We start from the raw sequence: 71,390 nt of genomic DNA on the forward strand, positions 1-71,390 counted from the left end.
TTGACGTTTACAAACATATGTTAAATGTCATAATTGTTATACATAATCGTGAAAATATAAGATGTTTTCAAACAGGAATTAAGTTAGTGATATGGCAGAAAATAAATTATTTGTATCTTTTGCGTGCCAAAGATGCTCTCAATCATTACGTTTAGATGAATCTCTGTATTCGTTTAGTGAACATACATCTGCTGAATTAAATTGTAAGTAAAATATTTTTTTTATTTGTATTAGTATAATATTTATTACTCGTAGTACCTATATATTCGAATCCGGAAGTTGATTTAGAATCGCAAGCGACTAGTTTCGATCACTACGTACCTCCGTGTAGATTATCAGATTCTGGTAACGGAGCCAATGGGTTCATGCTCATATCTGATGAAAACGAAGTTGATTTACTCAGTCATCAATTTAAAGTAATTATTACATTTTTGTTTGATTCAAAAATGTACGTATTCGGATCTTTATGTGCTTTAGGTACAAGCAACTCTATTTGATACACTTTCCGGAAATTCTAATATTGACCATCCACTTTGTGATGAATGTACTGATAACCTTATAAAAATATTGGAACAACAACTTCAGATTGCGCAAGAAGACTATGACGACTACAGCAGATATTATAAAATGCAAGTTTTTATTAAATTATCGTCATTTTTGAACATTTTTGTTTTATTTAAGTTCATTTTGTTTATATCAGGTTGGAAAGTGAAAAAGACGAGCCGAAATTGGCCGATTTAGAAAAAGAATTGAGCGATTTGAAAGCTGAGGAAATGAGATTGTTGGATGAATTGAGTGCTTTGGAAAGAGAAGAAGAAGAAACTTTGAATGCTATTAAGGAACAGGACGATATCGCGGAAAAAATTTCGAAAGAAGAAGAAAGATATTGGAAGGAATACACTAGGCATAGGAGGGACTTTTTGGTTCTTGAAGAGGAAGGGAAAAGGTAAAATTTTTTATGAATATACGAATTTTTTTGATTTTAATTTGAATTTAATTAATATCTAATTTATTTTCTTATAGAAATTTATTTTTGTTATTAGCAATTTAAATTATTTATTTTTTCAACCTTAGAAAGGAACATTCTCTTTTTATTATAATAAAATTATTTTTTTCTCTCTAAAAGTTTGGATTGAACTCTATTACGTTTTGTAACAAAGTAGAAGAAACCTAAAACAACCTGGCGGTATATTGAAAATGCAGTTTCAGCTCAAAAATTGTTTTTTATTCAATTTTCTCTAAAAGTTTGAACTCTATTACGTTTTGGAACAAACCTAGAACAATCTTGCGGTATCTTGAAAATGCGATCAGAGCTCAAAAATTGGTTTTTATTCAATTTTCTCTAAAAGTTTAAACTCTATCACGTTTTGGAACAAAGTAGAACAAACCTAGAACAACCTCGCGCTATCTTTAAAATGCGGTCCCAGCTCAAAACTTGTTCTTTATTCAATTTTCTCCAAAAGTTTGAACTCTATTACGTTTTGGTACAAAGTAGAACAAAACTAGAACAACTTTGCGGTATCTTTAAAATGAAGTCCCAGCTCAAAAATATATTCTATTGTATCGCTAAACATAACCTTAAATTTCGTATTTTTCGAATTTTTAACACTTTACGGTATGAAGCAATTGATAGGTATTTAATACAAGGTCACTCATAACTCTAATAAGACGTTTGGACCCTCAGGATGTAGTTTATTTCGATTTCTTATATACAATTGAATAATCCTAGGTCCTTACATTTACGCTGTTTGATTTTTTTTTCAAAAATATTCTGTTTCATCACAAAACATTACCTCACTTTTTGTATTTTTTGTATCTTCAATACTTTGCAGTTTGGACTGCAAAATGTATTTTATTTTTAATTTTTCTTTGATCCAGGGATGTAAATGTTGTTAATGGTCCGATTGGACCATCCCGGGTCATGGTATTTAGATCGTGTTATCTTATTTTTTCAAGATTTTCCATTACCTATCGAAACATAACCTCATTTCTCATATTTTTCAAATTTCGTAATTCTACATGCTAAAATAGAAATTCGTACAAATTGAAATATAATTTAGTGACCTAAAACATCGTAATTCGTGTTATCGTTTTCGAATTTTCAGTCTGGAATGTCACTTGAACTACATAACCGTACAATTGGAAAAATTGCAACGAACGAATGTTTTCAACGCAACTTTCCACATTTGGCATAAAGGCCATTTCGGCACGATCAATAACTTCCGTTTAGGTCGATTGCCTTCGGCGCCTGTCGATTGGTCGGAAATAAACGCCGCCTGGGGACAGACGGCGTTATTACTATCTTCCTTAGCGAGGAAAATCAATTTAACATTCGAAAGATTCAGATTAGTGCCGTTCGGAAATCATTCGCATATAGTGGTAAATATATTGAAAGGGAATATGTTGAAATGGCGTTTGTTGTTTATATATGTGTTTGTAGTCTTTGGAAGAGCAGAAAGAATTGCCATTGTACGGTTCGGGAGGTTTTAAATTTTTATGGGATACGAAATTCGATAGCGGCATGGTGGCTTTCCTCGATTGCCTCCAACAGTTCCAGGAAAAAGTGGAAACTTTGGAAAAGGGAAGCAAATCATTCTGTTTCCCTTATCGAACCAACAAAGGTAAAATAGAAGACAAAGATGCCAGCTATTCAATAAAGTGAGTTATGATACACTTTTTTTTAATCGCCCTCGTAATTATATTGGTAATTTTCATATTTTTTTGTTGCTAGATTGTCCTTGAAGCATCCCATCATTTTTTCTCATATACCTTGTTTAACCGTTTCTAATAATGTTATAGCATGTATCCATCTCGAAAGGAAAATTAACTTAATCTCAGTACTAATTATTTGTCACCAATTTCAATGTATAAAAAAAGATTTTTGTAATGAGTTCGTGTAGCACTAGCAAATGAAACAAATAATTTTTCATTAATCTGTTAATCCCTTAAATTTGGGATAGAAAGAAGGATCCTTGCACAAAGGTATATAAAATATATATACTTTCCTTTGGTGACTGAAATAATATGAATTTGCGATTTCAGAACCTCGGTCATGAATGTATTTTTGAAACATTCCAAATGCCATTTTTGACATCTGGTTGGGTCTTTCACAGGAAATCTGTACATTTTAATTGTAGGATCTGATCTCTTACTTAGTCCACACTTAAAATAAACACACTTATTTCCAGCCATTTCAAAAGAATTGAAAAGAAGAAGTGATTATTTGTTATATAAATACATTTTAGTAAGTAGTTCGCTAAATATACAGTTTTTTTTTCGAAATTGTAAGCTGTAGCATTTATACATCTAGCGCCTCTTATAATTTGAATATATTAACTAAGAGAGTAGTGATGTATATTAATTGTAATAATATCCACTTACCTTAAAAAATAATCCAAATGCACAACCAACTAAACTCAACAATAACACAACGAACACAATACAATAATGAACTCAAATAGCAACCTTGCTATAGTCACCCAAAAGAAGAAACTTTACAACACAGCTTAAGGGTTGAATATAATTTTTTTAATAATTTTGGCGCCATCTGTTATTGGGGTAATTCGGCAACCAAAGCTAAGAAAACACGTAATTCAACCTACGATGTACTGTAAGAAAAGACGTGCTGTGGACGCCAACTCTCCACTGCCATCTGTTGGTGGCGTCCACCTCTTCAAATAATATCCTCATAAGGTTAACCTACTATCCTATTCTTTATACAATGCTATTATGTTTTGGTAACATAACCTCAGTTACCAGATTATTTTCGAAGTCTGGCAACATTGTTACAGCCCTCTTTTTTTTAAGAATTCAATTAAATTCTGAAGAACAGTGGACCAAAGCTCTAAAATTCATGCTAACTAACCTGAAATGGGGATTGGCGTGGGTGTCTTCGCAATTTAAAAGTGATGGAGAAGAAGTTCAATCGGATAATTAGAATTTGAATGTTGTAGAAAAACGAATTTTTTGCAATACAATATGTATAATTTAAATTTAATATTATATAAACTATTTTTGTTATATAAACTATTTAAAATTAGTCTTGTGTACATAACTTGAAGTATGTCTTATATAATTACCTACCTACCAATTGTTATTTTTAAATTTAATAAATTTATTTCAATTTTTTTATTGTTTTTTTCACACTCCTCAAAAAATCCTTAATTTTCCTATATTTTTCTTCAGAATTCTTTGAAAGGTAATTTAGTAGTTTAGTGGCACTGCAACCAAATAACTCGCTTCCCCCACGATAATAGATGTTCATAGATCCATAATTTTGAAGTGCTACAGACAAATCACTCACTTTCACGACAAGAATCACTTTCTCCACAATAATCGATGTTTGTAAATCGATACGTTTATAGTGTTGAAACCATATCACTTATCTTCACCATAAAATTGATGTTTAGAAAAAGATATTTTACACAATGTTAAATGATTACATCAATCAAAAAAAGTATATTGGAGAAAAAACAATAGTATATCGTAAAAATAAAAAGTCTAGTACAATCAGAAATAACAGAAAAATATAAATATTTCTATTCAATTAGAGTTTTTCTGGAATCCTTAATTGTCTAATTTATACTCTTCCTCTTTTTCTTTCATCTACAATTGCCTTTTACCGGCTAACGTATCCTGGTATATAATATTATTAGAGTTTTCTCTCTCCTGTGGTATAGGCAATCATACATACATATGTAATAGTAGTTGCCTATTTATTTCTCGTGAAATAAATCTTACCAGTGTATACCATCTTTCAACTTAAAAAATGTGTATCCAGTATCATATTTTGAAAAAATTTATTTGAAATAAAGTATAATAAAGAATAAACAAACACAATTATCACCATTAAAAAAAATAAGTCTTTCCGGACTAGAAGTGAGGGATAAGTAGCAAGGATATTTGCACAAAGTCAAAGTATTTTATCTTTTCATTAATGATGGTTTCTAATAAAAATCACAAAATGTACGAAGCGACAATATGGACTATAGAATTGAAAACTCTAAATAGGAAAAAGTGCAAATTTCCCTTCTGCCCACTTCTTCTCGTTTTTCGAACTATTTTCAATTTAAATTTCGTCTATTTGATGACAACATTGTTTTAACGTTATAATCTCCTTTAATGAATAATTTTACTATTTAAAGATATTCACTTATTCCACACGATAAAGAAAATCAACTTAGATGATATAAATAATCTTGATTGTGTCGTATGACTTTCAAATTCCTCATTCATACTTTTATTTATTTATGTTCTTAGTAAAATATCATTCTCAAAATTGTTTATTAGCCTTGAACTTCCTCTAAATAAAGAAAGAGGTCATTAATCTGTAGATTACATATACAAGTTTAAATTTGAATTTACCCGCTTTTAATATATTGTTACTTCATTGCATTTATACGCGGGAGAAAAAGAGAAAGTAGATATGACGCAGCACCAGCTGACCGTGGCGCGCTTCTATTGGTTCTCTTACTACGACGTGAATGTTTATTGCCATCTCACTTACTGCAGCATTTTTGCATAATGTGAAAAGAGTATTCCCAAACATATTGTCCATTTGCTCTTTCATTTTGCTCAGATTTCCAAGAGAGGTTTTTTTATGAGCTTTTTATTTATTCACTGGCTAGTAAGGGATAAAGTTGGTTACAAAACAACGATGAAAGCTCTTTTAGTTTCATTGGCTTTTATAGTTATTTTAGGTTATGTGAGAAGTGATGATGATTCCGCAAAGAAAGGCCCCAAAGTAACCGACAAGGTAAATTTTCCTGTAATCTATTTTTATTTCATTTTCACATAATAACCAAAAATTTTTAGGTATGGTTTGAAATCGTCATTGGTGACGAAGCAATTGGCCGTATAGAAATTGGATTATTTGGAAAAACTGTACCGAAAACAGTGAAGAATTTTGTAGAATTAGCTACCAAACCTACAGGGGAAGGATATAAGGGTAGCAAATTCCACAGGGTGATTAAAGATTTTATGATTCAAGGTGGTGACTTTACTAAAGGCGATGGAACAGGAGGTAAGAAAATTTCTATTATATTACCTAAATTTATATCCATATTTTTTTATTTTCTGTGTTTATTTAAAAATTAAACATTTTTTCTTTAGCTTTTCTTGACAAACATCCATTTTTTTAGTTTTAATTAGGAAAAAATTGTTGAAATAAATACTTTTTTTAATCGATTTATATTTGTTGCTTATTAAATTTGTGTTACCAGAAGGCTTTTCACTGAATTTGGTTTTGAACAATCATTTTACGCATTTAATCAAACGAAATTAAGGTCATAGTGATATTATACAGGAAATGCATGAACTAGAATATAATACATCTTCATTAGAACACAATTATCTTAATTGGTGGTTATAGCTCCAGTCATTTTGTCATTAGATAAGCCATTGAGTAAATTTTAAAGTTCGAGTTGTATATTATGTTTTTCCTACGACCAACGCCGTATATCCTCAATATTTCTTTCCACACAAATCAATAAGGAAATTTCCCATCTTCCGCACGTGTTGTACACTATATTTTTTCTACGGTCCACGCCATATACTCAATATTTCCACACAAATCAATAAGGAAATTTCAAAGCTCCCGCACGTGTTGTACATTATATTTTTCCTACGAACCATGGCGTATACTCTTTCCACATAAGTGGCGATAAGGAAATTTCAAAATTTACGCACGTGTTTTACACTATATTTTACCTACAACTTAGGGGGTGGGGAGACATTCTAGTTTTTGGGGTCGTTAGAGTAGATATTTTCTTTGCAGGTCGCAGCATATACGGAGAACGTTTCGCTGATGAAAATTTCAAGCTGAAACATTACGGAGCCGGATGGCTCTCGATGGCAAACGCCGGAAAAGATACGAACGGTTCGCAATTTTTCATTACTACGAAACAAACGACGTGGCTCGATGGTCGTCATGTTGTATTTGGAAAAGTCATCAAAGGGATGAACGTCGTTAGAAGAATTGAAGCAACCGAAACAGATAGTCGTGATAAACCACGCAAAGATGTCGTGATTGCAGACTGCGGCGCAGAGACCATCGACGAACCTTTCGGCGTGGAGAAAGCCGATGCAAGAGATTAATTAGTTTTTTTATGTGTTTTCCAGTGATACTTTTCTAAGCTTTATAAATAAAGTCGTTTTTAAATAGGAAAAGAGTTTTATTCATAAAATACCTTGAAAATCGTGATGGAAATAAATTCCAGCTGAAAAAATTACTAGAGAGGTATGATAAATTACCTTCATTGTAGTCCCGTTATTTTGGAACTGTTATTTTTCGTATTACATTGCAACCACTTGATTGTTTCTATCTTATCCATTTCTCTTTAAAAGATCAAATTTTTATTAATTGCTTGATACATTTGTACTACAGCTTTTTTTAATTTTACATTTTTTTACATGTAGATTTCATTAAATATTAAGTGTAAAATGACCAATTCGTATTAAAAAAGTTATTTGAATATTAAAAAGAAAAAAACAGGAAATATAGACTCCCATCTCTACACTACTGGTTTTAAAATTTACTGTACAAATTTTTAACTAGATTATTCATGTTTTGGGTATGGTAGATAATATAAACAAATTTTCGAAAATCACTATCACCAATAGGTAAAATTTTAATCAAATACTAATTAAAAATCGCGGTTGTGTTAAATAATTAACGACGTGAAGCTAGCTGTCAAATGTAATAATAATGCTTCCGACACTAGCCGAATATATATCCATGGAAGTATCAAAATTTTTTCTAAACAGGATTAAGGAATTTATACTCAAATAAAATTGCAGAGCTGCAATTCACATATTCAATAATTTAAATAATGATAGTAGAAAATTATTTCTTTATGGGGAGCGGATCAAATGTGCGGATCTAAATATATTGCATATTTACGAAATCATTTACCTTTAATGCATACGTATAAAAAAACGTTTTTTATTGTGATAAAATTCAATTTTTTTAAAATGGAAGCTGAGATTAAACGTAAACGTGAAAATATAATATCTATTAATTGTGCAAAATAGAATGCAAAGTGAAGCTAGGCTAATGAATATAAAGTAATTGTTTTGCTATGGGTATAATTATATAAAAAAAAATTCTAATTTAGTGAAAGATGAAACATAGATATTTAACACTAATTTGTCATATAAATAGGGTGAGGAAATGATAGAGACGTAGCATTATCGTTTTGTACAATAATTTAATAAAGTTTATACTTTTTCATATAAATTTGGCATAAGTAATAAAAATTAACATTTAAAATGTCAAAATGATTGAATATTTGCTATTTTCGTTTCGCAAATCATTATTTATTTAGAGAAATAGCTTTTTGATTGAAGAATTTCAAATTTAGTATTTAAAATCTCGTGTATAAATTTTTTTAGTACTCCACTGGAGTTTCCAATCGGGCTTTATCGGAAATTTAGTTTGACTAAATTGGCAGCTACCTTCACACCTATCAAAATAATTCCAATGTTTAAAGGTCACATAATTATCATAACCTGATTGCAAAAAATAAGAATTGTCAAAAATATTAAATAAAAAAGACGAAAAATTTCAGTATCTTAATTGCTTATAACATTATAATGAAAATCTAATTATTCTGGTAAGTGTTTTATTCATATTTATCAATAATTACATACGTTTATCGAAACTTTGATAAGGTAAGAAATTGTTCACTCATTATAAATGATAGGTATATTAAAATGGCTGAATCGTTCGTGGAGCACGAGAAATCAACCGAATCTCTTTCAAATCCAAGTACAAAAGAAATATTAGAGGATTCCGATCAATCCGAATTACCGGAATTAGAACCTCTCGACGACGTCAAAAGCGAAGACAATATTAGTTGTAAAGAACAAACCGAAGAAGAAACCTCGAAACCAGAAGAAGAAACTTCAAAACCAGAAGAAGAAACCTCGAAACCAGAATGGGTAGATCTTCTAGGAAGCGGAGCTATTATGAAAAAAATCGTCGTCGAAGGCGAACCGAATAGTCGACCTCGAAGAAACGAAAAATGTGTCATAAATTACAGTTGTTACCTGGAAGATGAAACTTTGATCCAACAGGAACGAAATTTCGAATTGAATTTAGGAGAATCTGATGTAAGTGAAGATTTTAGAGTTTAAATAATAATATTTCAATATTTTGGTATCGTTTAGGTTATACAAGGTCTAGATATTTGTTTAGGGCTTATGAATATTAACGAAACGTGTAAGCTGAAGATCGAACCGAGATTGGCTTATGGTAAAAAGGGTTTACCTCCGAAAATACCGAGCGACGCGGTGGTTATTTTCGAAGTGCAATTAGTACGCGTCGAACCTGAAGACGACATAGATACCATGCCGATAGCGCAAAGAAGGAAAAAAGGGTAAAGAAAATTCGAAGTATGAAGTTATCTAAATGGTCGTTTTAATAAAAAAAATCCCATTCCAGAAATAAGAAGAGGGAACGGGGTAATTGGTGGTACACGCGAGGGGAGAACACCATCGCTATCCAGTGCTACCGGAGGGCGTTGGATTATTTGGACGAAGTCGAAGGGGGGGATAATACCAAAGGGGAAGTATCAGATTCGGATTTACAGAGTATACTGGAGGATAGGATTAGCGTTTATAATAATATGGCGGCGGCGCATATTAAGATCGAACAGTTCGGGGCGGCGCTTAATTCCCTTCAAATCGTGCTTAGATGTCAGCCGGATAACGTTAAGGCTCATTTCCGGAAAGCTAAAGTAAGTTCAGTTCAAATTTTTTTATACAATTATTATTATGGTGATAAATTAATTGGAAATAATAATAATTTTAATTAACACATAGTGATTAAAATTCGTTAAAAATAATTATAAATATAAAAAAAATTAAATGATGGTTGAAAAATTATAAAAGAATGAAAATAATCGATAAAAAATAAAAATGAAAAGATAATAATATATAAAATGTATAGTAATTAATAAATATAAAAAATATTCGATAATGACAAATATTATTTTAAAAATTAATAATTAATAAAAAACGATAATTTTGTAACAAAAAAAAATTAATGATAAATAATCAATGAAAAATATAAATTATAAAAAATTAATAATCAATTAAAACTAATTATAATTATAAAAACTGTTTATATTCAAGAAAAGAGTGATATAATAAATATTATAGAAAAATAAAAATAAATCAAAGATAATGATTATTGAGGAATAAGAATAGATAATCGATAAAAAATGATTATAATTATGGAAAATAAATGGAAGAAAATAATTAACGAAAAATTATCAGAATTATAAAAAAATGATGAAAATAAAAATAATATTAATTATAAAAGCATAAAAAAATCGAAAAAAATAGTAATTGGTAATAAAACAAAATCAATAAATATTTTAAAAAAATTAATAATCGATAAAAAATAATAAATATTCCATACATAAAAAAATTAAACGAAGAATTTAAAAAAATTAAAAATAATATAAATAAAAATGATAATTATTGAGAAATAATGAAAATATCTTCAATTTTAAATATTAATAATTACATAATGATGATTAATGCACTTTAATTTTTTTATGAGAAGGGGGAATAAATATTTTTAAAATAATGATAAAAATTATTAAGGAATAAAAATAGTTAAGAAAAATGATTAATCGATAAAAAATTAATTATAAAAAAAATATAAAAAGAAATATTTTTCGAGGCGTATATTGGACAAAACGATTTGCCGACGGCAATGAAATGTTTGCAAAAGGCGAAGGAATTATCGCCGAACGATCCGGAAATTCAAAAGGAAATGAACAATTTATCGAAAATGTTGCTTAAGCAAAAGATGTCTGAAAAGGAATTGGCGAAACGAATGTTTAATGGTTCCTCCAAATCTGCAGAAACCAATAAAAAGGCACCAGAAGGTAGAAAGGTAATTCATTTATTTTTTTTATGTTACACACATGAATACAAAATGTCATATTGCAACTGTCAGTTGTCATTAGTCCGAAATAATGTTAAAATGAATACAAAATGTCATATTTCAACTGTCAATTGTAAGAAATCCAAAATAATTTACAAAGGAATAAAAAATATCATATTTCAACTGTCAATTGTCAGAATTCCGAAATAATTTACAAAGGAATACAAAATGTCATATTTGAACTGTCAATTGTCAGAAATCCGAAATAATTTACAACGGAATACAAAATGTCAAATTTCAACTGTCAATTGTCAGAAATCCGAAATAATTTACAAAGGAATACAAAATGACAAATTTCAACTGTCAATTGTCAGAATTCCGAAATAATTTACAACGGAATACAAAATGTCATATTTCAACTGGCAATTGTCAGAAATCCGAAATAATGTAAAAAGGAATACAAATTGACAAATTTCAACTGTCAATTGTCAAAAATCCGAAATAATTTATAAAGGAATACAAAATGTCATATTCCAACTGTCAATTGTCATAAATCAAACTGATCCGATCTGTTTAATGTTGAACGAAGCGAACACGTATGGATTTCTCCTCGATGACGTACATCTTGATTCACGAGTAAAATTTTCCTTTCAGATCTTCTTGTGGGCCACAATAGGAGCGGCCGTAGCGGCTGGAGTTGCCGGCGTCGTAGCTTACCGTTTAAAAATTTAGTCAAAATAAAATCACTACCACTAAACTACCCAGTATGCATTTAATTAGAATATTTCTTTTAATATGTTCGAATTTTCATTTTTTTTTATATATTTTGTCGGTGAGGAGATTTCGTGTTGGTGAATTTACGAATTTTACAATTGTCTGTTGTTTGTTCATTTTTTTACATTTTAAATGATCATCGTTACCTGTCGTGAACTTTGACGCATTTTGTCCTACGTTTGGCTGTTGATATCTTGAGAAATTGATTCGAAAACGAACTGAATTGATCACAATCACTTTATATTACGAAGATTAAAGACAGTGTATTTGTTTATACCATTAATAAATTGTCTTTAAACTCATTGTTTGATTTAATAACCTTTTTCATCTCCCATCCCAATCATATCGACAAACGGAAATGTAAAACATAACCTATAATACCGTTATTTCAAATAATGATATTTTCCCATCCTGTATATATTATATACTAGGATTATTCTATTTATTTATCGTTACAGTTATTTTGTATCACAAATACTGCTGAAACCCCATCTAGGAACTGTTGGAGCTTGACGTTGGTGATGGGATTCAGCCGCCCTCCTCGGGTCCGCCTACATCTGCACTAGAGGGAGGGCTGGTGCAAAGGACGGCTCAGTTTGAGGTGGAAGCCATCGTACCGAAGAATGAATGTAACCCGAGCCTAAATCAGGTGTCAGATGTGACTCCTCGTTTGTCAAAGATCCTGCCTAAAAATTTAACGGCGTAGTTGTCGAGATTGTAGCGGCCAGGTGCTGCCCGCAATGCGGAGTGTTGTCTCCAACCCTGTGATATCTGATCGTTGTTGTCTTAATCGCTGACCTAAATAAGGCTGATGACTTAGTTATCCTTTGTTATGGAAGGAACACCCCATGACAAGGATCTTGCAACTAGTAGACTGACGGTGCTAGTCCGAAGGTTTAACTAAAGGAAAACCGAGCTCAATAATTTTACTAGGAGGTGGTATATTGGTATGCTCCCAAGAACTGTAGGATGGACCAAATGGCCTTACACAAATTTGGACGCAAGCCCCGAAGTAATGTACCGGGTGTCCCAATAAGAATGGCTCTCGACCATATCTCGGAAACCGTTTATAGTACAGCTTCGGGAAAAAAAATTTATAACAAAATTGACTTGGGAAAAACCTGAAAATTATTCACAGAGTTGTAGATCTACCGCCAGAGGGCGTAATTAAATACCAAAAATTATAAAATGAATTATTTACAAATATTGCCTAATTAAGATGCATTTAAACTTTGATTATCTTATTCTTCAAGAAATTCAGCGTATATTTGATTTTACAAGTTTTAGTCTATCTCTTCAAATAAGAGGTAGGGGGAAGCGGGAACTTTATTATGAAAAAACGCCTGTAAGTCCAGTTCTGCTTAACCTATCTACGCAAACTTAGTCTTTTTGAAGAGAGCTCTTTTCTACCAATGTAAGAGTTATAATTTCGAAACAACCTAATGAGTAACGTATACGCTTGAGGGCGCTACTTATTTATTTTTTTAAATCTAACTATCCTTGAAAAATGTTAAATGGAAATATGCAGTTTTAATTAAGAAATATAAAAGTACACCAACTTAGCAACAGAATAGTGAAAACATGTCGATATCTTTTTCGTATTACGAGATATCCTAAGAAATGTGTAAATTTTGAGCATTTTTCCTTAAACATAAATTACTCCGGGTTGAATGAACGGATTTTAACATTTTTTGACTCCTCGAAATTGTCTTTCCTTGTTATATTAATAATAGTTCCAATTATTATGTCAATATTACTTATGCTGTCACCGGGAAACTGCGTTATGGAAGTTAAAATGGAAATATAACTTCAAATGTTCAAATTGTCGCCTATCATTAGTAGTAGATTAGAGTAGATTGAACAGCAGTCTCAATTTCTGCCCTCGAAATACTCAAAATGGTGTTTCGTATTCTCTCGATCATGTTATCTCTAGTAGTGGGTCTAATTGCACAAACAAGGTCCCAAAGATAGAAATCTAAGACGATTAAGTCATATTTCAATTGTTAGTTGTCAAAAATCCAAACTGCTCTGATTTATTTAATCAAAGGCCTATGGATGTTAGCATCGAACCAGCCTTGTTGTCATATGTCAATTGTCAGAAATTTGAAATATTGTATAAAAATGTCAGAAATCCGAAAGAATGTACAAAGAAATACAAAATGTCATGTCAATTGTCAGTAATTTAAACCGACAAAAAGTCAATTGTCATAAATCCGAACTGATCCGATTTTTTTAGTGTTAAACAAAACAAACGCGTATGGATGACTTGAAGCAGCATTGTTGTCATATTTCAATTGTCATAAATCCAAAATATTGTACAAACGCATACAGAATGTCATAGTTCCACTATCATATCAATTGCCATAAATCCAAGCCAAGATTTGTATAATTTTGAATGATACGAACGCCTATGGATGACAGTATTGTTGTCATATGTCAACTGTCAGAAATGCGAAATATTGTTTAAGGGAAAGGGACACTATAGATTCTTTGAGTCGCATTGTATAAAATACGAATTTTCACTTAATTTAATCTTATATAATAGAAAAATTTTTCGAATATTAAAATACTTTTATTTATTACCCAGAATATAATTAGCATTTCTATCGAAAAAATTTTGAGGTTGAAGGGGTCAATGTCATTTTAGAAATGAAATCTTATTGAATTTGATATTTTTTTTGTATAATGAAACATTTTGAGTGAATAATTTTTTTGCTAAAAATAAATTTCATTATCTCGGAAAAATACAAAATACCTTGCAATTAATTCGAATTTATCATCTTTGGAATTTGTTAATAAAACGACGTCAAGTATATACTTTTTATTATAACATATAAATAAATCACATACAATATTGTTCAACACCAAAACAGGTGGAAAATTTTCGAAATTATCTCAAAATATCGATTTTACAAAAACAGTTTTTTCAATCGGGTCATATAGAATTATTCAGACGGTTTTTTTGTGGTATAAATTCGATTAAACAAAATTATTCTAATTTCAAACGATGTACAACTATTCCCACAACGTCTCATTCTTCTGGTTAATCATATGATTAAAAAGATATAACATAAACTCAACTTCCATTAAGAAAGTCCTGAGCAACCAGCAAAAAGTCCTTCATAAGGAAAAAGAATAAATAACTAATTAATAAAAGATGACTTCCAGTTGCCTTCAAATACGATATTCCATTTTTATAGAATCTAGAGGAAATAAAGAACTACAAAACACTCAAAAAGATCTGAAAGAAGCGCAAAAGGAAATACAAGTGGTATAAAAAGTGCAACTGGATTCTAAATGCTATTTGGCTTCAAGTAGATCGGAATTGAAAAGAAATGGACCAAAATGAAGACCATTTGCTATTAGATGATATCACCTAAACACAGATTGATCCAACAATCCCCGAATCCAACTAGGAAGACATGGTGGCGACAGATGAATGGCAGCAGGTTGATTGCGGTCTCGAACAATTCCCCAGGTCCAGACCTTACTCCGGCATGCAGAGCTTTGCTGAAGTGGACCAATCCTTCCCTAGCTACTCTAGGAACCACCACGAAGAAAGAAAAACAGTGGGAACAAGAACTTAGGAAACATCCAACTTTCGAGTAAGAATACATCACGATTAAAGAAAGAACATGCCGGAACCGGGACAACCAGGAGGCAGAGATGACCCACTGGAGCGGGATGCCGCTACCTCAGCCAAGGGCTTGTACCATAGGAATCAACAACCAAAACTTTGGAGCAACACTACCCTCAGCTTCAAAGAGGAAAAGGGTTGAGACTACCTGAACTCAAAATCTGGAAAAGAAGAAAAGAGAAGGATAAAGACAGTGTTTCAAGCCGAATGCGTGATAGCAAATTTCGGTGGAGGAGGCATTAGTGAGTAAGATTTTCTCTGGATTGGAGCGTGAGCCGGGAATAATTCTGGTCGGCCGAGTGGTTACAGCTGAAGGTTCCACAGCTAGTGGGTTGGAACGGGAGCTGAATTAACGACGTGTGCGGGGAAGGATTAGGAACGATTGCTTCTAGATGGTATTAACTATCTAAACATGACGATTTGGCTGGGTTGAGAAGACTTAAGTAGTGGGATAGAGACCAGAATGGTTTTGAAGCAAAACGGATTGAAAAAACTGCTACGGTAAGATGGTTGATAAAAGTGTGCATTAAATATGTTCGTTTCGATATTGTAAATGAAGTAAAAGTAAATGCAATCGATGTGGTTAATTCAAGTAAAATCAGATTTCCTATATACTGATAAAATAAGTCTGAGTTTTTTTAACAGTGTAATTTTAGAATCACATAAATTTTATTAAAAATAATTTAACAGTGTAGTAATTTTTATGTGTAAATTTGATAAAAATATTGAGGAATTGAAAGGAACTTGGAATAATGTAATTGGCTGATTTACAAGGAAATTATGGATTTGAAATATCACATATAATGATGCTTTTTTTGGAAATTGGTTAAAAAATTACCTTACGTATATACACAGATTTTAAGAAAAAAAAAAACAATTAAAAACAAAAAAAAAATAATTAAAACAAAAAAAACAATTTCTTATATATTTTTGATTATATTTAGGATTTAAAATAGAATCAAATATTCAAATAGATTTTTTCGAAATTTTTTTTAATCGAAACATTTTTTTCTGTATTTTTTGTTTTAAATATTTTTCGATGTAAAAATTTGAGGACAGGAAGAAAACTATAATTTTTATTTTAAATATCAGTTTTAGGTTTGAGGTTTTTTGAAATTTTGACTACTTAAATGATTGAAAAATGAAAGTTTTTATGAAAAAAATTTTTGTCCATAATGCAGATTCTCTTAAACAATTTAGCGTATTTCGAAAAAAATGAAATACATTTTCAACCAAATAGTTGAAAATGGAAAAAACAGTTTTTGTGAGAAAAAATTAAAAAAAAAACAATTTTTGCACATTTTTTTTGTTTTAAATATTTTTTGATGTAAAAAAATAAAAAATTGAGCGTTTTTCGAAAAAAATAAAATACACTTTTGACCAAATAGTTGAAACTGAAAAAAAAGTTTTGTGAAAAAAATTTGAAAAAAAATTTTTGCCCAATTTTTTCGAATTTTTCTGTTTCAAATATTTTTCGACGTAAAAAATTAAAAATTCAGCGTTTTTTGAAAAAAATCAAATACACTTTTAACTAAATGATTTAATAGAAATAAACCTAAAATTAATTTTATTCATATAGTTTTTTAATTATTTTACAATTTTATTGTCTTAAATTTTTAACAAATAATTCTGTTGTAAAAAACACAGATTCCATATTTTCCAAATATTGAAACAAATTTCTCAAAAGAAAATAAAAATGAAAAAACTGTTTCTTCACACTTTTTTGTGAAAAAAAATATTTGAATAATTTTTTTGTCTAAAAACTGCATTTTCGAAAAATTTGATAAGATTTTGGGAAAAAACTAATTGTTTAGAAAAATAACGATTTTGTTAAAAATTTCGCTCAAAAATATTAAAATCAAAAAACGAAAATTTTTTTCATACATTTTGAACCCAAAAATTTCAATAAATCGCAGCATTTTTTGGTAAAAAAAGACAATAAATAATTTTTTTCATTTAATCAAATAGAACGATATTTTTTCACTATTCATTTCCATTTTTTAAACCGATTATTTACTGAAATAAATAAATAAATAAATATAGAATTTAATTCAATTAAATCAATCTTTTTATCTCAAAAAGGCTTAATTTTCCCCACTTATTCCGGCGGCGGTTCCTTCAATCCTTCACTGTGCATTTGTTTACCCGCCATTTTGAGCATAGCCTTACTCTCCGCATTCCCGTCGAGTATACTCATACCGCCGCCGACCCGTTCCCCTTTTTCTTGAGGCGTAGGCGGCGGTTGACCGATACCCCACACTTCCATATGTCTAAAAGTGAATTCTTTAGTATGGGAAAGCTGCTGGTAATCCCTGTAAGTCGTACACGACGGACTGCTCTGACCTTTACCGTATTCGCTGTCAAACCAAAGACCCCAATAACCATGCTGACCTCCCATCGCCTAACACATAAAATCAATTAAAATCACGAAACAATCCAACAATCAAAAATTTTATTTACCATCCCATTTGGCAACGTTTGTTGATGCAAATTTAGATATTGGAAATTTTGGTTGTACCCTGTAGATGAGAATACCCTCATACGAGGCGCTAAAGTGAATAGAAAACTGCTATCGTCGCCGAAGAATTTCGCGTTCAATTCCCAATTCGCCGGGGCAAATCCACCGAACGTGTAACCGTTTGAATCTTCAACTACGAGTATGGATGGTCCCTGATTCACTATTCTACCTATTTATACGAAAAAAAATTGGTTTTATTAACGTAAATATTGATATCAAAAATTTAGTCATTTCTCACAATACCCGGTTTATAATTAACATTGACAACAATGTGTATTAGCTTTGATTTATAGTTCAAGATGGAGGTTATTGATCTGATTTTATAACGAATCAATATTATCCTTAAAAACATTTATTTTTTCAAAATACAAAAATTAAAATCTCAAAATATAATAATTAAAATGAAAATAATCAATTAAATATCGATTAATAATGATCAATTTTCAATATATTTGTAATACGTCGATACGTATAAACAACTGTCAGAGTAGAATTAGTTACAGCGTTGCCAAGTTTTTTTTTATTTAAATTCTAATTATTTCAGTTCGGATGTTGAAACGGAAACGGAATTTTTTATAGGTTTATATTAAAAATGGAAAGAGTTATTGAAAATTCAACTTTTTCAGTAACGAATAAATGATAATTACATAATTTACGACTAAATCGAATGATAAAATATTTCATTTAAATTATTTTTTCCAATCACCTCTGATGTATAATTAACATTGACAACAACGCGTATTAGCTTTGTTTATAATTCAAGATGGAGGTTATTGACCTGAACTATTTATATTATGTTAACATTGGCGTTAGTTAGGTTAGGTTAGTGAAGATAGTTGCTATGGGCGCGCGGAACAGGGTCAGCTTTAGAATTTCGAACAATGACAATTAAAAATGTTTTATAATTATTTGGAATGTTATCAAATTTTCTATTTATTGAATTTAAAATAATGACACGATCAATGATTTTCAAAAAAGTGAAGAATTATAGCAACTGAAAATATAAAATTTTCAATTGAATTTCATTTCAATTTTCAAAATTTTAAAAATATTCGTATACCCTGAAAAATTATTACATTTGGCAACACAGGAATATTTATTTAAAATCCAATTCGGTTTATATTTTCTATTTGAATTATAATAAATATTTATGGAATTTGAATTTTTGAAAATATGTCAAGAAAATGTCGTAAAACATATTTATTTCCAATTATTTCCGTTATTAAATTACCTCTGGCAACATCGCGAATTCAATACGATTTATCATTAAAAGATGGAGGTTTCAACGTAAACATTGTATAATTGTAAAATCGTTAAAAATTTTTGAAATACGTAGTTGAAAATTCGATTCATACCTATTAGAGTTGAAAACGATTCTCCGTGTATTTGAGAACTGAAAAGGAACCGCCATTCGAGTTGATATTGTTGAGGTAAATGCGCGTTTATGAAAATTATTTGGTTGAGATCCAATATACTTGGATAAGAAGGCATTAGATCCAAACCGCGACAGAACGGCACCAAACTTCGATCTTTTTCCTTTTCTACGGCGCCATCGTGTTCTTCGGTCGGCAATGATGATCCTAAGGACAATCCGAACCGCATCAAAATATTTTTTTTAATGAAACGCCACGTATTTTAATTCGAAATCACCTTCACGTTGCAACAATTCGATTTTGTTAAATGTTATTATTATTGACGTATATTATAACAAAAACAACGCCCTGTATATATATATATATATATATATAGTGATGATGATATTATATAGTGATCACCCTTTCAAAGCCACCTAAACTACCATTTTTCATTTTTTTTTGAATAAATTTTGACATATTTTGACTCTTATAGATTTGTTTTTTTACAGCTTTCTAAGTATAGAGGGTGCAAAACAATAATTTAATTCCCTGTATAAAACACAACAAGCAAAGGGAATTTCGAATAAGATACAGAATGATTCATTGAAAAAATAAAAAGTTTGGTGTGTTCAAAATAGAAAATTTACAAACAATTACGCCAGAACCAGTAAGGTTCTGTATTAGACTTACATTGTCGAGAGAACCGCGTGAGCTCACTCGACCCTGTATTTTGTCCGGTCCTGCGTCCTCTACGTCGTTTTTTTTCATACGCAGGAACTTGTCCTTTGATGACATTACAAAACTGCTGTAGCAAATGCGGTCCTGTATATTATTTACATTGTGGTACGAGTCGTCGGTGCTGATCCAGCCCTGCACTTTGTTTACATTGGTAAATTTTCGTGGTAATCCTTCGAGCCGGTACGGCCATGTACTTTGTTGTAAAAAATCGTCAGAATTGGTCACATCCTGTACTTTATGTACATTACAAAAACAAACTGTTATAGCAAATACGGTCCTGTTTTTTTACATTGCAAAACGAACTGTTGTAGTCATTACAGTCTGCATTTTGTTTACATTTCAAAACGAACTATTTTAGTCAATCCAACCCTGCACTTTGTTAACATTTCAAAACGATCTGAAATTACCAAACCGACTCTACGTTTTGTTCACTTTTTCTCAGGAATCGTTCGAGTCAGTACGGCTCTGCAATTTGTTTATATTGTCGTTTGAATCGTCAGAATTGGTCCGGTCCTGCACTTTGTTTACTTCGCCATAAAAATCGTCGGAGCTGATTCGGTCTTGCACTTTGTCAAAAAAAATCGTAAAAGCTGATCCGGTTCTGCACTTTTTTTACATTGCCAAACACTTTCAACCAATCCGATCCTGCACTTTATTTACTTCGCCATAAAAATCGTCGGAACTGAACCGGTCCTGCACTTTGTTTACACTACCAAAAATTTTTAACCAATCCGACCCTGCACTTTATGTACTTTGTCACAAAAATTGTCAGAACTGAACCAGTCCTGCACTTTGTTTACATTGCCAAACACTTTTAACCAATCCGACCCTGCACTTTGTTTACTTTGTGAAAAAAATCGTCGGAGCTGATCCGGTCCTGCACTTTGTTTACATTGCCGATAAAAACCATTAAAACCGTTGATATAAATATTAACCTGTATAAAATTAATGAAATAATGAAAATATACAAATAATCACCTGGTTTTTCGCTGGCAACTCCTCCTTTTTCCTTATGGGTGATACTGAATAAATACATGGACACATATAATAACAGTTGACCCAATAATGTAGCCCCTTGTAACCATATCTCTAGAGATCTTCTATTGAGAATTTCACCGGTGGTTAATTCGTGAGTCAAACTTTCTGCTAAACGTTGAATATTTTGTGGTAAGGTGAAACAACCTTTAGAAAACCATGTTTTGTACTGTTTATTGTTACTTAATTTTTGGATTTTCATATAAGACGCCACTATGCTTTCGACATACTGAAATAGTGCAATTTCGACGATTTATTTGGATTAAAACTCATTTGAACTTACCTCTTTGACTAACATATAAGGTATGTCACTATTTTCGGTTTCACTATTGCCTAGTGAAGTTAACAACACTTTCACTTTTTCATCGACTGTACCTCTCGTACAGAATACAAATAACTCGGCGAATTTTTCTAATTCAACTGTAGTTTGTCGATGTTCACCTATACCGAATAAATAATTATTCAAATATTGTAATAATCTTGGATCTACCTGACTTCCCCATATTTTCTAAAACGATATCAAATCAGCAAATCGCTATTGAGTAAATGAAAACTTACAGTTAGTTCTTCTTCTTTGATCTTTTCGGAATTTTTACTAGCGAGTTTAAAAGAATTACTAACAATAAGTTGTTCGTCTTTGGATAAAAACGGACATTTCGCCGCTAATTTCTTGCTGCTGTTTGCACCCATTTTATAATTTTCTTCAATTTACTTTGATGCTTCAAACTCGACAATCGATATCTATAATATACAACTATTATTAATTACCTTTTTTATTTACCGTAAATATTTTTGATAACAATTCAAATTGTAATAAAATCTGATTAGACACATATCTGAAGCTTGTGATTTAATAGTAATTTTTTATCTAAACAATCATTTTCGTCAAAATTTGTCCAAATCAACTGATATTGACAGTTTACATTTCGTGGCCTTGATTTTAACTTCAAGCTACATAATCGAAAGGTGCGTTTCAAAAAGCGTTCCAAATGACTCAGCATGCTTGTCAATGTTTTTTTGGATGGTTATGAAAAATTATTAAAAGAACTTAATAAATGTGTATATTTCAATAAATACTGTTGTCAGATCAAATTTTAATTCATATCTTTAATTAAAATAAATTACGATAATTGTATTTCAGTTATTAGGTTCGGTCCAACACATCAAAAAACCGTCCTTGGTACAGTGACGATTCTGTGCTATCGAGATTACGTGTTCCAACTGTATAGTTACCGTCACAGAGCCTTAGGTATCGTTTATGAACCATTTCTGGAACGATTTTTTCGATACTTGTTTTATAGTAAGTATTGTTAAAAGAATAAACGCTTCAAATTAGTTGGAACAAACCTATTAACAATATTAATTTTATAGATATATAACTTAGGCAACACTTTATACATGTGTAAGTATAATCGACGTTGTTTCTTAAAAGAATATTTGCCCACCTCTAGTTTTACGTAAGCTTACAGCTGATTTAGGTTTATTTTGTTTTGAAATTGATACTTTTTATTAAACTTTTGTTTTAGTGATTTCAAATAAAATGCGTAAATTACTATTCGTAAAAGTTTGTTTTAAACTATCAGAAAGTGATATTTCAAATTTAAATACAATAAATTATGCATGTATTAAGTAAATTATGCAGTTAGTACATAACTTTAGTGTTTGAAAGCAATTTTTTGTTGTGTGATAAGTATATACATACCTTTGTGATTCTTTTAGAAATGATTCATTTACTCATTTTTTGACCTTCAACAAATGAACGTAAATCTTGATGTTACATTTTGCATCTAGACTATCAAGTACGTATATAATAATTACTATTTCAAAAAAATTAATTTCATATTTGAATAAAATAATTTTAAAATTGCTAATTTCTTATCTTATCAGAAAGTGGGAAGTTTAAATTTACTTTGTTTATTTCAACAAACGAGAAGTTTTGTTTAATAGAATTTTGTTTTCAGTTCAGTGAATTGTGTAATTATGGTGTTTGTAAGACCAACAATTGAAATACCACTTATTTTATTTTCCTTCACTTTTGAGTTATTAGGTGAGTTGTTGATTAAATTTTATTGATAAATTATTACATTTTACAATGAGAATTAACTAATCTGAAAGATCTCGTTTCATATGATAGTTTGGAAATTTGAGGTTATATTTTTGACGTTACTATGTGCCCTTATTGTTTGTTACAAGTGTCAATTTCTTCTTTTTTATTTTGACGATTCTCTTCAATTTCATCAGTATCAGTTTAGTGATTATTATAAAATCAAGCAGAATAAAATTCCGAAAATTAGATAAAATAATGAACTGATATACTTTTTGCACTTTTTTATACGTTTTCAGTACCATTTTGTAATTAAATTAAATTAAAACACGTATGCCCATGTTATACTTAATCAGTTCAAAAAGGAAAATTGTTGTAAGGATTTGATAGAAATAGAAGAATCAGATAATAGAAATTATTTTTAAACGCAATTCTGAACCATCTACTGAGATGTGGTGTATTAATTAAAAAAGTATTTGTTTGAGTTAAAAAAGCATTTGGCCACGTCAAAGGGGATTTGATCGCGTTGAAAAATTATTTGGTCGCGTGTATGTTTAATGTTGATTTCTTTGTTTAAAGTGAAACTAGCCTAGAAACGCGTGATTTCTAACATTGATTGACCATTCCTGCGGTAGTTGATTCTCATTGTGACGTACGTTTTAATTGGGGTTGAAATAAAAATTAACTGTTTGTTTTTCGAACTTCAAGGCCCCGTTAATACTAATTTGATGTTATATCGTACCTGTTACGTTATACTGGGATTCAATCAGTCAGAATGTGCTTTACTAGGAAATACTGAAGATAATAATGAAACTAAAGCTTTAGAAGAGAAAGTGCAGCCCATGTATAACGTCATAGAAACCACAAGATCTATGGTAGAAAATGTAATTGGATTGGCGTTGTGTTTGTTTCTCGGGCCTATTTCCGATAAATTCGGAAGAAAACCAATTATATTAATATCTCATACAGGTACTTTTAATTGTTGTTTTGGCCATCTTCATTTCTTTATCATTTCCATTGATTCAATTCATCGCATGGTGACATAAGGGAGATAGAAATAACACTCGACGGATTTTGAAAATAATGTAATACATCAAAAACACAATTTTCATTACAAAAAATAGATTTTATTCATCTCCTTCAAAAGCTAAACAATCATTCAAAGTCTTTTCTACAGACATATTAACATTTCGTTTCAATATGGCGGTTGTGGGCAAACAGGTATTTTCGTGTTAATTCGATTTTATATCATCATGAAGTACTTTTCGAGTTGCGGAGTGAATATTTGAAGATTAAATGTACAACTACGAGATTTAGATTAATGATATGCCTAGTTGCCATTTATTTTTTCACAATTACTTTTTAATAGCATCAAAACTTATTTCCTCGTATAGAAAACGTATTAATTTCAAGCGAATTTCACGCCTATTATATCAAATTATTATATTATTATTTTGCCGATGTCTTACACAAGTGTAGGTAACTCTTCTTTTTTTACCTGATGTATTGATTTCTTTCTGTGGCTGCATCCATATTTATATATTACGTCATAAAATAAGTTGGTAACACTAGCTAACTTATATGTTGATTGCCGATTTAAATAAAATGAGGTTAGGTAGTGAAAACACGTATTTATTTTTTATTTACACAAACAACTGATAAATAAAACCAAATCTAATAAATTCAAAGTTATTTAAAACAGTAAAACAGTGTAGCAACGTTAAACTGACATTTGACAGATATCCAGTCATACAAACATTTCTTTCGGATTTTACATTTCTTTACAAATGAGTGTCACTAAAATTTTCTATTTAGGTGTTTCATGACAGCGCAATGTAGCCATATATATCGTCAAAAAATGAATAGCAATTTAAAGTCAGTTTGAATATGAATTTTGATTATTGAAATATATTTTTAATACAAATAATTCGTCAATTTTGGAACATCCTTTATGATAATATATAAAACATGGCGTAATTAAAAGAAAGGAAATAGTTATGGGCAACGAGTATTAAATATTTTGTAAATGAAAATAAAAAAGGAGTTCATATTTTTACCAAATTCATCTATAATATTTAGAAATTTCTAACATTTCTACCGAAATCTAAGTGAAATTTTCCCATTTTAAATGAAACACCCTGTAATTATGTGTATAAAACTAGTATTAGGGTTTATTCCAATCGAATCACCCCAACTAAAACCCGTTAAAATTTTAACTTTAATGAGTAATATTAGACATTGCTAACAATTTTTTTTATCTTATCATTAACAGTATATATAAAAAATATGATCCTTGTAGCCGTTACTGTTTGTTTGTTATTTTTTTGCATGAAAATTAAAACATCGATGTTTAATCTCAAGGTTACTATCGTCATACTAAACAGAATAATCTAATTATCGAAGTTTTGTATAATTATTGTTATTTAGCATTGGATATTATTTCATTTCAAACTAATTTTCGTACTGCCTCAATCGATAAATAAAAAACTTAAATTTCCAACGACCGACCTTGCGATTTATTTATAGTTATCTCAATTGCCAGACGTACAGGAAATTGTAAACGTTAAAAATCGAATGGAATCATGGGTTTTTATTTATCCACAAATAATTCAAGACGAAAGTTAACTAAATTTTGCAGTAGCAAAACTTCAATTTCATACGAATTTTGAGTAATACAGGGTGGCGCAATAGAAGTTCATATAGCATCATCTGGGTGGTGGTTGGATAGTTGCACTCGTAGAGTTTTAGTAGCCATGAGAGACTTCAAATATCATAAATTCTACAGGTTCATTCACCTTTTAGGTATGGTTTTTGCTTTAATGATAATGACTGTACTAAGTTATTTTCCAAATGTAAGTCCTTGGTATTTTATGTTATCTTCAATACCATCTATGTTAACCGGGGGTTCTGCTGCGTTTTTCGTTAGTCTATTATCTTATATTTCCGATATAAGCACTAATGAAACTAGAGGAATGAGGTAGGTACCCCGATATTTTTTACATTTAAAGCTAACAACTCCATGCATCGATTTTAATGAAATTTTGACATCAATATCTACCCCACGCAGATCAGGTCCAGAAAACATCCTTGGTGTGGCCAAAAGCGTTGCCATCGCGTCTCTGAAAGGTCTAGAGACACCTGGAATGAGATAAACGAAGGTCCAGATAGATGGACTCCTTTCGTATTTCACTAAACAACTGCTCCAGCTAAATAGGCGCGAAATCAGACTAGTGACCGAACTTCTAATCGGACACTGCCATCTAAGACCTCATTTTCGGCTCCCTGGCTACCAACAACTATGAAAGCCACGTTACCGGAAGGAAATTTCGAAATCTTTTCAATATCAACTATTTAAGAAGCAATTTCGCAGTAAAACTGAGATTAATAAGGCCTAAAATCGAACAAATTACTTCACAAACCACACAAAAACTTAAGGCAAAAGCATTTGTTTACCCCACAGCGATTATTTTGACAGATTGTAGAGATTCCTCCGTATTATTAATTTGTCTATGGTATTATTCTAACGATTCCTATCAAAATTGGCCTTTCCCAATATATCCTATTCATCGCTTGCCTATGCTAAGCAAAACACTGTATAGATAAATTTCGAAATGTTTTTAATATCAACTATTTAAGAAGCAATTTTACAATAAAACTGTGAATAATAGGGCCTAAAATCGAACAAATAACTTCACAAACCCCACAAAAACTTACGAAAAAAGCATTTGTTTACCCCACAGCGATTATTTTGACATTTAGTTAGATTGTGAGATTCCTCCGGATTATTAATTTGTCTACGGTATTATTTAAATGATTCATATCAAAACTGGTCTTATCCTTAATACAATTACCAATCAAGTTAGGTTAGTAACCTGCATTATATTCTAAATAACAAAATAGTAAAAGACCATTTTCCGTAATGTATGAAGTTAGCAGTTTCATTTAATTTTACTTGTAGAATGGCATTATTTGAGGCGAGCTTTTCAATTGGTATGCTTATAGGAAACTTTTCAGGTTCCTATATATTTTACGCTACAAATTACCCCGCTGTTTACGCCATAGCAATGGTATTAATAATTTTAAATATAACGTATATTTATTTCTTTGTACCTGAATCGACGCATGATAATATAAATCGCGAGGTAAGTACGATTTATATAAAATCATTAAAAAGTAGGGTTATGTTATAGTAAAAGAAATTTCTACAGGGTGTTGTTGTAATTTTTTCTATTTTATTTTATAGTTTCGATTTAAAGAATTGTGTAACGTAGTCGATCTAAAAGAAATGTTCAAGGTACTTGTAAAAGCTAGAGAAAAGTACAATAGAAGCATAATTATGCTAATAACCGCAATTTTAACAGTGCACGTTTTCCTTTCGAACGGCGATTCGAAATTATATTTATTATTAAGAGACAAATTCGGATGGAATTATACACATTATACATACTACAGTGGTGTTAGTAATTTACTATTCACTTTAGGTACCATCAGTGGTACGTACATTTTACAAAATTTGTTAAATGTTACCGAATCCGTTGCCATATTACTCGGCATTATTTCCGCGATGAACGGTTATTTGATTAGAGGATTGGCAACTACGGATTTTCACATCTACTTCAGTAAGTAGATAAACATTTATTTTTAATAGTTTAATCAATCGATTAAATGTGTGAATGAAGTCGTTGCCAGATTATGAGATTGTGAGGTGGGATTGTGGTAAAACTAAACAACAAAGTGTACTAACTCTAATATATTTCCGAGCTTTCGGATATCTATGTATGTATATATATAAAAAAACATTAAATTAAATTGAAATATGTCAGTTGTTTTATGAAAAAAAAGTTTAGTAAAAAACAACAAAATTGTTTTGTTATTACAGGGATATATTAAAAAAATGTTTCTAAATAAATTTTGTAAATTCAAAGTAGCGACCGCATAAACTGAATTTCATATATTTCCAATTAAAAATTTCTCGAGTTCTCAGTTACACATAGTTTTCCAAGATTTTATATACAGTTTGGCAACGCCGCGAACTACTTTAACGGTCATTACCGATTTCTTAACTCATTATAACCTCACTTATTATACCAACGTTTATGTGCTTTTTTAATGGGATTTTGTTACATTATTATTATATTTCGATTTGTAGGTGTTGTTGTTAAATTATTAGGAGCAATAATAAGTCCGCAATGTCGTACGTTGGTAGCAAAACTAGTACCAGCCGATGAAATTGCGAAAATATTCTCTTTGATAATTTTTGTTCAGTTTATTGTATCAATAGCTGCGTCCCCGTTTTACACAATGATATATAACATAACTGTAAATACAAATCCAGCTGAATATAATTTCGTTTCTGCTGGATTATTCAGCATTGATATAATTTTGATATTGTAAGTATTATTACAGTATTTGGTATCATTCATTCATCATTTCATTATCTTAACATGATTCACTACATTTGTAGCAATTTCATCATTTTTTTTTATATCTTGTTTATATCTCTTACGTATTGATATTATTTCGATTAAAATTATATGAATTACGAAGTTACAGCTGATTTAATGCAATTTTAAAATTTATTCATTTTCGGATGGCGAAAAAGAAATTTTAATATTCACTACATGACAGATGATGTATAAAACGATAATTCGTAAAAATTAATGTTGTAAAACTACTTTGGTACTATTTCGTGAAAAAGAATGTCTTACCTTTAATCCTGAATGATGTTTTATACATTTCTTACTATAAGGAACACTTGTGATAATTTTTTTTTCAATAAAAATACATTTTTGAATATTATACGACTGCTTGGAATATTTTTTTGGATGTTAAAAATGATAATAAAACGATATCACTTGTTCGTTATATCCTGCATTCAAACTACATTGTTGGTTATATTAATTTTTCTTCTTATTTTCTTAGAAGATATCATTTGTTTGTTTGAACAACTTGTGCTCAAACTACATTGTTTTGATATGTCAATCTTTCTTCTTTTTTATAAGATCATAGTATAATACAAAACATAGAGGTTGAAAAATTTTTTGAAAATTTAAATTAACGTTTTTTTAGAGTTGTTATGGTATTGGAATTCAAATCCACTGTGAATTATGAAAAATTGAAAAATGAAGAATCAGTTATTGAATCCGATCAAGTGATAGAAACTTGATTTATGTTTTGATTCTCAGTAACTGCGAAATTACATAGATAAAACGATAAAATATATTTAGAAATACTCTTTATTTGATTGAATTTGTGAACTTTTACTACTTAGAGGTGCTACTTTAATAATTTTAGTGATTTTATCGTGAAATGTGATAATTTTTTATAAAATAATGTTACGACCTGAAATTGTGATAAATATAAATATTTTATATAGAAAAATAAAGTATACAGAATTATAAATATTTTATTTAAATATTAAAACATATTCCACATCGATACATCATTCCCATATAGAAAATAACTTATTTTGTATTCGGATAAACTAAAACATGTGACAACACTGCAATCGTTCAAACAACAAACGCGAACTAAACTGAATATTAAAAATCAAAGTGCAGATTTTGAGTATTGTTATTTAAATATTTCAGATTGTGACTTTCGATTTGTTTATCTTATCAAATTAGATCTAAATAGGAAAATAAAAGTTTAAATTTTATTACATGCGTGTGACTAATGTCTCAACAGGTTCGAGACCTCAGAGAAATTTTTACGAAAACAGATGTCTTAGGTACACCGTTGTCACGTTGTAATTCCAGTTTTTTTTTATATAAAATTTTATTGTTGATTACTTTCACATTCAATTTAAACAATAGGAAATGAAAATAATAGTTTTAAATAAAATAATTATCGATTATTCATAATAGAATTATATTTAATTACTATTATTTATAAAGTGCAAATGAAAACGATGAAAAATAGAATTTCCTAATTTATAAATAAAAAATCTTGCCACACTGAATACCAATGCCACATGGCTCCCAATATAATAATAATTGGGATTTGATGATTATAAATTGGTGGCAATAATTTGGAAATTGTAAATTAAACAAAAATATGTGTCAACCATTATTGTTATTTATCTATATACGAAATTTCTCATTTCAAAATTATCTTATCAAAAGCTTTATCAATATCTATATTTCTGATATTATCAGTTTCGTTGTTTCCAAAAACACCTCGTAATGTACACTCTAGAAAATATTTCAAGTGAAGTGCTTCAGATACGAGTTATAACATAACATTTCAAAGATGTTGAATTTACGCCAGAACTAGTAAAAATATTAACGAAATTATTGCGCATGCCCTCTCAACAATTATTGAAAATTTGGGATTTTGTTAGTAGTGGATTCAAAGAAGACGAAGATTTAATCGAAAAGTTACCGTGTTTTGAACATTATAATAAACTTGGTGAAAAAAACATTTCAAATATTAATTAAAGATTCAAGATATATTATTGGTTTTAAGCTTTTATTGTACAGACCATTACTTTGAAAAAAAGAAGTAGAGAAAGTATTGTCACCATACAAAATTATTGTAAAGTGAATTTAAATAACAACAGTTAATAAAGCAATGCAGGGATCTGTATGTATTAATCAAACTTTGTTATACAGTATGTTTTAAAATTATGTGGTGTATTATTAGTAGAATCAAATATCAAGTGTTTTGTAAATTACTTCTGTTAAAATTTAAAAATACATATCAGAAATTGAATAATTTCACAACTTAATTACGCAGGTACTTATATTTTTTTACAAATTATATACATCTGGATTGAAAAAATTAAATTGCGTCACTGTGTTGAATTTTCACTATCTGCTTCATTTTCAATAATAGTGTGTGTTTCGTTTTGCTGGGTACTGGAATTAGATATATTTTCCAATAATATTGCAATCCTGAAATATAAATTACATTTTTTTTTAAATTTGAGCATCCTCTATAAATAAATCCAATTATTGAAATAATCAGTATTTATTACTAAAATAAGTGTAAATGTTTTTTATTTGAATATTCAATTGACTGACTTCTAATGAAATCGTCACTTATTATACACAGTGTTGTTAAAAAAATTTTTAAAAAAATAGATGAACTAGGTAAGTTCGCACTTACAGTACTAAAACAATTGCTGCTCCTATAAGTACTATAGTGAGAATATTAAACAGGGCGGCATCAATATTAATTGTAGCATTATAAATTGCTGTATATAAAGGTGATGCTCCTAATGATATAAGTGCTCCACCTGCGACTGTTATGGAAAATATTTTGCCTGCTTCGTCCACTGAAACTAATCGGGATACTTGAGATCGCAGCATGGGGGCCACCATTCCACCCAAACATTTTGTAACGCCGCCTAAATAACAAATGTTATGTAGTTTCACACGTTATAACCTCCAATTAAAATATTTTATTTTGAATTATATTATTTTCTGCCAAATTTTTTTCTAGAAGTAGGAGAATAGACAAATAATCAAACTGGATTAATAATGTAAAAGTGCCTGGGCAATTATTTGAATTTCTATTCTATTTCGAAAAATAGTTCATTAAAAAACAATATAAAAGAATTGGGGAGAAATTTGAATTATAAACTTATAGAGAGTGCAGAGTTGTCAAATGTAATACGGTTACTAAGATTTTGGGAAAATTCTGAATAATATAAGTCGAAAAACCCATAAAAAAGAATTAGGGGAAAACCGAAAAATTCTTAATTTAGAAATGTAACGATTTTTATTTATACACTAAACGATATGAAAAATTGAGGAAAATGGGAAAATTTTCTATATATAATCTTATAGAGGTTACAATGTTGCCAAACGTAGTTATTTTCCCGACTTTTTGGAAAATGTGAATAATGGAAGTGCGAGAAAAAAAATTGAGGAATCTGGATGAATTGAGTAATTACCAACATAGAGGCATATATAGATTGCAGTGTTGCCAATAGTATTAATTTCTCCAAGATTTTTATGCAATATATAAAAATTCTTCATATAAAACTATATAGAGATTGCAGTGTTGCCAAACCTAGTTATTTTCCCGAATACTTGAATAAACGAACTTTAAAAACAATATGACACAATCATAACAGTAGAATTCCCAATATAGAGTTTGCAGTGTTGCCAAACGAATAAAATTTTCCCAATATTTTAGGAAAGATCTCAATAAAACTTGGGAAACAGTATAAAAGAATAAGTGAACATTTGGGAAAATTTTTTGAACGCTCAAAGGCATTGCAGTATTGCCAAACGTAATATTTTCAATATTCTAGAAACTATGTGAATAATCGCAATAATTGAACAATATAAAATAATGTGGGTCATATAGAGATTGCAGTGTTGCCTAATGCCCCTAATTATCACAAGCTGTCAGGAATATCAAGGAAAAACCAAATAGAACCGTTAGTAGATAACCAAACATGGTTTTTCAACAAAAATGTAAAATAATGAGATTATCAATAAACGTACTGCGATGTTGCCAAACGTAATTACCTCTAACTTACCTATATAAATAAAAATATCACTTGTGGCGAATAATTGCAGGATTACGCAACTCAGAAGGGACGATAATCCTACCAGAGCCAAAACGAATTCTCTGATCTTCAATTTTTTTTGCAAAATGAACGTCCCACACATCGTTCCTATTACCCAACAAGCGTGATAAGCGCTACTGAATAAAGTGTATTTTCTTAAATTCCAATTAAGCTTCCCTCTCAGGAATATAAACTGAATAGAATAATCTCCTCCTGTAGCGAAAGTTATTATTATTATTGAAGCGATACTCAATATAATTAACGCCCTTTTATAGTTTTCTCGTTTCTTAAACGCCGTTCGAATTACATCCGCGATGTAAACTAATCGCACCCTTCGACTTTCTACCTGAAATAAATAAAATTTTAACTCGATACAGTTCATTGCGTAATACGGTGGTTAGGTGCCGAGTAAATAGCGATTTTCCAAATTTTCTGGTAAATCGATTCAATTAAGTCTATAAAGAAGAACAGTCCGTCAATTATTATAAAAAGAAGAATGTTCGATGATAAAAAAGAAGAAAAGTTTATAAAAAGTGGAATATTCGGGAAAAAGAAACAATTTATGGTAAAAGAAGAACAGTTTTAGAAACGAGAATAATTCAAAAAAAAAGAAGAATCTTTAGCAAAATACTCGGAAGTAGAAGAAGAATAGTTAATTCTGATAATCTTTGAGAAATAAGAATATTCGAGAAACGAAGAAGAAAAGTTGTTTGAAGAAATAGTATTTTAGAAAAGAAAAAAAAACATTTTGAAAGACATTCGAGAAAAAAAGAAGAAACTTTATGAAGAAAGGAAGGAGTTAAAAAGAAGAATCGAAGAATATTCGAGAAAAAAAGAACAGTCCATCAAGCATTATGAAGAGAAGAATGTTCGATGATAAAAAAGAAGAAGAATATATAAGAAAAGAAGAACAGTTTAGAAAACGAGAATATTTCAAAAAAAGAAGAAAAATTTATAGAAAGAAGAATCTTTAACAAAATACTCGGAAATAGAAGAAGAGAAGTTCCTTTTAATAATCTTTGAGAAAAAAGAAGAATATTCGAGAAACGAAGAAGAAAAGTTGTTTGGAGGAATAGTGCTTTAGAAAATAGTAGAAATACTTGTTTGTAATTTTGCAGAAAAAAAGGAGAATATGTAAAAAAGTAGATCGTTAAAGAAGAAAAAAAAACATATTTTCTGTAAAAAGACGATTATTTGAGAAAGGAAGAGAAAAAGCTTTTTGAAAGACATTTGAGAGAAAAGAAGAAACTTTCTGACGAAAAGAAGAAAATTCGAGCACATTGAGTTCTATGGGAAGAAGTATGTTGGGAAAATTGAAAAAAGAAGAAGAAAAGGAATGTTTCTTTCTTCATAGAATGTTAGATGATAAAAAAGAAGAAAAGTTTCTTAAAATAATGTTTGAGAAGAAATCAAGAAACGTTCTTAAGAAAAGAAGGAGTTGAAAGGAAGAATCGAAGAAGATTCGAGAAAAGAAGAACAGTTCATAAAGTATTATAAAAAGAATGTTAGGTGATAGAAAAGAAGAATTATATAAAAAGTAAAATATTTGGGAAAAAGAAGAAATTTTCTTAAACGAGAACAATATCCTAGAAAATAGAAAAGTTTCTTGGAAAAATCTTTGAGGAAAAAGAATCAGCTTTCTAATGAAAAGAAGAATATCTGATGTATAAAGAACAGTAAATAAATTTTATAATTAGTATTAACAAGTAGAGTAATCTAGATTAGATGTAGCAAAAATTTTTGGAAAGAAGAATATTTGAAAAAAAGAACCTTTTTGAAAAAAGAAAAATATTCGAGTGAAAAAAATTGTTTGTCTAGTTTTTTGAAAGAAGAATATTCGACAAAATAAACAAACATTTCTAAAATGAAAAACATTGAGAAAATAAGAATATTTGAGAAAAGGAAAAATTTTTGAAAAAATCTTTCAGGAAAAAAGAAGAAACTCTCTAAAGAAGAAGAAAATAAGAACAGTTTTTATGAAAAGAGAGTTATTACGAAGAAAATAAAATTTTTATAAAAAGACAAACATCTAAGAGTCAAAAATCGAAAATTACCTAATAGATTTAACATTTGATATACTAAATATCAACATAATATTTCACATGGTTCCTAATTTCTCTTTAATTATTCAAGTCTGTCAAAAGTACAAAAACAGCCCCTACTTTCAGGTATTTATCATCGCCTATTCAATGTACGTATCCAATATTATAATTGGTCATCATTTTCTCCATAAAATTACAGTTTTCTTTTTCACCACTCGTGTTCATGCAATCCTTGAACGTGATTATATTGTTACTGGCCTGACCTAGAGATGGCGGTAGTTGCTTGAAAAACGTTTCAAGTTTGAAGACGCCACGTTTTATTAGTTTGACAGCCATCAATATTGAAAGTTTTCAGTGAATTTGTAAGCATAGAAAATACTTTTATTTGACTTTAGCCCAACCAATAGTGAACTTGCACTAGATGAGACTGCTTCTTCGTTACCAACAGTAAAATATTGGGTAGGTAAGTTTAGACGAGACCGAAGACCAAAGTAGTAGTCGACCAAAAATAGGTAACGACTCTAGAGGATCCACAAAACGGTACTTGATGAGCTAGCAGACATATTTAGCATCTAGCATCTATATTATACTTTGAAATATATTTATTGTTATTAAAATGGAAGTTGGCAATACTTACTTCTGTTGTAGAATCTTGAGAATTCAATTTCTTACTTTCTAATGATTCAGGTATAAAGAAAAAAACGTATAAACAACTAATTATCATACAACAGCTTCCTATACCAAAAATAGTTTGATAATTTGACGCATAGAATATATAAGAACTCGAAACACTTCCTATAAGCACCCCACAAGCAAGGGCTACTTCGTAGAACACCATTCTGAAAACGAAAAATGTTCACTATAAAATAGCGGATACAGGCCATTGACCACTTGATTATATTTTAAAGAATTGATCCTGGGTGTATAAACATTAGAATTAATCGTACTTATATGATTATATTTTAATTTTTTACCTCATGGCTCTCGTTTCGTCGGTAGATATATCCGAAAGATATGACAAAGTTACAGCGAAATAAGTTGTAGAACTTCCAGTCAACATAGACGGTACTGAAGTAAATAAAACGTACCAAGGTGATAGATATTCAAAAAAACTGAATACGATCATCAATATAGAACCACACGTCATACCTGTACGTGAAAAAATCATCAAAAAACAGTAAATATTAGTTAAATCGTCTCACCAATTAAAGTCATCAGTAATATGGGTTTTCTTCCGTGTTTATCCGACCACGGACCAGCAAACATACAAACGAAAATCGGAAATAATGATTCTACTAATGATTTTATCATTATTATTATATCGGCTGTAGGTTCGACCAATTTTTCTAAATGTTCGGTATCCTGGTTAACGTGGTTACCGAGTTCTGCACATCGCGTTCTATTAAATTCCAATAAGATGTAACATGTTCTATATACAATGAGATTCGTCAAAACTGAACCTGAAATTTATATACTACGACAATTCTATTCAACAACGAATTCTTTAATGTTTTGCATATTTGTATTAATTTTTTATTTTTACCATCTTAGTCTTAATAGGTCAAGAGCCGGTTTTTTTGTAAAAAACGTATTTTTTTGTGTCCCCTAACTGTAAATCCAAGTGGGGGTCATGGGAGGGCGCCTGCGTAAGCCGCCATCTTGTATAAAACACGTTTTATTAAATATCTCGCCAACCGCGCATCGTACGAAAAAAATTGTAGAGATCATTATTGTAGAAAATAATATTTGCCACCTTTTTTATTTGAAACTTTTTTTTGTATAACGCATAGGTTTTTAATTATAGGGCTCTAAACTTTTTTCAATATGGTTTTTGCTAAGTATTTAGTTAATAGTCAATGACAAATTGAAAATGGTGGTAACTGAATTGTAGAGCATAAAATTTTCTATAAATTTCATTGGAAACTTTTTCCCGTAGCATTTATAGTTTAGGAGCTATTACGCTGTAAATGAGATTTTAACGACGAACGTGACGAAATTGACTTTAGACGAAAAGTTTGGAACTCTATAATTAAAGACCTATGCGTTATACAAAAAAAAGTTCCTTTCTATAATTTTTGTCGTACGATGGGCGGTTCGCGAGATATTTAAAAAAACGTGTTTTTCAAGATGGCGGCTGAAGTGAAGCCCCCCCATGACGCCCACTTGGATTTATATTCAGGGGACACCCTTTTTGGACTATAATACGCGCCCAAATTAATTCTATTCAGTTCAAATCCTAACTGAAATACGACAAACATAATACCATGTTCTTTAATAACATTAGTAATCATTTCTACGTGATTCATCTTAATAAAAAACTAGTTCTAACAAGACTCTATCACCAAATCTTTTTCAGTCGAGTCGTAGACCGTTTCTTACAGTAAATTAATGTTTTCTGGACCAGCCACAATTTTGAATTGTTAAAAATAGAATATACCGTAAGTAACTTCCATTTTGTTTTTGATTTTGCCTTTTTGACTGAATGGTCGTTCGAGATCTACGTGAATGATTCCAGAAATATCTGGCTTGACATAGAGATGGCGGTAGTTGTTTGAAAAATACTATACAGCATATGTTTCGAGTTTGAAGACGCCACGTTGTTTAATATTTGTTTGGCAGCCATCTTAATTGAACGTTTTCAATGAATTTGTAAACATGGACTAACCAATATAAAAGCTGAACTAGATTCTACCCTAGGTGAGATTTCTTTTACGTTATCAACAGTAAAATATTGGTAGGGAAGTTTAGACGAGACTGTACGTCTTGGGAAGACCAGCAGCGCAGTGGTCGACCAAATGAGGTGACGATTCCAGAAATGTTGAAGATGATGGATGATCGTCGACTAAAAATGCGCGATCTAGCAGACATGTCAGAAAGTGCTGAACTGTAAGTTTGGTAATGAGAAAGCTTTCACGAGATGAGCGCCGCGTTTGCTCACAATGGAACAAAAACAACGTCGTGAGAAGTCGTTCCAATTAAGGCAAAAACTGTTCCATCTGCAGGCAATGTTATGGCGTCGGTTTTTTTGGGATAATTTTCATTGACTATCTTGAAAAATAAAAAACTATCAACGGTGAGTATCATCCGAACTTATTACAACGTTTGAGCGAAGAAATCGAGTAAAAACGACCGCATTTGGCTAAGAAGAAAATGTTGTTTCATCAAAACAATCCACCAGCTCACACATCCGTTTTTGCAATGGCCAAAATAAATTAAAGTTTGAAGACCTATCTCATGCACCATATTCGCCAGATTTAGCCCCCACAGATTATTTGCTGTTGGCGCATTTAAAAAAATGGCTGTTTTGAGCATTTTGACGATTGCTTAAAGCTTGTTGAGACTTGTCACTGATGCGTACATAAAAATTTTAGCGAACGCACTCTATACACTATATGAAAAAACGAAAAACTTATCGACCATTGTATTGGTAAATAATGTATATTCCTCGGAATTTTTCGCACTTGTTGAGAGTTCTCACCCCTTCGAACCACCGCGGTGTTCGGTTCACGGTTACGCTGCGAGTAAGGACGCATCTTGACGCAATAGTATCAAATATCGTTATGGTGCGTTCCCACGGGGCGTGATTCAATTTTTCGCAAATTTAACCACAAATCCTTGAACAAGGTACACATTTAAGAGAAGCAAACCGATTTGTGTCGAATAGTCTAGTCAATAATCATCGTAAATATGTAGTAGGAGGCGGTTCGATTAACCTCGATAAACTTCGCTATTAGTGTAATTAATGCTTAAGACAATGAGAAATTAGTTAATTCTAAACATTTTTAGTTAAGTTAGATTAAAAATCAATTAAATTAACTGTAGATTTTGATAAATTTAAATTGGAAGCGAATACTTACTCGTAAGTAAAAAATTAACAAAACAAAAAAATAACGGTATCTCTACTGTTATTTTCTTGAACAACGCCATCTTCTCCTTCAGTTTTAAGTTGTAATACCTGCAAAATTCACCTGATATATCTCACGTGTCTCTCGCGTCTAATTAAACGTTAAATTACCAATTAATTAACGATAAGCAATTTGTTTTTAATAAATTATTATTGAGATGTATTTTTTCTTCTTTCAAGACGGACACTTGATAAGGATTATCATTGGTTATCAACTTAATAATCGATAATAAGAATTTGGTTTTCTATTTGAAAAAAAAATCAATTGTTTACCACGTGGAGCAACGAGATTATAAAATTCCAATAATTGTCTTGTCAAAAATACGATTTTAAGTATTTACATTAAATTATAAAGTCTAAGATGTTTATTTTCAACAGTTTAGTTTAGTTCCAACGTGTGCAAACTATTGTGAATTAGGTTAAGTTAGATTAGGTAAGGTTAGGTTAGGTTATGTATCATATAAAGTATAAAAATTTACAGTTTACACGATCAATACGTCTCTAAATCGAATAGCCGCGTACTTAACAATAATACGACGAAGGAAGAACTAAAATCCCTGCTCCCTGAAGGTCCAGACTAACAGATCGGCTGTGCAAACAAAACAGCTGAACTGCATAGATTATGTATGGTAAACGAAAGCCGATCACAGAACTACTCTAAACCACCAGAACGCAAGTTGGAAGGAGCTTGTCAACCCTGATAAGCAAACTGGGGAATCGATCCTCATCAGATCTCAAAGATGCCCGAACGACAGGTCGAAACGATGTCGTCCTTTTCCCGATATGTACTAACCTGATTAGCTATTCTGAGACTCCTATCTTCACTCTGGAGAAACTCATTGAGATCTACGGCTAATGGTCAAAGTAGAGCCGGAGATTTTCCTCGATTTAAACAACAAGTTCTTTACAACAGCCATTAATAAGGATCGATCAACAATCGAAGCAATCCAAAAGGTATTCGATACCTTCTTGGAACCGGACAGGAACCTGGGGAATCGGTTATAAGAGAACGACTGGTTCGGACGAACGTGAATAGCTATAATGAGACTCCAACTGCTCCTATCTTCACTCTGGAGGAACTCATGGAGGCATTAAACGCGACGGAGGCACTAGAACCAGACGAGGTCTATCTACGACTAATCCTCAAACTGAGATCGGAGATTTTCCTCGATTTAAACAACAGGTTCTTGATAACAGGCATTAATAAGGATCGATCAACAATCGAAGCAATCCAAAAGGTATTCGATACCTTCTTGGAACTGGAAAGGAACCTGGGGAATCAGTTATAAGAGAACGACGGTCGGGACGAACGTGACTAGTTATAATGAGACTCCAACTGATCCCATCTTCACTATGGAGGAACTCATGGAGGCATTAAATGCGATGAAGGCACTAGAACCAGACGGGGTCTATCTACGATTAATCCTCAAACAGAGATCGGAGATTTTCCTCGATTTAAACAACAGGTTCTTGATAACAGCTACCTTCAGCGACTAGTGGAAGGCTATTTCTCATTCCTAAAGGTAAAGGCGACATGAACCTCCGAGATTACTGAATACGAAATGTAAACTATTTGAACCTTTATTAAGACTAACATATGGGAAACAAGAGGCGGCCTTTAATAAGGGTGGATCAACAATCCAAGCAATCCAAAAGGTGTTCTATACCTCCATAGCACTGGACATTACCACTCGGTGCGACTAATCGTGATGTTAACAACACTAGACATAACGCCTCAGACATCTTCGAGACGTTTGAAGACAGATTCAGGATTCCAGATTATTTGATCAACTTGATGGAGAATTATTTGACAAACGAGACGACTGAAGGGTAGGTTACTATATAAATTACCGCAAGAATGCTCAAGAATCAATATTGGGAACGAATCTATGTTCTATCACGTGATAGTTGTGATAAACCGAAGATTTTCCATCACCATCATCCATCCACAGGGATAAAGAAACCATCGGCATAGGGTAGATTTTCAAATAGAGTATAATTTAGTATAAAATAAACAATATTAGTATATTGAATACTTTTATTTAAATATTTTTACATTATCAAACGTTCGAAATAACGCAAAATTTTCATCCAATACATTTCTAATATAAAACAAACCGTAGCAACAGTCAATCCAATCAATAACACTCCGAAAGTGGAATAAAAGTGAGTTATATTCAATACCTTAACTAAGGGTAGTGCTTTTTTAAAATTATATAGACTATACCGTCGTATAAGTCCGAATTGTTTCACGTACAATAAAAAAAAATCAAATTTCGGTAAAAGAAAAGTATGATGTTGAAATATTAAAACGTTGTGACCTGGTACGGCGACTTCGTTTAAGATCGTGTAGAAAGTTGTACCGATCGTTTTTTCGAGCACCCGCATGCAATCGATAGCTAATTTTTCGGACAGTAGATATCCGTATGATTTATTGCGCCTCATAATTATTTCGGCCATCGTTTCGTAATCTTTCACCGCTAGATATTTTTCTTGCATGTCGTAAACCGATAAAAAACTACTCGTACTATAAAAATCCAACATAATAATTTTCAAATCGCTATTTTTCAAATCTTTGATTGTTTTAAAAGACGAAGCGTATTTGGGTTCTAGTAAACTATGTAAAATTGACGTTTGCATGTAAACTAATATTATTATAGCACTTACGGTCCATAGCAACAATAAAAATCGTAATTTTTTCGTTGTTTTATATTTCATCGGTTGATTTAATAATATACCCCAAAGTAATAATATTCCGTTTTTCGTATAAGATATTTTTAATATTATCAATAGACTGATAATAGTACCTAGAAGGACTAATAATAATGATGGTTCGAATATTTTTAACATACTTATGTAAAGTGGAAGGATTTCTGGTTTTGGTACCATGATAACTCTATTAGCAAATTCCACTGGATACGAAAAGTCCACTTTATCGTAATATAACAACTGAAAAAAAAATCCATTTTGAAATCTCTATTTAAATATACGAAGTTTTTATTTTTTTCAACCTCCCACCGCTTCGACATTCAAGCGTCAGTCGGCGTTGTGCTACAACCACGTAAACATGTCCGCCATTATTGAGACTCACGACAAGTGTGAATTACAAAGTGTGTTTGGGGAAAAACGTCATGAGGGATGGTGTCGAAAGTTTAAAGATGGTAATAATAATAAAAGGGGACAAGGACGCAAATTAATGGTACCGCAGATTTACTATTATTGCTTTATCTACAGAAGTTTCAAGGTTTGTTTTGTACTCAACTTGTCTTTTATTTATAACCTAGGAGGTTGAAAAAAAAACTTTGTTTATAAAGGGATAAGCGACAGAAAACGAGTTTTTTCAAGTAAATTTCTAGTTTACAAAAATACAGTGCTAGGAGGAAACTTATGAGAAAAATTTTCTCATACGATTCCTCATTTCTGAGTTATAGGCCTTTAAAGTTACGAAATCACAACTTGACATCTAAGTAGTTTTGTTTTTTTTGCTTCATTTATTTAATAACTTATGTTGCTAATTGCTTAAAACAGCGCACGTGTCAGAACTAGAAATTTCCTTCTAAAAAATGAGCAACGTTCTGGTCGGTTTACTGAAGTTGATGATGACCAAATCAAAGACATAATTGACGAGGATTGTCATATGACTGTTCGAGAGGTTGCAAAGAGGCATACAATAATTGAAAAACACTTAAAACGTCTTGGGATAGTTAAGAAGTTTGCTATTTGGATACCTCACAAATTGAAAGAATCATCACTGATTGAACATGTACAGTAGCAGCTCAAAAACGATCAAGGAGCAAACACGATGAACCAGCACAAGATAAGAACTTGTATTAGAACTAACTAACAAGAGCTGAGTTTTCGATAATGAAAAATAATTTGAACTTGAAGATCTTTCGCTACAATTAAAAAATAGGTTTTCGGAAAATTTAGAAGATAAGAACTCGGAGAGAGCTCACAAGATGTCTGGGTTATGAATATGATGTCTAACTAGGTCATTTTCCAAAATCTATACATCAGAGTACAGCATTATTGTATTTAATTTTTCAAAATAAATCAATATAATATTGTTGCAGTCCCAAAATAATGTCGCATCACTTTTTTGGTGTTTTTCCTGTCAACAATCTTTCTAATTGATGGGATGACACTTTCTTGGTCATCATAGTGAAGCTCTAAACAAATTTATTTTTGAAGAAATGCCAAATGAATAGAGAAACAGGCATATTTGACGTTATTAATCTGAGAAAAGTCTATTTTGATCAAGCTAACATTGGAAAAGCCTTTTTGGGACAGAATTAGACCCAAAAAATTTTATTTTTGTCAAAACAAAACAAAACAAAAAATTACTTTTAGTAAAACTATAATCCGACCAAATTTATTTCAGAAAATTCATTTTTTCAGTCTGGAAAATGATTTCGTCTAGAAAATTTAATTTTTTACCCAAAATAATCAAGAATAGCCTTTTTTATCAAAATTAACATGAAAATTTTCGTCAAAATTAAATTCAGAAGAGCCAATTTTGAGAAAAACTATATTTCGATCAAATTTTTTTCAGGATATCAATTTTTTTCCAGTCACAGAAATTTCGTCTCGAAAAAATTCAATTTTTTAACCAAATTTATCAAGAAAATGCCAATTTTGACCATAAGGGCTCATTTTAATCAAGTTAACTTCGAAACCCCCTTTTTTTCAAAAATATTTAACCCGAAAAATCAATTTGTGTCAAAATCTAATTCAGAAAAGCCAACATCTGACCAATTACTTTCAGAAAAACTAGTCAGACCCTATTTTTTTTCAGAAAATTAATTTTTAGAATTTCTAAAATAATTTCGTCTTGAAAATTTCATTTTTTACACAAAATGATCAAGAAAACGCCCAGATTTTGAAGGACTCTTTTACACTCCAGCATTAGAGCTTCCCTTTTCAGCCGTTATAGCTTGTATGGCAGCTTTGCTGTGTGTGCAGATCGAAACTACTGCGTTCCTAAGGCGTGGATTGTGTTTTCGAAAAAGTTTCGCATATTTTGGAGTGTCCCCCGCAGAAACCTGCGCCAGCCAAAAGACATTCCTCCTAGAACCGTCTGTGTACCTGGTGGTTTCATTATTCAATATAGGGGGCTTGGAATCACCATTCCACAACTCACGATCAGTGATGTGTGTTTCCAAATCCTTATTATCAACGATCGAAGGCGTAATTTGATCGCTGTGAATGTTCAGCCTGTAGATCCAGAGTTGGAAGGTCTAGTAAGACCTCAAAGGGCCTAGTTGGGGCCGTACGCATGGATCCTGTTATACTGGGGCACGCAAGACGTTGGACTCTTTCCAATCGGGCTTTTGTTTCCGCTTTTTTCGTGCAGGGCTACCAAACGAAGGCCCCATAAGTGTTTGACTTCCATGACTGTATAAAATCGTTTGGTAGTCAAAGATTGTCCAATAATGAAGAGGAGCTTGACGATATTATATAAAGGGTATTGAACTTATTGAACATTGTTGTGGGAAAAGTGTATGCAGCTAAAAGGAGATTACGTTTTTTCCAAAATTTATGTGTTTTCTTTGTTGTGCCAGGTGATATGTATGTAGCAACTGTAGCGACTGTAACTTATTGTAAATCTTACCTGAAAAATCCTTAAGACGAGTACATCTCCTTTATTTTTTTGTATTAATTGAGCAGATTCGTTATAATCGTTTGTAATTATACGTTCCATAGAGGCATTTATATGAGAAATAAACATTTTGAATACGATCCACTCTAAACCTGTCCACTGGTTGTTGTAATAAGCCGTGTAAGGTATCGCCGCTTGTGAGACAGCCTGTATACTATGTTTATGTAAATTTTTAATTTTATCTAAAAACATGTTTTCACAAAATTTCTCGGTGATTTTTGTTATTTTATTTGAAAAACCGTTGAATGTATACAAATCGTTATTGAGAATTGACAAAACGACAAAATTAATAATTTTTCTATTCCAAATAGATGACAGTAATTTTCTATTTATTTTAATTTGATGATTCAAAAAGAAATAAAATTTCGTTCTACTATCCCATATAGAAGATTCTGATATAATTATCAAAACTTGTTTCAAATCTTGTATAGAATTCGCGAAGACGAAAATATTTTTCATATCGGTTAAAAATTTGTTGTCGCCAAAATATTTTACATCAGAAAATATGACAGATTTCGAATTAGGATTCAATTTTATCAATAAATTTATTATTTCTCTAAATTGCACTGTTTCGTTGGTGTTTATGTAGAGGCACTTTTCTTGTAAAATAAAATCACATTCCAGGAAACTTTCTTTCACTTTACCCAATATTCGAGACGTCTGATGTATATCATTTAGAAAACTTGTAGTTTTCGATAAATTTAATATAAATAATAACAAATATACAATAGAAATACGCATTTCGATACGTACCAACCACATTATTGAATCGAATCTCAAAAAACGTAATAAAACGGCAATAAACAGCAATTATCTGTATAATATATAATAATCCTAATTGTATTTTGTTGTAATCCTTTCGTATATGAATAAATATTTAATAAGAGACCAAATTAGTAAAAAGGCACATAATGGTTATTAGTAATCGATAAAAATTCGTTATCATAGATTTAGGAAACGATATTATCTAATAAAAAACACTTTGGATATCCTTAAGAAAATAAAAATGATCCAACTTGATTATTTTTTACTCGTTCTTTAATACAAGTTTCGAGATATGGCAACACTGATATGAATATGTTAAATCTGACATTGTCATCATGACATTTGACGTTCGTCGTAGCAGTTTCATACTCTCCATAATTTTAGAGCATTTTTTGATGCGTTGAATCCATTTTTAGAAGGTGCCGAGACCAAATCTAGTCGAGGAATTTGTTATAAACAATTCAATTGTTTATGAAGCTATAACTTTTGAACAAAGAAAGATATGTCAAAAAGTTTCAAATAAAAAAGATTGATTTTAAAAAGATCTACAAAAAAGGTCTCTGCGGTTTTTCACAAAAAATGAATATTTAAAAAGTTATTGTCAATATAATGCTAAATTGACGTTTTGTCACACTTAATCGGTCATTACTTGGTTCCTACATGACTTAGAAAGATTTAAAGCAGTTTGGTGCCGAGACCAAATCTAGTCGAGGAATTTGTTATAAACAATTCAATTGTTTATGAAGCTATAACTTTTGAACAAAGAAAGATATGTCAAAAAGTTTCAAATAAAAAAGATTGATTTTAAAAAGATCTACAAAAAAGGTCTCTGCGGTTTTTCACAAAAAATGAATATTTAAAAAGTTATTGTCAATATAATGCTAAATTGACGTTTTGTCACACTTAATCGGTCATTACTTGGTTCCTACATGACTTAGAAAGATTTAAAGCAGTTTGGTGCCGAGACCAAATATAGTCGAGGAATTTGTTATAAACAATTCAATTGTTTATGAAGCTATAACTTTTGAACAAAGAAAGATATGTCAAAAAGTTTCAAATAAAAAAGATTAATTTTAAAAAGATCTACAAAAAAGGTCTCTGCGGTTTTTCACAAAAAATGAATATTTAAAAAGTTATTGTCAATATAATGCTAAATTGACGTTTTGTCACACTTAATCGGTCATTACTTGGTTCCTACATGACTTAGAAAGATTTAAAGCAGTTTGGTGCCGAGACCAAATCTAGTCGAGGAATTTGTTATAAACAATTCAATTGTTTATGAAGCTATAACTTTTGAACAAAGAAAGATATGTCAAAAAGTTTCAAATAAAAAAGATTGATTTTAAAAAGATCTACAAAAAAGGTCTCTGCGGTTTTTCACAAAAAATGAATATTTAAAAAGTTATTGTCAATATAATGCTAAATTGACGTTTTGTCACACTTAATCGGTCATTACTTGGTTCCTACATGACTTAGAAAGATTTAAAGCAGTTTGGTGCCGAGACCAAATATAGTCGAGGAATTTGTTATAAACAATTGTTTATGAAGCTATAACTTTTGAACAAAGAAAGATATATCAAAAAGTTTCAAATAAAAAAGATTAATTTTAAAAAGATCTACAAAAAAGGTCTCTGCGGTTTTTCACAAAAAATGAATATTTAAAAAGTTATTGTCAATATAATGCTAAATTGACGTTTTGTCACACTTAATCGGTCATTACTTGGTTCCTACATGACTTAGAAAGATTTAAAGCAGCTCACTGCTGGGTTCTGTAGAAGTTTCATATACCTCTCAGTTTTAGAGCGTTTTTTGATGCGTGGAATCTATTTTTTGAAGGTGCCGAAACCAAATTTAGGTCTACAAAAAAGGTATCCACGGTTTTTTACAAAAAATCAATATTCAAAAAATTTTCTTCAACATAAATGCAAAATTGACGTTTTTTCACACTTTATCAGTCATTACTTGGTTCCTACATGACGTAGAAAGATTTAAAGGAGCTCATTCTAAACGTTAAACGCTCTAAAGTTTAAGCTTCTAAATAATATGTGGTAGAACATTTAAATATGATCCCTAAAAATGGTAAAGAAGTTTGAATGTACAAAGTTTTATGAAAAAAAGCACCGTAATTTGTTTAAAAGTGTTTTAAGGGTATATAAATTTAAATAAATAAGGAATACCTTATATTAGCTTAAAGTGCTTATCAGTACGAACATTTTGACCATTTCCAATTATGTTTTCGACCCTTAATCTCAAAGTTATGCAGGTTTTAAACTGCGCGATCAGATGCTTAAACACTTCTTTACAGTATGTTAAGTTTTTATCGTTTCAAAAATATATTAATATTAAAATATATTTATTATTTCATTGTTTTATTGCACCCCCTAGCTGCCGTACAAATTGTTATTATGATAATAATGAGATTGTAGAATGCTTCAGTCATATTGGCATTTTTTTATGAAATAAATATGTTTTTCTCCAAAATTTTCGTCTTTCATTTGTTGGGTCAAGTACTTATGGGATGAACCTCGTACATATACAAAATAATATTCAGGTTAATAAACTCGACATAATTTAATTAACATACGACTACAGCAACAACAAGAGTTGAAATAACCAAACTTTTTATATTTACTTTGGTTAGTAAATGAATCCTTTCATTACATGATCGCACTGTAATTATTGAACAATAAAAAACTGAAACAATTCACTAAAGTCCACGTTTTCACAATATACATTTCACGTAAACTTTATTATAGGTTATAATTAAATTATTCTAAGAATATAATAAAAACACGCATTTCTGCTTTAACTGTGATTAATATCGTGATTTAGTAGTTATTTAGTGTATTACCGCATTTTTCAATTATAGTTATCCTGAATAATACATTTTATACTAATTGTCTAGTGGTATTAGAATATAATTGAATTATTGATCATAATTCTTCTCCAGCAGATGTCACTACATATTTTCATACTTATAAAAGATTATAACGAACTTTATTTAAATAAAAAAATATATTTACGGAATAATTCATTATATAAATATTTACTTTATTCAATTACATTCATTACTTATATAATATATTATAAATAATGTTATCATATAATTTTTATTTAAGCGACGTTCCTGCCACCTAGTTTTGGCGAGCTGATACCTTATTGCATTTATTTATTTTGTTTCCATAGAAATATAGTATACTTAAAAATCAAATGGATGTCACTATAATAATTAACACGAAAATATACTATACAATAATTTACATATAAAAATAACTATCTAATTAAATAAATTATTTAATTTCCTTTATTATTTAACTTCATTTTCACTTATTCCATTATTTTTATAGAGTAAATGTTGTAGCAATATTAACGCTATCTAGTTTTTAGTAGTCGACATATAATTACGTATATTCGTTTATTCATGAGGATATAGTAGTTAAACATAATTGAAGATGTCACTTTGTTATTCTCAAATATTTATGAGAAACTTCTTATTGATATAATGAGTGAATTATTTATAATATTAATTAAATCAAATTAAAAGTAAAATAATATATTTATCGATAAACATATATTATGTTTAGAGCTACTACTGCCATCTTGTTTTTAGATGCTGTTACACCATTACGTGTTTACTGTTTAATTGTGACATTAATATAGTGAATGCTACTCGCAATAGATGTCACTTTAATAACGAATTGTATTATTTAAAATATTTATAATAAACATAATATATGATTGATTTGAATAAATAACAAATAAAGTTGATTATTTTTAGCAGATAATATAATTATTGTAAATACTTGAAACTTAGAGGATTTATTTGAATAAATTTAAAACAAACCAAAGTAGTATATCCAATTTACCGAAGATGTCGTTTTTAAAGAACTTTTAATTTATAGTTTCCTCTTTAATATTGTGATTATCATACTTCAAGATGTTTCTTTTATAGAAAATCTTACCTTGAGTCTATACATTGTGAGTGAACAATAAAAAACGAAATTTATTAGTGAAAAAAAACTAGTTAGTCCTAAAAATAATAAGTTTTCTACAACATTTTTAAACGTAGGAAAATGTTTATGTTACTAATCAAGCTTCACGAAACGTTGTGGCTATATTTACGTATCTACTGCCACCTTCATGGACCCACGTTTTAAATGATGCTTTTTTAGTTCTGCAGAAAACCAGATAATTTTAGATATAATATTACAACTTAGTAGCGAATTAGAAATAATTCCAGTTTCTGAGAATAGAACTGCGTCATTAGGAAAAAAGAAAAGCGGACTTTCATAAATTTTTAAATCTATGAAAACTGTTGAAGGTTGTAATGCTGTGAGTTTAAATGAAAAAATTAAAAATGAAATCGAACAATATATGAATATACCAGTCATTGGCGTTGAAGAAGATCCACTGATATGGTGGAAATATAATGCACATGTATTTCCTTTTCTTTCCCAATGTGCAAAAAAGTTTCTCTGTATTCAAGCTTCCAGTGTTCCATCTGAGCGACTATTTAGCAAAGGAGGCCAAATAGTAACTGACCTAAGAGCGTCACTAACTGGAGATCATATTGACCAGCTTGTTTTTTTAACTATGAATAAGACGTTTGTTAACATTCCTAAAAATTTATAATAAACATCTTTCAAGATAATAATTTTTTGTTTTGCTTTTAGTTGCAAGCCTAAAGAGTTTATTTTGTAACAAGCCCATTAAGAGCTAGGGATAAATTATCACTTTTAATTAATAATATACAAAAGAGATTTTTGTTTAAGGTGGAGCTTGTAGACAACATCCTGTGAAAATTTGGTTTTATAAAATACAATGATTGTTGCCTATTTTCACTCTCAAAAATGCATAATGGTTTTGGTACAGTTTAATTGAATTTAAAAAAGAGTTTTTAAGTGGTTTTATTACAAAGTAAAAGACTGAAATAGTTATTTGTATGCTTAGCCCGTGAAATACCTTTTTAACGTACCGAAAAAACGGTCGAGACAAGATCTTGAGGTCATTAAAAAGTTTCGCGGCTATGGCATACACACTATTTTTCGTACAATCGTTGAAATAATCAAATAATGTAATAATCTAACGAATAAAAAATTTATTTTCTGAATAATTATTTCAACTTAATTCAATATCAGAATCTTACTTCCAAATATCTTCTGGAGGTTCATTATTTGGTTTGTTTTTATTGGGAATCAAACTATAATGTCTTCTATATGTTCCTAGAGGTATATTCGCTCTTTATCTTGTTTTTTTTTTTTGTAGGAATATTAAACCACAATCGTTCTTTTGAAGCTTTATTTCCGATTTTCGAATAATCGAAAATTGATTATAATTTAAAAATCAGAACCGGAAGTTGACCAATAAAAAAAATACGAATAAAAACAAATAAAAAAAGTACGAATTTTCGACATCTAGGAACTCGATAAATGGATTCCGTGACATCGAAAACGTCAAATTAGCGTGTTATCAAGTCGCGAAAATACAGAAGTGAGTCCAAATAGTTTATAAGATAAAGGATGTGAATAAAGGTAGGAATTAGGAGTTAATAAGAATGTATTCAGTTAACAAGTTTTTATTCTCATTTCAATCACATTTTGTAGTATATTGTTGAAAATTCACAAAAAACCAAAAAACTCAACAAATTTCACAAAACAATATCAATTTTACAATCTCTAACCTAAGTTGAAGTCTCACTTCCTGGGGAGATTGACCAATAAAATTTTTCACCAGATTTGAATACCCTAATGCATTTTTAAGGTGAATTCACCAGTCATCTTCAACAAATCACCATTAACAGGCATTAACTGCACAGAATCAATTCACTGTCAAACATTTTTCATCTTCATGATTTGTTAAAAAAATGTTCAACTGGGAAGTTCAATCACTGGTCTCAATGACTGCTCCAATGATTTCTCATAGAAATTAGTCAACATTTGTTCTGTAGGCGACATTGGGAACTCATCTTCTGGTGTCGAAGGTAAACTATGATCTCTAGTAACTATTGCGCATGTGCATCCCGTTTGGTACGTTGATTTAGATATACCACAATAAGCTGCTAATTTTTCGCTATTGTCTACCTGCAACAATAAAACAAATTATTAGTTTAAATATACGTAAATATCCTAGTTGCAAATTATATAAATGAACATCAGATAAATTATTAAAATATTTTAGCAGCATTATCGCCATCTAGTTGCCAGAAGCTGATACATATGCGAATACTTAGATATGTAGTACTCTACATTTGTGATAGATGTCACTCAAAAAATATTGACATTCAGAGAATTAATTAATAATATTATGATTCAACTTTTATTTATTCATTACCTAATTTCTGTAGGATATATGTTTTAGCATTATCACCATCTAGTTGTTAGAAGTTAGTACTTTACATTTATTAACACTATTAACTTTAAATAGAAATGTACTACTCACGATTTGTGGTAGATGTCGCTTTAATAGCTAACTCCAAATGATATTTGAAAAAATAAACGAAATTATATTGAAGAAATACTTGAATTGAAAGAATTTATTTATTATATCATAACTTAAACTTAATTTGTTTTATATCCTATAATTTCTAAAGGATATATATTTTAAAAGCATTATCGCCATCTAGTTGCTAAAGCTAATATTTAAGCAGACATTTTCATCTATTTACTCTACTATAAAAAATAAATATATCGAAAAAATTAATAGATTAAATTATAATTTAAACTCAATTTTTCATTCTTTCAGAATTTCTATAGATTATAAAATTAAACATAAGCGGCACCTAGTGTTCAAAAGCTGATACACAAACGTCAATTTTTATTTGTTATGATAGTAAATACCATTCAAAGTAGATGTAAATAGAATAATGAAAGTCAGATCATCTATTATTACAAGTAACAAATTAATTAATAGTTTAATAAGGCTGAAAAATAGATGGAAATTTTACTTTTATATGTAGTAAAAGATTAGTACGAGACATGAAATAAAAAGAAGACTATGTTAAAAAGAATTGATTCAATGATTCAAATAGATACTAATTCAATTGACAAAAAATCAATATATTGAAACATTTAATCAATTAAATTTTATTATTAAACAATTTGGTTATGTACTGCCATCTAGTAAAAGTAAATTATGATAGATGTCACTTTGATAAAGAAATCTAGATTATTCTATATTTGAATAAAGAAAATTATTTATATTTAATGAATTAATCAATTATATTAAGAAATAATAATAATTTTATAATCTTAGTAAAAATATTTCGTAATTTTTTTAATGGATATTATACAGGGACGTACCATTGAAGAAATATTGGGATAAAAAAAAAATAATAATTAATAAAAACCTACCTGTATAACTGGTATATAATTCTCGTAGCAAAATGCTTGTAGTAAAACAGTTTGCATATGAGCGCTGGCATCTCCTGGTCTAGCTTGTGGTAGTAAACAAAATATAACATCTTCAGGTGATTTTTGAAGGTGATCTATAGTGGGTAGTAGCCCACAGATGAGTCGTCTGTTGATCTTAGCGTGGGTCAGGGTAGCATGCAAAGCACGACTTAAATTTGATCTATAACAAATACGTACATTAAAAATCAATTAACTAATTAAAAAGACAATTTTTTTAATGATAGAATTAAGCTAACGATGTAAATGACTAAATGGGAAAATAATGGGATAATTACTATGATGAAATTAACTTGAATTCCAATAAAAATTTCTATTTACCTGTTGAACATTTCGGAATTTTGTTTTTGCTCTGTTTCCACGCACATTTTTAAATAATCGGATTTAATTGATTTATACAATTTGCGAGATTTTATAACGAACGAAATTATAACTACACTTCACTGTAATCCAATTTAGTTTCGGCTGATGTTTATTACGAACAACGTTGTGTAATATGATGTCACAAAATAAAACTAGTTATCTCACAAAAACTGATTAAATATCACTGTACACTCGAGTACGATACTATTTTAACGAATATGACGCTAAGAGAGACTGAAATGCTTTTATAATGGCCACAGTATTGAACTGGTATGGGGAGTGGGGATCTACGTGAAACAATCGCTTCGAGGAATACCCAACGACGAAGTCCGTTTCCACCGTTGGTTAAATATGTTTTATGGGAATTTCGTTTATGATTGTGTTTTTATATTTTATGTTTTTAAAAAGATAAATAAATTGAAAAAAAAAAGATTTTTAGAATGGTAAAGTCGTGTTTCTAAATATTATAGTGGATTTTAGGGGTGAAATATGTGTAGTGGCTCAAAACATTCTTATTCTTTCAAGAGTTATAAGCGAAGCTAAAGCTTTTGTTACAGAGCCTCCAAAAAATCCGACACCTCTGAATTCCGGAATGATTTATTGTGGAAATGCTAATGAAAGTTTCAACCTATCAACATAACCTAATCTCACCAAACCTAACCTAACATAATCTGACCTAACGTTAGGTTACCTAATCTAACCTAACCTTGTCATGGTGCACTTTGAGTGTAAAAAGTTCGAAAATCGTGAATTTTTTACAGCCAAAATTATCTAAAAAAATTTTCTTCGCATGAGGTTTATTTTAGTTTTATTTTATTACTGTTTTCTTTCTTATGGGGGGTTTCACCCCCTCGCTAAAAAATCTTTTTTTTTTAATTTGAAGTGATAAAATATTCATTTGAAACGAAGTATTGAACGCCATCTGTTCAATAAAGCGAATTTTGAACTAACGTTTGATTATAACTTTAAGTATCGATATCTCGAAAATTAAGTGAGATATAAAAAAATTTCATTCTTCTTTTTCGTTTTATTTTGGCCTAATTAAGCCAAATCCGCTGTTAAATGGCACCACGGAAATCGTACTCTCCCCAAAAATCGCTTTGATTGTAATCGTTGCATACTTGGAGGTTTGTTTTTTCAGTAAAGGCAGTTCAATCATTTTATTAGTTATGAACGATTTAGATAGTTCGTAACAAAAGCTTTACTCACAACAGCGCAATAATCCAACTGTCTACGCTTGGACGACAGAATCGACGCAGTTCCTTGGACAGTAAAGAAGCAACAAAAGAAAAATTACAAGCTGAAAAAGGTTCGAAATATGGTGTTGGTGTTGGTAAATCATCAGTAGTTTAATACTACCAGTGTCACTTTTTGTTTAAAAGCGATTTTCTTAAAACAAGTTGACGTGGATTATGGCTAATGATTTATGCGTTTTATTGAGGTTGATTACTCCCCTCGTTCTTTTTGTTATAGTTTTTCTTGGCATTCGTTTGTCACCTTTCTCCCTTCTTCTGCATTTTGCTTTCCAGTCTACTATTCCAAGGGTTCCGGTATTTTCTATTATTTGGTTTCTCCAGGTATTTCTTGGTCTATCTCTTGGTATCCATTGTGTTATTTTCATCAAAATTTCTGTAGGTTTCTTTCTTTTGCCCAATTCAGTCATCTTGTTTATTTTCTCCTTCCAGATCTTCCTCTATTTCTCCATTTTTCTCCAATCTTCTCTCTCCATATCTTGTAATATTTGGTGCGAGTATAATTTTCCGTAATTTTCTCTCTATCATCTTCAGATCTTCTTCTTTACTAACATTCTTGCTTTTTATTCAATATCCTTCTTGCATTTTCTCTCTTATTCTTTCTTTAGTCTTCTCTTGCTATCTTTATGTACTTGGTTTTTACTTTGTTTATTTCTTTTCCTGCTTTTGTTACCAGTTTATCGATTGTGTTTACCAGTTCTTCTCTTTCACCAACTCCTACTGTATCAGGCTCGGTTAGGTTAGGTTATGTTAAGTTAGGTTAGGTTAGGTTAGGTTAGGTTAGGTTAGGTTAGGTTAGGTCGTCCTTTTGCGTTTCTCGTCTTGTCCGCTAATTAATTGACGTAGACCTTGAATGTCATTCATTATTCTAATTCCTGAGGTATTTGATAGTTGTGGTTCAACCATACATTTTCTCTTAAGTATAATTTAACGATTTTTCGAATCATTTTTGGTCAAACTGTCTGTAGATATCCAAAGTTCAGTTGATTATTATTGTTTTAATCTAACAAATAATAATATTTACTGCATAAAATATATAATTTAATTGAAATCGACGAGCTGGTTGCATTAAAACATATGTAAACATATGTTTTTGTGTGTCTGGAAGGTCCCGATGAAAAAAAAACTAGTGGAAATCCCCGAAACGACAGTTGTTTATCATGAATAAAACATTTATTTGTTCAAAACAATATGAATGTCAAGTGCGCTTATCATAATGAATATGTTATTACAAATTTATCGGTTAATTGTATAAAAGTAAATAGAAGGAACCATCCAATGTTTAAAACGTGACTAGATTACAACATTTTTCTTAATGTGGTTTACATGATAAGTTTTCAACAGATATACAAGAAATAGTTAATAGATTTTTCTTGAATTTATATCAATGAGATATTTGATTGTAATTGTATTTCTTTATAGTGCCCAGGGACTGAATATAAGCTTAATTTATTGTTAAGAATCTAGGAGAATTCTTGTTGTTTTTGATTTTATCGTTTTTAAACGTTCCTAGTTTCTGGCAGCCTTGTCAATTTCTCAAATTTTCACATGCAGTATATTACATCCAGTTTTAAGTCTATACGACTTCTAGAAGAATTTTCGAAAACTATGATCCAGTTAAAAGTTAAAATCTTGATCTGTATGTTTGAAAACTAATCACGTTCATTATTTTATCAGAAATTGATCCAGGTAATCAATTCGTTTCATACGTTTTTTGAAGCTTTGAGCTGCTATCCTCTGCATTTTCGTGTGATTATTTTTGCCATTTAATTTCTCCATACCTTTCCGACATACTATTGAGCCGTACATTATGACAGGTCTTATGATTGATGAATAAAACCAATATATAACCTTTAATGTTGAGTTAGGGACGTTTGCGTACTTAGCATCCTGGTTCGAACCTTTGAACAGATGATGTCTTGGTTTTTCCTCGCTACATCTACCAGGGGTTTTCCGAATCATCTGTGATGGTTATATTATGCACATGGCGTCTTAAATGATAATATATCGTTGTAAGACCAGTGATCAATCTGTTTTCGCGCCTACCTATAGTTGTAGACTAAATGTTTTACTAAAAGGTTAAATTAAATATTATTAGCTGTAAAAATTTGTTATAGAATTAAGCATAAATTGTTTTAAAACGATTATAGATTGATTTCAATTCTATACAGTTTTCGAAAATATACTAATTACATCCGCATTATCTTTTATCAGTGGAATGTTACAAATATCATTTCGTTTTTTTCCTATTAATTTTTCTAGAATTAAACGGAAAAAAATGGAAAATTAAAAAAATATTGTTTGAATGAATACCACGGAGACGTCAAGTTGTTTAGTATTTTTTTGGCGGCCATCTTAACCGAACGTTTTCGGTGAATTTGTAAACATGAGAACAATTGGTCATCGTTATATGATACAATACAAAGTTGAACCAAATTCTACTTTGGGGGAGACAGCAAGGACCAGCATCGCGGTAGACGATCAAATGAGGTGACGACTCCAGAAATGTTAAAGAAGATCCACTGGATGGTCATTGACTGAAAGTGTGTGAGCTTGCAGACATAGTATGGATCTAAAAAAATGCTTTTGGGCCCTCACTAAAACGCTTACACCACTCAAAAACCCGCGCACGATCAATTTAAATTAAAGAATTGATTTTTTTCGAAATTTTGAGTTCATATAGGAGACACCCTGTATATATATAATAGCAGATAGGTAAATTGTAGTATTCATCAAATCAAATTGGAAAAAATCTAGTTTATTATTTTCTATTTAATTCCTTAAAGTAATAATAACACAGCTCCTTCAAATTGACCTTGACCTCACTTTGTTTACATAATTTTTGAAGTACGTAGCATAAAAAAAATTTCTGTTCGTTTCATAATGGGTTTTTAGAGAAAAGGATACGGATTTAATAAAAATTGCAATCAGGGAATTTTTAACTTGATGAAATAATAATTTAATTCACGCGAATTAAAAATTATTTTGTAATATAAAATCCTGTTATTCTTCATTGTTGAATACGTAATAAAAAACATTTAAATCCTCATAATTACAAAAGATCTTCAACAGAAAATTAATAGGCCATGTATTTAAGCATTTTCCCTCCGAATTTTTTAATGCGGCACCGATTTATTTGAAATTTTGACAGATTATAGGTGCCGAAGTGTGTTACCACCCCTTTTCGGGACAATTTTTCACCCAAAATAACCCCAGAAATCGAAAGATCAGCAAATTTAAATTAAAAAATGTCATATAAAGTTTTTTCGTCAGATCAATAGTTTTTGAGTTATTCGCAATTGAAAGTACTATTTTTCGTCAAAAAACTGCAATTTTAAATAGTTTTTTACGTATAACTCTGTAATGATGTATTTTATCGAAAAAAGTGTAATGAACAAAAATGAAGCTTATAAAAAAACAAAGAAATGAAGGTATATTTTCAGATCTTAATGTTCGACCTAAAGTAAGTTATAGATACTTGAATAGCTTTTGTTTTACGTAATTGAGCATTTAATTTCAAATAATGGGAAAAGGGTACATTTTTCAACAAAAAGTCATAAAATACTTTTTAAAGAGCTTAAAGATACCTTTCAAATGACTATTGATAAAAGTCGTTTCGACTGAAATTTCAGTGAGATATGATGTAAAACAGTCAAAGCTAAAAACTTGCACTACTAATGCCATTCATTGAAAATCAAAATTAAACTTATTCCTTGTACCAAATAATTCAATTAGATGTTATTTACGACATCTGGAAGTTTGGCTGATTCGAAATGCATAATTTTGAAAAAAATGAGCATTAAATAATACTTTACTTTTTTTGATGTAAAAAAAATTTTTTTTTGCTCATTTTTTCTCCATAACTAAAAAAGACACAAAAACAAATAAACGATCAAATCAAAGCATTTTTTATGACGATTATTTTGCTTTTTTTATTTTTTTGTAACTTAAAAATTAACGGAGTTATAACCAAATTAATCTGTCACTATAGTACGTTGAGTGCTTATCCACAGCCCTTTGACCCTTTATTAATAAAATGTGGAGGATCTCAAGCCCTTCTAACATACATAGGCTTATAGCCCTGAAAATTACCTTTAAAATGGTTTTTTGCAGGATGTGATAACTCCAAAATTAATGGAGTTACATCAAAAATAAGAATTTAAAATTTTCTTGGAAAATTTTGGTTAGGAATTTTTTCTGTTGATGCGAAGTTGCCTGTAGGTACATTTGAGAGTACCAAGAGATAATTTACTTATAATCTTGGTAAAGGGGTGGTTCTTAAGAGGTGTCAGGGAAAGAATACAAAATCAAAACATTAGCAGTCATTAAAAAATGTCTTTTTTTATTTTTTATCAAAGGGGTGGTTCTTAAGGGTTGACAGGATATCGACAATGGCCATTTAATCTAAAAGTTCGCAGTCATTTGATTTCTTTTTATTTCTTTCTCTGCAAAGGGGTAGTTTTTATGGGTTGAATAATAAAAATTAATAACCAATGAAATTTTATTAAAATGCTATGAATTTTTCACAGTAAAAATGAAATTGCAATATTTAAATCGTTAAAAGATTTTTTCCTATATTATTTTCATCAGAAGGGTAGTTTTAAAGATTTTTAAGGGTTGATACTTCAAAATATATAAATTTTCTATCATACAATATGTTGAGATATTTATGCTGCATAAACGAAAAACATTTGAATTGAAAAAAGTAGGGAAAACTATCATATTGGTATTTAAGGGGTGGTTTTCACCACAAAATTGCGGAAAATCTGCGATTATAAAACCCTTAAAAACCATAATTATTCAATTTTTAATTTTAAATCATACAAAATTACATAAAAAATACATTGATAAACATGTTTGACGTAAACCTATGGTTCTGGATTCGAATCTAAACTTCGGCATTGATTGGTAATCGTTCTTAATGATATTTGCAATTTCAATATTAATTTATTATCTTTCTTTTTCATCATCTTTCATTGTTATTTATTAATTTAGACAAAACTTCGGATAAAACAAATAATTTCGGAATATTAAAAATTTAAGGTTGTGTAAAATCATGGAAGTGAAACTGTCAACTGTCAACACTGAAGTAGTTAGAGTCACATTTAAGGAAGTTATACTCCAGCGCGTTCCGAAAGTGTTATGCAGTACGGAACTGTCATTTTCACGACATGGAACTCTCAAAACGCAACTTTCGGTATGTAAATGAATACAGAACGAATAACTTTCAGATGGCGTCGTCTAAAAATAAAATTACGTGCCTTATCAGATGTAGTCTATTGACCTACTTGTTGTTTAAAGAATGTTTTTAGCAATAAAATTATTGGTATATACCTTATGTAATAACCAACAGATTTACGAATAATTAGAAGATACTAAAATAAAAATAAAACGTTGAAAAAATCACCTTGTACGATGTATATAAAATATGAAATAAAAAATATGTAAAATCCCTTTGTGTTCTAATAAATATATTTTTAGACGGGTAAATACCTAAATAACAAAAGCAAGTTATCAACAAATGTTAATTATTATTCATTCTGTTTACGTACATTTTCCAAAATAAATAAAGACGCAAAATATGTTTGTTGAACTAAATTTTATTTAAATATTTTCAAAATATACGATGCATTGTTTATATATTAAATGACGACTCGTGGATGTGCCAATAATTCGGAATTCAGGACAGACTCTTACAGTTTTACTCGGTTCACAAATATTTTTATCACTTGCTCATCACATTAAATGTTTATTTCGGATATGAATTTTTTTTTAATAAACTGCTGTTAATCGGTCAATGAATTTCTAGAAAACGATTTGATTTATCGTTAAATAATTCGTTTGGTTTTTGATGTTATCATAGTTGTTACAACGATTTCTAATTGGTGGTTTATGGATGCTGGGAAGAACATCCCTCCCGACCAGGACGGAATATCTAGACAGGGATTGAAAAATCTACCCGAGGCAGCCTTCCCTCAGGTCTACGCTGTTTTTAGCGCTTGCTTAGCGAATTCATACTTTCTTCAATGTTAAAAAACCTCCAACCCAGTTCTCATTTCCAAACCTTACTAATCCTGTATCTTACCGCCCTATATCACCCATCAGCGTCGTGGGTAAAGTTTTTGAACGTCTGATCAAGGACAGAATATGATACTAAGCAAAATATTATTCCAAACAATCCACGTACAACGCAATTACCAATATTAAAACCATCATAAACAAAACAAAAAGCCTCTGCTATTTTCATGGATGTCCAGAAGGCTTTCGATCAGGTCTTTTGTTAGGAAGCTTCTGATTATCCGATTAAGGTCCAACTATAAGCGGATGATACCGCTCTAATCGCTTCCGCCCAAAATGTGCTCTATTAACTTAAAACCCCAACATCTTCTGAATAAATTTTTTAGATTGATTTAGGAAATGGAGGGTGACTGTTAATTTCCAAAATACTCAAGCCATCGTTTTTAAAGATCCGAATTTCCTGCGCAAACATCAACCGTCAAAAACAAAATAGAAACAAAAAAACAAAAAACCAAGTAAAAACAGACGAAAAGCATGGAAAAACATGAAAAAACATGGAAAAACATGAAAAAACATGAAAAAACATGGAAAAACATGGGGGTATGTGTTCAAAAGTTGTCTGGTAAATGATTATTTGACCAGTTTTTTAACACGGTTTAGGTTAGGTTAGGTTATGTTAGGTTAGGTTAGGTTAGGTTAGGATATGATATTTCGTTTTTCTCTTTCAATGGATGTTTTCTTTCAGAGCAAAATGTCGAACCGTGGTTTTAACTTTGTATACTGTATGAAATTCTTTTCTAAATAAGAACGCACGTACTTTCCTTCGACGTCTTTCTTCCACAAGATGTTCTATTTGAAATTTTGGTTTTCCTGAAGCTTCACGTGCTGTTTAAATCTCGCAACATTCCTTTTCTTTAATAATTCTGTAAATCATAAATTTCCCAACACCAAGCGGGAAATTGGTCTTACTAACTATCTGTGAATGAAATTAATTATAATATTGGATATTCCTCGCATTTTATTTATTAGAGTTGTTAACTATAACAAGGAGAAAGTTATTCGTCTATGAATGAATGACGTAATCCAAGGCAAAAATTTTACTTGACACCAATTGACCATTACCAAGAACGAGCTATATAACTACGTAAATAAAAACAAAAAAAATGAGTAAAAAAGGGCGATCTGAAAGAAATTTGGAATTCCCCGACCGGTTTATTTTGTAACGCAGGTCAGGTTTCAATATCGATGCTATTAATTTAATTTCTAAAAAATGAAACGCTCAATATAAACGAAATTTAATGGAAACATGGAAAATATGAAAATGAAAAACAGTAAAATTGCATAACAGCATTCAACATTTTTTAAAGATAACCAATTCAATAATTGAACAATAGTTGAAGTCAAAATTATTGTTCACAAGAAGCACAAGCTTAAGTAGAATCAAAGTGACAGCCATTTATGTGAAACTACAACTAAGATGGTGTACGTTCTGGTCGTCCAATTTTGGTATTTACTTACAGAAAACATTTAAAACGTACACGAATTGGTTATAACTAATCGTGACTTAACATTACGTAACATAACTGAGGCAGTAAAGATGTAAGAAGACTGTGTATTCAAAATTATGCATCAACATTTGATCATGAGAAAATTTGTTTTAAAGTGGGTTCCGCGTTTATTATTATTATCAAAAAGAGCAACGTTGATGATTCATAGCAATGTTTGGTTATGTTTACATGTAATAATTAAGATTTTTTGCGACGATATGTGATAATTGATGCAACATGGATCCATCACTTCACTTCGGAATCAAAACCAACATCATCTGAGTAGACTACAGCCGGTGAACCACGTTCGAAGCGTCCAATGGCATAACAGTGAGCTGGGAATGTTATGGCTTCAGTTTTTTAGATGTTCATAAAAAATTGTTCATCGACTATCTCCAAAAGGGATACTGTATAGAAATTGAATACAAAAATCAAGAAAAAACGGCATCAGCAACTACTGTTTCACCACGATAATGCACCTATTCGCAAATCGATGCCAACGATGTTAAATTGAACGAATTACACTTTGAATTGCCTCCTCGTCCACCGTATAGTTCAGATAAGTAACTACTGGCTTTTCGATGATCTTAAAAAAATGCTCACCGGTAAAAATTCTGATCAATGAAGAAGAAATTGCTGAAGCTGAAGCCTAAGGAAACAAACAGCATTACCAAAAAATCAAAATCAACATGCACTGACTATCTTCTGATGAAATCTTTTTAATACTTTTTTGATAATAATAAAAGGGAAAATAATTTACGGGTGATCTGGGGCCGGGAAGGAGGAGGAAGGGTGAAAAATGGTTCATCTCGGTTTCTGGCAAAAGTCCTACGAAAAAAAAGTCAAATTACAAAGTTGTAGGTGATAAAAATATTTTTGTTTCATCACTTTTTTCATATAACTTCAAAATGTATTTAAAAATTGAAAAAAACAAGTTTTTCGTTTTTGTTTTCGCAAAATACGTTAAAAACTTACTTTTTTATGTTTCCAAGTACATTATAGTTTATTTTTTATTTATTTGTTTACGTTATTTTGACCGTAATTTTCACTCGAAAATTATCCCGTCAAAATATCAGCTTTTTTTTAAAAAATAATTGAGACTTTGGTTCGTTAAAATCTCTACTACCTGATGGTGAAAATTTCATTATGCACAATTTTTAGATATTTATTGAAATTTTCTTATCAATATAACATGGAATATCGCGTTTTTCGTTTAATTAGAGTGAAAAAATTTAATAAACTACGAAAAATTGTCCAAGTTCTTTTCGTCTTAATTTGTGCCTTTTCTTTACCATTTACCATGTAAGTAACACAAAAATCTCACCGTTGGTGCATGGAGGAGGATGAAACTATGGTCCCGGGCCCCAGGTTCAAGAGTGTCCCATCATTTGGAAAACATTTTGTATTTTTTGATGTATTGATACCTCAGATCTAACGTATTGTTCCGAATTCTTTAAGAGGGCCTCGTCATTATTTTGGCCCCGGGCCTAATAAATCTTAATCCGGCCCTGTAAAAGTACCTAACGCCGACTCTGTCTTGTCTTCTATATAATCGATACAACTCCTACAAGAAAATACGCTGCTTATGGTCCTTTTCAACGGATATGAATTTCCAGATTGTTTCGATCATTCGCAGAATGAATTAACACGAAACCCGCTTGTGTAAATTTCGTTCTAACTTGTTAATTCATGCTGTAGCTAGACTGAGAATTCGGAAAGTTGAAGCACGATTGCGCCAGTGGTAAAATACAATAACTTTCTTAGTGATTCATCATATTATTTATATTTGGTTATATAATCTGTCGTTATCGAACTGATCTTGGGGAATTTAATATGAATTAAATTTTTTTTTTGTATAAATTGAAAAATTTGCATGTTTACAAAATTATTGTTGAAAAAAAAACTGGTAATTTGGCACAACTGTTAATATTTGTAAATATAATTAATTTTATATAATAATATAAAAAACTATTTTAGTTTATTTCGAATTTTGAAATTTTTTAAATGAAATTATTAAGTTAAAGAAAAAAATTGGGATAATTTTATACTCTCGTGGTCCCCTCATTTTTTGACTCTAGAAAATCGAAAAATCATCCGATTTCTATGGATTTATTTCAAAATCTTCGTTTTTACGGCAGATTTACGAAAAAAATTATGGGAATAAAAAAATGAAAACTTATATTGGTTTCAGGGTTTTAAATGCTTATGTATAATTGTTGATAACTTTTTTCCAAATAATCAAATGAAGTTGTTATATTTTTTTTTCATAATCTACACAAAAAACGAACAAATTAAAAAAAATTATACAAAAATGTTGATTTATCATGTTTTTACAATTAAAAATAATTTCTATTAAAAACCTTTCTGATCACACTTAAAGTCATAAAACCATATTAAATCTCCAAGTGAGGTATTTCCCTTATTTTTTTCCATAAATCCGCCGTAAAAACGAAGATTAAAAAAAATTATTGAAATCGGATGATTTTTCGATTTTCTAGAACCAAAAAAACGAGGGGACCGCTAAAAGTTATGTACTTTATTTTTTAATTGAATGTTTTTAGAATCATTTTAGTAAATTTCGGAAAACTTCCGCTTAATATCCCAGATTGGTACTTCGGGTTCATAATCTCATTAAAAAGCGTTAGTTTAGCCTTTTCTAATCGTAGAATCCATTTATCGATATCCCAGATTGGTACTTCGGGTACTACTATAAAAAATATTTGATAACAGATACTAAAAGTACTAAAATTGTACCATAGCAAGCTTCAGGAATGCGTTCAACAAGTTTACGGACAGTGATATTTAGCAAAAGCAGTACACTTGAATAAACATTCACTCTTCATCATAAACTTCAGTCAGTTGCGGTAATTTCCTTAAAGAAAATGGATGATTGCTAGAACTTGGAGAAAGCGTCGATTCACATTTCCCGAACGACACGATGTAGTGATTCGCTGAAATTGACCACCCCGTATATTTTCGATGCAGTAAATAGCTTATCTTTCTTTCATAGTGCATAAGGGGTTTCTTTTTCTATTTCATTTTCTATAATTTTAACTAAATTATCGACAATTGACGTGAATCATTTCAAAAAAAGTTTCAGATATTTAACCAACTTTTTCTCGTCGATATGTTCAACATTCCTGAAGGTGTAGTCACATACCTTTCTTGGAATACCTAACGGTAGATGGAATATAAAAATTGTCGAGATTCCTCGGTGGTGTCTTCGAATAGGCCAGTGTCATTCAGATTAACATATTTAAAAAATGGAAATTGTTGTTAAACAAATATAAGTTTTTTGAATGAATTATACTTGTTCAAATATCAATTGCAGATTATAAAAACCGGCTCAAAACCCTTGCAGACAGTTTTGTTTGATCTACCATAGACGTAGATACCTCATTTTATAAATTTATCTTATCCGAGAAAGTATTTGTTAAAAGGCAATCAAATCATTATAAATTGGACTGTCTCTGGTAGGAATATTTCGAAGAAATAGTGTACATACGCCTTCCGACAGCTTCGATTAATAGAAATGCATTTATGTTTACGATTCGATGTTTTCATTGGTAAACAATGAGATATACAATAGAGATGATGAGTCCACGTGGACTGACGGCTTGTTAGTGGTTTACCGAATTTTATATGGGGACTGAACATTATTTTTCCTTTCAATATTGATTGTTCTTGGCATAACTGTCTTCTGCAATTGATATTGGAAGAACTATAACTGAAATGTGTTATGAACATTCGATTTCTATAAATTAATATCATCGAGTTCAATATATAAAGCTGATTCCAATCAGAAAAATTGTTTTGCGAAAAAATTTGCACAAATTTCCAACATCTGACGTGAAATTACCGTTTACGAATAAAAATTAGTCGATTAGGACTAGATCTGGGTTATGAGGTGCGTGTTCGAAATCTCTGTTGCCTTTTATCGATAATTTCTTGACGCAACTGCTTGTTGTATTTGATTCCTTAAAATCAATTGTGGTACCAAAATATTATAGTCATCACTTTTTCACTAATTCACTAAAAATCACTAATCACTATCACTAATCACTAAAAATCGCTTACAACATTCTAGTCGTCGCTGAATTTGCAGTACGCTGTGAGTTAGTTGACAGGATTCAAAATGGATGCCCCATTTCAAATGGCGACCGTCAATAATCCTTCGAGACAAGTTCAGTCTCTGAAGACGATAACTTGGTTATGGAAATTTGCCTCGGATTATCTTCTTTAGAGACTGTTTACTAACTTAGGGTACAGTGTAATTGTGGTGTAATGGAATCATGAATAGTGTGTTCAATATGATTATCATCGAGTTATCGTCTTCAGAGACTGAAGGAAAACTGTTTACCAACTTAGGTTAGGTTTCAGTTTAACAATCTCTGAAGACGATAACTTGGTTATCGAAATGGTAATTGTGAGTATTGGTGCAATGGTAGTTTAAACAGTGTGTTCACTATTTTCTGTAAACAGCCTCCATTTTGTTTTTGATTTGTTTTTTTTTATTAATCTCTCTCTTGTAGCAAATTTTGTAACTCAATTTGATACATTTTTTGACTTGGAGGTCGTTGGATGTATCTTATGATGAACTGAATCGAATTTCCAAACTCCAAAACAAATTTGAATCGTTTTAGGTTAATAGGTAATTCAGATATATTCAAAATTAGTAGATTGAAAGCTTATTGTTTGGCCTATTTTCTCATATTTTGTTATTACTAATATTGTTGAAATATTTGTTATTCATTTATAATTGCAATAATAAACTGTTTTGCTAGATTTTAATATCAACTTTGTGCGTCTCTCATATCAAGTACTACGTCATATTTTCAGAATATTGAATTATTATTTTGACCAAAACGTCACAGATAATGTAATTTATTATGTATTTGGTTGCATTTCAAAAGGAATAATGATATAAAAAATAAAATTTTTAAGCAAAAACAATTGAAAAAATCGTGTTGAAAACGACCTACTTTTATTAGATAACAAATTATTTTATTGCTGATAATTAATTTTAAATTCGACCTCGACCGACACGTCAATTCGTTAAAAATAAAATGGATTTTCATTGGAAATTGTAAACAGAGTTTCCCGAACACAGATAATCTCATTTTCTCGTAGAAAATTTAATTAGGTCGTCATAAATATGTTTGGCAGATATATTATGAGTTTTTAGAAAAATGATTATTTAATAAAATTAAACGAAAAGTTTACTCATTATTTTTTGTCTTAGTTATTTTTGTTCGTTGTTTCTTTTATACGGCTAATAATACACGATCCACGTCAGTAATTTAAGCAAAAAAATTAAATAAAATGGTTTCAATAATCTACTGTACTAGATGGAAGTCAAAACTATTAAAAACACACTATGCGTGTATATGTTATCTTAAATACTAATCCTATTTTTATCTATCAAATTTTGGATTAGAGTAGAATTAACATTAAACACAAAAACAGGATGGAGGCTATTTGGGGCTACTTGTGTCCACCGTTTTCAATAATTGAAAGATGTTTCGTTGGAGAGGAGAATCATTAGAAGATGATCCATTTGCGGAAGGCCCGAATACATCCTTACAAGATGATATGAAAAGTGGTCTTCACCATCCCAGCTGCAGCTAGGCAAACACAGGACTAAGTCCTCTAAAGGACTTCAGCAGCTCTGGAAGATCTTGAAAAGTATCGAAAAGAATTTGGAGATTCAAAAACGCAAGCCTCATCGGAGGAAAATGAAATGATGTAATTTACTTGGACAAACTTCTCCCGAAAACTTGTTTAAGATAAATTAATTTTATCGTGGATCATCATGAATAAAAGGAAATGTTTCCAGTTTCAGTAACTTGTAGCTTACCATTTTGGAAAATTTTGAATGATACCGATTTATTGGAAAAGGTTTCAGTATTGGTTGTATGATTCGTCCAGGTAAACATGAGGTATTACCTCCGATTTCCATGGAATTAAAGTTGACTTACCCTTATCTTCAAAATCTAAGCTATGCCGATAGGTGTTATTACTCTTAGGGGTGGAAACTACCCCTTATTGCAAAAAATCGATAAAATTATAAATAAAAGCATTTAATGAATACAAAAAACATTTAAGGCTTGAATAAAAGTTGTTTAATGCTTTAATATAGTATTTATATTTTTTCGACCTTGTTTGATGTATTTCATCCCTTATAAAGCACCCCCGGTTAAAATAAAATTAATTACTTTGTGGTAGCTTACTTATAAATCATCGAATTATTTCGAAAAAATTGAAAAAAGTATTTATAGACGTTTCCATTCTTTTTAATGATTTATTTATTTTAAATAGACATCTTTTTGGCTTAAATTTTATGCATTTAAAATTTTGAACCCTTATAAACCCTAATGACAAAAAATGAGAAAATTATTTACATCTCCCATGCATAATTTCACTTATATTTCAAAATCTAACTGCTCGAAAATTTGAAAAAAAAGTGGATTTAGTTTTTTGGCCAAATCTCGGTTAATTTTCAAGCAAATTAGTTGCGCAAAACGTAGATATATAGGAAATTTTATAACCTATAACTTTATAAACAATTAAAATTTCTTTAGCCATTTATTTTTGAAGGGCAACGTTTAAAAGGTTCGAAAATTGTACGATTTGTAAGGTCATATCTCAGTTGTTTTAGAAGTTACAAAAAATTTGTAAAAAAGCAAAATATTTGATAAAAAAAATACTGACTTTTTGTTCCTTATCAATTTTTATGTATATCCTATAGTTTTTCAGAAATTTTGAAAAAAGGAGAAATTATTAAAAATTTCTAAAATGATTCTTCGACATTAAACATAATTTTATTCGAAATTATGCATTCTAAATAGTTCAAACGTCAGAAATCATTATTAGTACGTGAATAAAATAGAAAATCATTGGATTATATTTTTATTGCAATTTGGGTACTATTGATAAGGGTGAAATTGAGGTTTTTCTCTACAAAAAAAATATAAATCAATTTTATTTCGACCATAATTTTCTTAGTTTCCATGCTAAAGAATTCTACTATCTCTCATTTTGAAGCTTTTTAAAAGTACTTTGGAAAAGGTTATATACAATTACCTCGAAAAGTTCTCCGTTTTCAGTTACACCACGTTGAATTTTGAAAAATTTTCGTTCGACCTTCAATAAATCATAACTCGGTTTGTATTATATCTAAAGCAAATTTAGAGAAATTAATCTCTTTGTTATTTCATAAAATTCGTTTTTGTTTCTCATATTTTTCTGATAAAATCGAAAGTATTTGTGTTAATAATGAAAAATTGATTAAAAACGTGGTTTTTTCTATTTCTCTTTCAATCGCGTATAATTAAAAAACTATTGATTTTGCAAAAAAAATACTAAGAATATTTTTTGCTTGAAATTCGAACCTATATCAATTTCCACGGTTATTATCAATCCCCTAATTGGGGTGAAACTCACCCCTATTGCAAAATTTCGAGCTATTCCCTTAATATACTAAATTTCATCAAAATCTCAATAATAATCATGTATTAAAAAAAAATTGTGATTTTGTGGTGAAATTTCTCGTCATATTAAGCCACTGATTGTGAAATTAACTATTTATTTGCGTCTACTTTATATTGCAGATCTGACATGTTTCACAACGAATATTCCGTCCAACTACACTTCTTAAAATCGATTTAAACTAGACGGAGTAAAAGGTTAACGCACCGACCTTCAGACAGCGAAATGCACGAGTTCATATACATAATTTCAAAGTTCAACAATCATTTAATAATTATGTATCGGTTTATCAACATTTTAATAAAATGATTCATGTACTTCAAACTTTAAAACGTTTTTAGCGTATTCATATACACGTTATGCCCGTTTCACACTTATCCGACTGTTGTTTTAACAACCACAAGAACAAGCATACAAACTTAACCTACAAATCTCGAGATCGGTTAAACGATACTTGATTCTCGTACTAAAGGCAAAGTAAAAACGATATCCTCACTAAAAAAACGAATATTTACATGTATATCATCAAAAGATAATATGATCATCCTGAAATAGTTAAAACCCCCATCAATTCTCAAGTTTTCGAAAAGTAAAAACGCCCAAAACCCAGTTCATCTTCTTCAAACGTCTGTTCAGTATTATCAACGCTAAAATATCATTGCTATCCATTACTCAACGATAACCTGTATAGAAAGAAGATCTGGTATCATTTACTCGACAACTGACATCCAGGTGAATGTGAAAAGATCCAATTTCCGTGTCGGGGTTTGCTACATGTCGTTTAAACAGAGGTTGGAGGATGAAAACTGCAGGAAATGGTCAAAAGATTTGAGATAAATCCTGTTAGGGCTTACCATGATGGAATAAAACGAGATCTTGATACTACCTTGTAATTACATGATATTAAAATTGGTATCTCCACATCAGCTTTTCCAAAAAAAGTTGAGGCAATTCTAAGAACCGAAAAAACAGATGGAGAAAATCGTCAGGGATTTTGGTATAGGAAAACAACCTCAGCAAGAACAAAACTAAACCAGGAAACAGACAATCTGCATGATGACTTTAATGAAACTGAAGATGATAGTATTGAAAATGTAGATAATAAATAAGCAAAGAAGATTAAAGCTTTATCTAATTCATGTTTTTTGAGAGTGAAAACTCCAGACAGTAATCAAGGAAAAGTTTTTTACTTCTTCTTTCGCTTTTCTCAAGACTCAGTCTTGTTTCTTCTACTATTCAGCTTGTTGAGAAGTAGATGTCCTCTTCTAGGAGGTCGACCAAGAGGTCTGTTAGAAGCTTGTTTTTCATCCTCTACCCATTTAGCCCATCAATTTTCCATAATTCCGACGTCGTGTGGTCGATGGAGAGTCGATTTAAGAAACATTCTCTTGACAGTTATCGAGTAAACCGACGAAAATTTTTATAAGCTAGCAAACAAGAGAGGAGCTACAGAGAAAATGTTTTCCAGGAACTAATTTAATAAAAAAATAATAGATCTGAAAAATGTTTCACCAGAAAAGGTAACGAACAGTCACTTTTAACTATAGGGCTATAAACGATAAAATTGTTAAATTAAATGCATTGTGATGTAACCAATGATGGTTGACCGTATTCTTTGTATTAAGACTAAACTATTTATCATGTATGAAAATAACTAATTAAACTTGGTTTTAATAATCCGATTACCGTACTCGACGAACGCCAAACTATTAAGAACCTTGTATTGCATTAAATACCAAAATCCTACTGTACACAAAATCTATAAATAATTATATTTATAATCGAAAGAGTCATATCAATATAAAATAAAAGCGATTAATTTGATACGTTAATGGACTTTAAATGTCTAAGGGACACTTGGAATCGCTTAACTATGACGTTGGTTCCCATTTGGAACTGTCAGTGTACAATAAATATTAACGAATTTATGATTCTTCATAGTAACATTAATATAAGACAAAAATTAGGTAATCCGAGACGATATGTTAAATAATGGACACTTTGTGTCACTTAACTAGATGATTAACAGTTCGTGATGGTTCCAAATTTCAAGAGGCTGTATTTTTATCTGGATTACATTCGCGCAATGCAATAAATTGAACATTGGAACGAAGTATTTCACGCTTGTCTTCAGCGCTGCGTCCAGCCTTTATCCAATGTTCAGCCAACGCTGGAAGGTGAATATTGACGTTGGACGCATGGTGTAGTTGCAGCACTGCATCCAGCCTCTCTTCCAACGTTGGAACGTGAATGTTCGCACTAACTTTGGACGGACCATTTACTTTTCACTGTATCTTTTTTGATTTTATTATTAATAAATATTCTGAGCAAACATCTCGAGCGGAAGCTTTAACCTTTTCATTGCGACGCCCTTGTATAGTTGGGCAACTGAAACTTGCCCGGCTTTTCCCCATTCTAGTAAGT

At 30.4% G+C, this 71,390-nt stretch overlaps 7 protein-coding genes across 12 annotated transcripts; 4 read left to right on the top strand and 3 right to left on the bottom strand.

Moving 5' to 3' along the window:
• The first annotated feature begins 2 nt into the window (after window positions 1-2).
• Window positions 3-4,126, top strand: LOC130893666 (beclin-1-like protein). The gene is made up of 7 exons (XM_057799939.1): window positions 3-203; window positions 256-416; window positions 478-629; window positions 701-946; window positions 2,106-2,379; window positions 2,441-2,658; window positions 3,808-4,126. The coding sequence occupies exons 1-7, from the start codon at window positions 92-94 to the stop codon at window positions 3,935-3,937; spliced, it is 1,293 nt and encodes a 430-aa protein (XP_057655922.1). The 5' UTR covers window positions 3-91; the 3' UTR covers window positions 3,938-4,126.
• A 1,369-nt stretch (window positions 4,127-5,495) lies between these two features.
• Window positions 5,496-7,167, top strand: LOC130893648 (peptidyl-prolyl cis-trans isomerase 5). The gene is made up of 3 exons (XM_057799911.1): window positions 5,496-5,755; window positions 5,815-6,022; window positions 6,776-7,167. The coding sequence occupies exons 1-3, from the start codon at window positions 5,600-5,602 to the stop codon at window positions 7,093-7,095; spliced, it is 684 nt and encodes a 227-aa protein (XP_057655894.1). The 5' UTR covers window positions 5,496-5,599; the 3' UTR covers window positions 7,096-7,167.
• A 1,173-nt stretch (window positions 7,168-8,340) lies between these two features.
• On the top strand, window positions 8,341-11,973 carry LOC130894058 (peptidyl-prolyl cis-trans isomerase FKBP8). The gene is made up of 6 exons (XM_057800603.1): window positions 8,341-8,612; window positions 8,703-9,111; window positions 9,169-9,377; window positions 9,443-9,737; window positions 10,691-10,906; window positions 11,552-11,973. The coding sequence occupies exons 2-6, from the start codon at window positions 8,713-8,715 to the stop codon at window positions 11,627-11,629; spliced, it is 1,197 nt and encodes a 398-aa protein (XP_057656586.1). The 5' UTR covers window positions 8,341-8,612; window positions 8,703-8,712; the 3' UTR covers window positions 11,630-11,973.
• A 2,504-nt stretch (window positions 11,974-14,477) lies between these two features.
• Window positions 14,478-21,902, bottom strand: LOC130894402 (MTOR-associated protein MEAK7). Of its 2 annotated transcripts, XM_057801234.1 has the most exons (7): window positions 21,513-21,884; window positions 21,238-21,462; window positions 20,898-21,183; window positions 19,182-19,406; window positions 17,769-17,995; window positions 17,634-17,709; window positions 14,478-17,578 (listed from the first exon to the last, which is right to left on the bottom strand). In XM_057801234.1, the coding sequence occupies exons 1-7, from the start codon at window positions 21,642-21,644 to the stop codon at window positions 17,502-17,504; spliced, it is 1,248 nt and encodes a 415-aa protein (XP_057657217.1). In that variant the 5' UTR covers window positions 21,645-21,884; the 3' UTR covers window positions 14,478-17,501. The 2 variants fall into 2 exon arrangements, with proteins under 2 accessions (XP_057657217.1, XP_057657216.1); XM_057801233.1 differs by having other exon boundaries at window positions 14,478-17,709; window positions 21,513-21,902.
• A 236-nt stretch (window positions 21,903-22,138) lies between these two features.
• Window positions 22,139-29,400, top strand: LOC130894401 (proton-coupled folate transporter-like). Of its 2 annotated transcripts, XM_057801232.1 has the most exons (10): window positions 22,139-22,254; window positions 22,326-22,356; window positions 22,674-22,753; window positions 22,916-23,001; window positions 23,707-23,967; window positions 25,801-25,975; window positions 26,957-27,140; window positions 27,242-27,617; window positions 28,148-28,388; window positions 29,068-29,400. In XM_057801232.1, exons 4-10 carry the CDS (start codon window positions 22,935-22,937, stop codon window positions 29,162-29,164), a joined length of 1,401 nt encoding a protein of 466 aa, XP_057657215.1. In that variant the 5' UTR covers window positions 22,139-22,254; window positions 22,326-22,356; window positions 22,674-22,753; window positions 22,916-22,934; the 3' UTR covers window positions 29,165-29,400. The 2 variants fall into 2 exon arrangements, with proteins under 2 accessions (XP_057657215.1, XP_057657213.1); XM_057801230.1 differs by lacking the exon at window positions 22,326-22,356 and having other exon boundaries at window positions 22,151-22,254.
• A 1,323-nt stretch (window positions 29,401-30,723) lies between these two features.
• On the bottom strand, window positions 30,724-47,803 carry LOC130894399 (proton-coupled folate transporter-like). Of its 4 annotated transcripts, XM_057801227.1 has the most exons (10): window positions 47,524-47,784; window positions 44,079-44,308; window positions 41,320-41,416; window positions 38,421-38,518; window positions 35,766-36,023; window positions 35,538-35,712; window positions 35,201-35,402; window positions 32,492-32,867; window positions 31,108-31,348; window positions 30,724-30,893 (listed from the first exon to the last, which is right to left on the bottom strand). In XM_057801227.1, exons 4-10 carry the CDS (start codon window positions 38,488-38,490, stop codon window positions 30,791-30,793), a joined length of 1,425 nt encoding a protein of 474 aa, XP_057657210.1. In that variant the 5' UTR covers window positions 38,491-38,518; window positions 41,320-41,416; window positions 44,079-44,308; window positions 47,524-47,784; the 3' UTR covers window positions 30,724-30,790. The 4 variants fall into 4 exon arrangements, with proteins under 4 accessions (XP_057657210.1, XP_057657211.1, XP_057657212.1 ...); XM_057801228.1 differs by lacking the exon at window positions 44,079-44,308 and having other exon boundaries at window positions 47,524-47,803; XM_057801229.1 differs by lacking the exon at window positions 47,524-47,784 and having other exon boundaries at window positions 44,079-44,752.
• A 2,647-nt stretch (window positions 47,804-50,450) lies between these two features.
• LOC130894407 (uncharacterized) lies at window positions 50,451-52,924 on the bottom strand. The gene is made up of 3 exons (XM_057801240.1): window positions 52,619-52,924; window positions 52,237-52,460; window positions 50,451-50,967 (listed from the first exon to the last, which is right to left on the bottom strand). The coding sequence occupies exons 1-3, from the start codon at window positions 52,663-52,665 to the stop codon at window positions 50,759-50,761; spliced, it is 480 nt and encodes a 159-aa protein (XP_057657223.1). The 5' UTR covers window positions 52,666-52,924; the 3' UTR covers window positions 50,451-50,758.
• Between the last annotated feature and the right edge of the window lie 18,466 nt (window positions 52,925-71,390).

Source organism: Diorhabda carinulata, chromosome 5, assembly GCF_026250575.1.
Source record: "Diorhabda carinulata isolate Delta chromosome 5, icDioCari1.1, whole genome shotgun sequence".
In the NCBI taxonomy this organism is placed as follows: Eukaryota; Metazoa; Arthropoda; class Insecta; order Coleoptera; family Chrysomelidae; genus Diorhabda; species Diorhabda carinulata.

Bases quoted from the DNA above. Each gene is read 5' to 3' on its own strand.
- LOC130894401 (XM_057801232.1), top strand. From the start codon at position 22,935: ATGGTGTTTGTAAGACCAACAATTGAAATACCACTTATTTTATTTTCC. The intron at 23,002-23,706 runs GTGAGTTGTTGA...TCGAACTTCAAG, and splicing joins CTTCACTTTTGAGTTATTAG to GCCCCGTTAATACTAATTTG. The intron at 23,968-25,800 runs GTACTTTTAATT...TTCACCTTTTAG, and splicing joins TATATTAATATCTCATACAG to GTATGGTTTTTGCTTTAATG.
- LOC130893666 (XM_057799939.1), top strand. From the start codon at position 92: ATGGCAGAAAATAAATTATTTGTATCTTTTGCGTGCCAAAGATGCTCT. The intron at 2,380-2,440 runs GTAAATATATTG...ATGTGTTTGTAG, and splicing joins GAAATCATTCGCATATAGTG to TCTTTGGAAGAGCAGAAAGA. The intron at 2,659-3,807 runs GTGAGTTATGAT...CTTTTTTTTAAG, and splicing joins GATGCCAGCTATTCAATAAA to AATTCAATTAAATTCTGAAG.
- LOC130894402 (XM_057801233.1), bottom strand. From the start codon at position 21,644: ATGGGTGCAAACAGCAGCAAGAAATTAGCGGCGAAATGTCCGTTTTTA. The intron at 21,463-21,512 runs GTAAGTTTTCAT...ATATCGTTTTAG, and splicing joins TCAAAGAAGAAGAACTAACT to AAAATATGGGGAAGTCAGGT. The intron at 19,407-20,897 runs GTGATTATTTGT...GATTGTCCTTAG, and splicing joins AGTTGCCAGCGAAAAACCAG to GATCATCATTGCCGACCGAA.
- LOC130893648 (XM_057799911.1), top strand. From the start codon at position 5,600: ATGAGCTTTTTATTTATTCACTGGCTAGTAAGGGATAAAGTTGGTTAC. The intron at 5,756-5,814 runs GTAAATTTTCCT...AAAAATTTTTAG, and splicing joins GCCCCAAAGTAACCGACAAG to GTATGGTTTGAAATCGTCAT. The intron at 6,023-6,775 runs GTAAGAAAATTT...TTTTCTTTGCAG, and splicing joins TAAAGGCGATGGAACAGGAG to GTCGCAGCATATACGGAGAA.
- LOC130894058 (XM_057800603.1), top strand. From the start codon at position 8,713: ATGGCTGAATCGTTCGTGGAGCACGAGAAATCAACCGAATCTCTTTCA. The intron at 9,378-9,442 runs GTAAAGAAAATT...ATCCCATTCCAG, and splicing joins GCGCAAAGAAGGAAAAAAGG to AAATAAGAAGAGGGAACGGG. The intron at 10,907-11,551 runs GTAATTCATTTA...TTTTCCTTTCAG, and splicing joins AGGCACCAGAAGGTAGAAAG to ATCTTCTTGTGGGCCACAAT.
- LOC130894399 (XM_057801228.1), bottom strand. From the start codon at position 38,490: ATGGCGTTGTTCAAGAAAATAACAGTAGAGATACCGTTATTTTTTTGT. The intron at 36,024-38,420 runs GTAAGTATTCGC...TATAAATTTCAG, and splicing joins TGTTAATTTTTTACTTACGA to GTTCAGTTTTGACGAATCTC. The intron at 35,713-35,765 runs GTGAGACGATTT...TTTCACGTACAG, and splicing joins ATTACTGATGACTTTAATTG to GTATGACGTGTGGTTCTATA.
- LOC130894407 (XM_057801240.1), bottom strand. From the start codon at position 52,665: ATGTGCGTGGAAACAGAGCAAAAACAAAATTCCGAAATGTTCAACAG. The intron at 52,461-52,618 runs GTAAATAGAAAT...TATTTGTTATAG, and splicing joins AATTCCGAAATGTTCAACAG to ATCAAATTTAAGTCGTGCTT. The intron at 50,968-52,236 runs GTTTTTATTAAT...TGTTGCAGGTAG, and splicing joins TATACCAGTTATACAGGTAG to ACAATAGCGAAAAATTAGCA.